The sequence below is a fragment of the Peromyscus leucopus genome, chromosome 14 (genome assembly GCF_004664715.2).
Source record: "Peromyscus leucopus breed LL Stock chromosome 14, UCI_PerLeu_2.1, whole genome shotgun sequence".
Taxonomy (NCBI): Eukaryota; Metazoa; Chordata; class Mammalia; order Rodentia; family Cricetidae; genus Peromyscus; species Peromyscus leucopus.
In genome coordinates this window covers 76,333,339-76,394,286 of record NC_051075.1, presented here as the reverse complement: position 1 = coordinate 76,394,286, position 60,948 = coordinate 76,333,339, and the positions used below count along the sequence as shown (strand labels likewise).

General features: G+C 52.0%; 1 protein-coding gene across 4 annotated transcripts; it reads right to left on the bottom strand.

Moving 5' to 3' along the window:
- Positions 1-2,637: 2,637 nt before the first annotated feature.
- Positions 2,638-11,846, bottom strand: Dlk1 (delta like non-canonical Notch ligand 1). Of its 4 annotated transcripts, none has more exons than XM_028858100.2 (6): positions 11,578-11,844; positions 10,272-10,335; positions 9,708-9,838; positions 7,026-7,167; positions 5,207-5,486; positions 2,638-5,032 (listed from the first exon to the last, which is right to left on the bottom strand). In XM_028858100.2, exons 1-6 carry the CDS (start codon positions 11,642-11,644, stop codon positions 4,739-4,741), a joined length of 978 nt encoding a protein of 325 aa, XP_028713933.1. In that variant the 5' UTR covers positions 11,645-11,844; the 3' UTR covers positions 2,638-4,738. The 4 variants fall into 4 exon arrangements, with proteins under 4 accessions (XP_028713933.1, XP_028713934.1, XP_028713936.1 ...); XM_028858101.2 differs by having other exon boundaries at positions 2,638-4,987; XM_028858103.2 differs by having other exon boundaries at positions 2,638-4,981; positions 11,578-11,843.
- Positions 11,847-60,948: the final 49,102 nt, after the last annotated feature.

Below are 60,948 nucleotides of genomic sequence, written 5' to 3'. Positions count from 1 at the left end.
AGCTCTGTGCTGGGGGCCTGGATTGGCTCCTGACCCCAGGGGCCTCTCCCCCAATGCTCACCATCCTCTCACCTCACTCCCACTTTGCAATGCTCATCTCCCTGCCCAGGTCTGATGAAGCTTTCCATAACTACCATAAACACCTGGGATAATTAAGTTACAAAGAGCCAAGGCTTATTTTGGCTCCCCATGTTTGAGGATGCAGTCGGCCCTACTGTTGGAACTTGTGGGGTACATCCTGGAGGGAACGTATTGCTAAGCAAAACCACCTCCTTCACAGGTAGAAAGCCACACAGAGAGAAAGAGGAAGAGGCTGAGGCCCAAGAGGGCATGATCCCAATGACTTAAAGCACCCCACTTGACCCCACTTCTTAAAGCTCCACCCCCCCTCCCCAGGGTCCAGCCTCTAGCACAAAGGCCTCTGGAGCCTAACTGTAGCCGTTGGGGAATTTTCCACTTCTATCCCCACGCTGTGACGTGAGCTCAGGGTGCATCTCACAGCCATGGTCCCTCCTAACCCAAGTCTACCCCCTGCCTCTGGGCATCCCCCACCCTAAGGCCTCTAAGGCCCCTGGACCTTTCATCTAACATTTGGTTAGTCTTGCTTTTCTAACAAACACTCTTGGTCATGGAGCTCTAAAACCCCTCTTGGCTACGTTTCATTGGGGGTCTGTGTCTTTCCTCGGAGGTGAAGAGGGCGGCTGCCACTCGTTGTTAGCACTGGATGATTCCCGCCTCCCCCAACTAGTCTCTGAGCCAGGGTTCCGAACCTGGGAATTTCTCATTCCTTCAGTGTTGGGTGTTGGAGTTCCCGGGTCAGGTTGGCCTTGTTTGCTGGGGTCTTGCTCCACCCCACTGGTTATGTTGAAGAATTTGTGGGTTAATATCTTCATAGAAAATGCATTCCTGGGGTAGACGCTTCTGTGTTTCCTAACTCCACATAACCACCTTACTTTCCTACAGCTTTTAGCACAGTGTCCATGTCTAAGATCTTATGCCCCCCCTTCTAGTCCCTCCTGTGTACTCTGCTTCATTTGCGCTCAGGAGATGGGCCATGGTAGAAAAACAAGATAAGCATAGAGGGAACATGGGCCTGGGCCTCTGAGGGGCAGAGGATGAGGTCAAAAAGAGGTGAAAGGAGTCAGGAGGGTGGGCAGTGCAGGGAAGTGATCCCCTAGAGACACCAGCTTCTGGGCCTGGGCAGCTGGGCAGGCAAGGGATAGGTCATGGGAGAGGCCGGAGATGGGACATCAAACCAAGGGTCACTTCCTGGGCTAACAGGGACAAGACCGAGGCTCCCAAGGCTGCAGGGGTAAGGTGGTCCTACAGAGTGGGGCACTGGGAGGGGGTACACTCACTGACTGGACACATGGCTAATGGTGCCCTGGGATTAGAGGAGAAACAGATACCTCCAGGACATGCAGAGACTGAATTAGGAATATGAAAGGAACCTACAGACCTGCCATGGTCCAAATTGTCCTTGCTGGGTGTCTCTCAACCTATATATTCTCTCTCACCTTAGCAACCACCCTCTAATAACCATGGAAAGTCCAGGGAGGATTCCACAGAGCTCTGGGCCCAAACTTGGAGTGTGGAAAGAGCTAGCTGCTCATACGTGAATCTATTGGTCCCCTTTCCCTGTCCCTGTCCCTCTCATGTCCCAGATCCATCCACACCTCCCATGGGCAGCCACACTTAGGGAGCTAGGTAGCCATAGACAAGGTCCCCCAAGCCCTGGTGCAGGTCTCAAGGCCCCAGTGGTCAGAAAATGTCCGGATTTAAAGTTTCTCCTAGTAAAAGCAAGGTAAGTGAGGTGTGGAGGTCCAAGGGTCTACCCCGTAAGCTTGTGGCTCCAGGCCACACTAAAAGAGCTGAAGCTGAGCCAAAGCAGAGCTCTCGATACCCCTGGCCTATGTTTAAGGCCGTCCCTGGGAGGTGCTCGTGCAATTGGAAAATAACAAATAAACAGCAAACACAAGTATAGCCCTTGTTCCTTTATTTACCAAGGAAACGATTGTTTTTGCATTGAGTCTGGACTTGTCAGCAAAGAAATGGGGGAGGCTTGAGAGAGTGCCATGATGGACATTTCATTAACATTGCGATTACAGAATCATGTCCCAGACAGCTCTCTTTCAGCTGCTCCACCGTTGAGAAAACTGCACTACACCATACACATGAGATGTGTATGGGCAGCCAGAGATCTGCATACATGAAGACCAAGATGAGACTGCAAACGTTGTGTTCCTCTTCTGTGGAAGGTGGATGCCGTGGAATTCTGGCTTTCTTGATCTTTTGTCACGTGGGAAGGTGAGATGGTAGCACTCTGAGGGAGGCATCTGCTCAGGACTCTCCCACGGTGGTGTTGTTTTTCTTCCTGGCTTCTTGGGGACACCTATATCTCTGCTCCCCTCCCAGAATGTGCCCCTCAGCCCGCATATCCCACAGCTCCAAGAACACCGCCTTACACTCTGCAGGTGCTTGGAAACACTCCCTGACTGGATGAATGGTGGATGATGAATCTTTTGGATGGATAAGGACCTGCTGGGGGAACAGCCGGGCCCCCTTTGTCATAGGAGACATGGCTGCTCTCCACAACATGGAGAACGAAAAGAAAATGTGGAATGGAGAAATAATCTCTTTTTTTTTTTTTTTTTTTTTTGTCCAATTGTAGAATCTCACATTGGAGAAATTGAGGAACAGAATCGTTAGCAGACTCTGTCAAGGTCTCCAGGCGAAAGAGGCCAGGGGGCATACGAGACACCAGCCTGGCAATTGTCGATAATTGTTGTTACTTTTTTTTTTTTTTTAAATCTTTTTTAAATTTTTATTTCTTAAAATTAACTTAAAATGAGATGGGATGATGACTTGATGGAGGGAGCTGAGACACTCTCATCAGGATGAGGGTGGGGCAAAATGGGAAGGAGTCTCAGAGTGTGACTGGGAGAAACATAGGCTGATGATGATCCGTGACCAATGGGTGGGAAGAGATTTCTTTGAGTCAGGGCTGTGAACGAAATGATCCCAGGGTAGAGGTTGGAGGGGTGATAAGGTCGATAATGTGTGACAACGGTGGCGCACATGACCAATGAGTGATGACCATGAAGTTGTGAGTGTGTGCTGTGATCATGATTTGAATGACAGTGGATAATGGTGACAATGACTTGCAAGCAAGTACTCAGAGCAGGGTGAACACGGCTCACATTTAAAGCTAAGAGCATAGACTCCTATCCAGGTAACCTAAGAAGCAAAGGATTCCTAGCTGGGACCCAAGGGCTGTGTAGCAACCAGACTCCAACCAGAGCTGAGAAGCTACACAGGACTCTATCCCATTTCTTTCTACTTTTTTTTTTGTTGTTGTTGTTTTTTTTTTGTTTGTTTGTTTTTTGTGTTTTTATTTTGCAAAAAAAAGATAGATGCTCTCTAAAAAAATTAAATTCAGAAGCTGGCTAGGTCTTTTGGGATCTGAGGGTCATAGACTCAGCAACACAAAGGTACATCTATGGCTGTGGACAGAGGCTATCACACTTTCGCCATAGGACAAGAAAAACGCCCCACAAGCAGCAATTTCCATTAAAGCCTGTGAAAACCTTGGAGAGGGCTGTGTTGCTCACTCAGACTTTGCCAGGGGGCACTTGTGGTTCAAGGTACACTTACGTCTGAAAGCATATCATCTCTATTCTACAGGGGCAAGTGTGGGGTGGAGTCTGGGGGGCATGGGGCTGGGGCAGGGCTGAGCTGGGGTGGGGAGTGGGTTGCTCAAGAGACAACTCCAAATGGCACATTTTGCCCTCAAGGGGCCAGTTTTTCCCAAACTGGACAGGAGCCAGGAGGCTCCCCACTTTGAGAAACGCTGTTGGGATCGACTTCAATATCAAGTGTACAGCCAGGATAGGCCAAAACCTTTCGGATCCCAGGATGAGACCAAGTCTCCATCAGATCCTATTCTTGGAGTCAGGAAGTGTTTTGGTATATATCCCTCGTTCCTAATTCTGAATTTGGGGGCTAGAGAGGACCTTGGTGGTTTGGATATTTCCACACCTCCCTCAAGAGAGGGGTGGGGAGGTGGCCCAGGGTTGGGAATGGAGGTCTCGCCAAGGGTCACACAGCGAGTGAGCGGCAGGGCTGGGACTGGGTCCTGACCTGTCTGCCAGCAGCCAACCTGGGGGCTCTCTTTGCCTGACACACAGCCACTACACACTGCAAAGTCACAAGTCAATTGGAAAGATCTAAGGGTTGCGGTGTGAGACTGGATGTGAGTGCGAGTCGAAGTGGTGTGTGAGAATTAACGAACGAAAGAGTGTAGCCCTTTTCACAGTGAGTGGTCAAGCACAGCATTCGTGTGTGGTTGCACGAGGACCTGGTGGCCGAAAGCCCCCCAGGAGAGGGCCCTCAGCACCAAGTCCTGGTTCTGTTACCATGTTTTTTTTTGGTCTTTTTTGATTTTATATGTGATATATTTGATAGTTAAGAGTTTAGAATAACATACTTATTTCTTAAACTCATTTAGAGATGAAATTCTTATTATTATTATTCATTAGCATGCATTGAGAGGGAGGAACGGGGTTCTTAGATAGCATGGCAGCACGTCACACAGCAATGCAAAGACAACACATGTAAGCATAGCGCTCACTAGATTTCACACAAAAGAGAGCAAGCTCTGCCACAAAGAGAAGCACAGACCGCATATAGCAAGCGCTGCGGAACCCCGATACTATGGAGGGACCTAGGGGGACGTTGCTTAGATCTCCTCGTCTCCAGCCTCCTTGTCGAAGGTGGTCATGTCGATCTTCTCGGGTAGGATGATGTTGACCGCCAGCTCCTCTCCGCTGTTGTACTGCAGCAGCAGGTTCTTCTTCTTGCGCAGCAAGTGACTGTAGCGCAGGTTGGTCACCCAGGTCTCGCACTTGTTGAGGAAGACGATGACCACGGTGCCCAGCACCACCAGGCTGGTGAGCACACCCAGGATGGTGAAGCAGATGGCCTGTCCCTCGGTGAGGAGAGGGGTACTCTTGTTGAGCTCTTTCATGGACACCTTCAGGATGTGGTGCTCGGGCTGCTGAATTGGCAGCTCGTGCACCCCAGGGGTTACCCGGTAGGTGAGCCCGTAGCTGCTAGGCAGGTGGGTGACCTGCACAGGGCTGGCCCCGCGCTTCTTCGCGCACGTGGGACCCATGAACCGGGGCTTGCACAGACACTCGTAGCTCACCTGGGTGTGCTGGAGGCAGGTGCCCCCGTTCTGGCACGGGCCACTGGCGCAGTTGCTCACCGGGCGGCTGCAGGTCTTGTCGACGAATCCAGCTGGGCAGCGGCAACGGAAGTCGCCCCCGATTTCGGTGCAGACGCCATCGTTCTCGCATGGGTTAGGGGTGCAGGTGTTGTTAACGATCTCGCAGAAGTTGCCGGAGAAGCCAGGGGGGCACAGGCAGGAAGCATAAGAGGCCTGGCCCTCATCATCCACACAGGCCCCTCCGTTCTGGCAGGGAGAACTGCAACACAAGACATGGTAAAGGGCCCTTGGGGGCTGGGTTAGGGCAGAGCAGGAGGGGCAGGGGGCAGGGGTGAGGCTCCTTTCTCCGGGCCTTCCTTTGGACCTGACAAAAGAGCAGGGCTCAGAACGCATCAGGCTAAGATGGGTATAATGCCAGCGGGGGGGGGGGGCGGGTACCTGGGACTGGGACCCCTGGCTTGGAGGCTCATCAGCTGCCCAGAGGTGGGGTGCCCAAACATCTCACCCTGTCATGATGTCAACCTGGTCAACCAGGAACAGAACCAACCTCTCGTGCCCTCTCCCATCCCTTATTTCATCTCTCAGGCAAGAGCACAGATTGTTAGTTACTAGACAGAAGGGGAAACTGAGGCTGGGAGAGGGAGCATTAGTAACAGCCCAAGTTTAGGGTAAGATCCCTCAGACGAGGAGGGCATCCTGGGCTCTCCAACAGGAGGTCTGCTGTTAGGGCTCCAGCGTGTGCCCCCCACCCCACCTACCACCCCTTATTATTTTTTATTTCTAGTGGAGTGGGCCCAGCCAGCTATTGTGAAGGAAACCCTTGGGGGCTTTCAGTAAAAGAAATACGGGTTGTATCTACGCTGGCGGGAGTGGTGTCTATGGTGAACTGTTTAATAGTGGTCCATTCACCCAAGTGCAGCTTGCAAACTGAAGCTGTTTGCTCAGAGTGGAGCACACAGAGCATTTAATGTAAGTGCTTTTAAACGACCTAGCCCTTTGTCATCCGATAAATGCCAAAACTCTGGGGAAAGAAAAGCCGCCCCCTCCCCCCCCCACACACCACACACACACAAGGAATAAACGTTGCAACTTCAGCCCTGGGGCTGCAAGCAGCTGGGCTCTGAAAACTTCCTAAGGGCCCCCGGGCTCTATTTTGACAGACTAGATCAAGTCTGTCAGAACAGAACAAGCTGAAAGGTCTTGTCCTGTGTTCTCCCCCTTTAGTAAACTGCAGTAGAGTTCAATGGTCACTACCTCCAATGTCCTTCCTGAATACAGATCGCTAGACCCCTATGTTCCTGACTGCTTGAAGCCCCTGCAGATTCCTGGATCTTGGACAGCAGCCCCAGAGCCTCTTCCCCACCACGCTAGCTAGCCGCTAGCTGATACCAGTGCCCCCTCCCATCGCCTGCAATCTCCTCAGACATCCCAGTAAATCCAATTGCAATGACCTAAACTGCCTCCTACAATATGGTAAGTGGGTTTCACAGCCTGGTCCCGCTGAACTCTGATCTCTTATTATGTTGCCTTTAGAAAATTATACAGCTTGGCATCTCTGTCCCCATCTCAATCTGCTGTCATTCACGGGCATCAGGGCTTGGGAAAATCAGGGGGAAATGAAATTGCCTTCAGGATCATTTGAAAAAATTATGGAAATGACACAGTCCTCCATAAAAGTCCCCTACCCCGTCAGAGTGGAGGGTGGGGCACAGGTTGCCCGGAACACTTCTTTTATCAGGCGACAGGTCCTATGGGGTTGGATTGAAAGGGTCTTCAAGGGTGAGGTGAGAATATTTACCCATTGATCACGCAGGGCCCATCCTTGTTCTGGCAGTCCTTTCCAGAGAAGCCAGGGGCACAGGAGCACTCGTACTGGCCCTTCTCGAGGTCCACGCAGGTTCCATTGTTGGCACAGGGGGTTGAGGTGCAAGCCCGCATGTCTGGGAAACAGAAAAGCCTGTGCTTAGCTTTTTCCCTTTCAGAGGCCAGTGTGACAGGAACCCAAGCGGGGTTGGTGGGAAGAGGGGTACAGTGACTCCCCTCGAAGTCCTGAAGTGCTGAGGGTCAGGAAGCTTAACTCTAAGGTCACAAGTAAGAAAGCCAAGGCCATGGGTAACCAAGATAAGCAGCTGCACCCTCTTCCTGGCACCCTTGCAGTACAGCAGCATGACCTTCACCGCGGAAGCCTTTGCCCCTCCACAAAACAGGGAGGGAGCCAAGATTCCCTAAAGTCTATGTGTCTCCTTTCTCACATTCAGCTTCTCCCATTTAGGGAAAGGGGTCTCTGCCACCTTCGGAGCTAGACTAACACTTGGTGGGGGGGGGCAGGAAGGGGGGGCAGCGGACACCAGCTTTTCACACTTTCCCATCAAAGATCCCCATCAGGAAACAAGAAGTCTAATTTAGCCCCAGGGCTGCCTCCCCTCCCCGTGGCCCTTCTGTTCTCTGGTTCTGAACTAAAGGGGTCCAGGGGTAAAGGGGCTGCATCTTTTGAAGGCAGAAAAATTAGAACTATTGAGCGCTTTCCCGTCGGCGGCTCAGGCTTCCATGAACACTGCTGTATTTCTGAGGGCTCTGACACCCCGTCTGGCTCACTTCATTATTCGGGCTCAGCAAGCCCGGGATGAGCTGAACAAAGGGGCTGGGGCAAGGGTTCTCTGACTGTGGAGACCCCAGCTGCCCAGCAGGGTCAGGAAGGGACCCTTTGTGGCTGCTCCAACCTGCTGCCCCAGAGTTCAGCTCCGTCCCACTCTGCCTCAGTTTCCCTCTGTATTCAAAGAAAAGCTCTCGGTAGCTGATCTCTTGAGTGTTTTTCTACAATGTGAGCTGTAGAAAACCAGGGCTGGCCAGAGACTGCAAGTGAAGGCAATCCCAGGGGAGGGGTTCCCCATGCTGAGACCGCATGGGGACATTTTTCTCTCCTTTTTCAAAGAGACCTGAACCCTGATGGAGGGGAGACCAGCGTCTGTGAAAAATTCTGTGCACCATGTTGGCAGACTCTCTGCAGGAGTCCGTCGTGGTGCAAGGAAACCTAGAGAGGATTTATCTTTCTGGGATAGCTCCAGCAAAATGTTAGTGCGCTGAGCCTCTGAAGCTGGCTCTGGCTTCTCTGTCCCCGCTCTCCTACCACTTGGAATCTTGAATTTAAGATAGAGATCTGGCGACCACCCCTAGACTATACTGCTCAGTCTCCCTAAATACCAACTCTCCAGAGCCTCCAACCCCAAAGACGGGGTGAGTCGCTGCTGTAAGGAGAGGGCAGAGTGGGGCTCTACGTAAACAGCAGCTGTGGCCAGGCTGGCAGAAAGGGAGAGGGGCAGCAATTACCCAGGGGCTATTTCCCCCCTGGGACAACCCTCGACCCCCACCATTTCTACCCAGGCAGATAGCCTTTGTGAATTTGATGGAGAGGGGCTATGCATGCTGAGGGACCTGTGAGGGGGAATTCTGTCTGGAAAGCTATTCCTGATTCAGGTATCTAGAAGGGTGGGAGCTAGGCTAAAAGCCTAACCCTGGTCAGTGGTTTTTTTCTAGCATCCCCAAACAACTCAGAGCAGTGGCTGCTGCTGCTGCTGCTGCTGCTGCTGCTGTAAGGGGCTGCAGAGCTGTGGCCAGAGCATGAGTCAGCTGCAGCAAAAACCTCCCCCCCCCACCGTGCCACCACTTGAGGAGAGGGAGACCATAGACAATTTGGGGTACGGAGGCCCCTTTGCTTCTCTGATCCTTGGTTTCCCTGTTTGTCACTGGCAATGTTGAAGAGATAGGTCCTAGGGCATCTAGCTGTCTGCCTTCCTACTGGGATGTCATCTCCCAGGGGGGCACACACCCTTTATTCCCCAGGACTTCAGTTTGCCTGGACTTTGGGGACAGGTTTAGCAAATGCAAAGGATCCTACAACAACGCAGCTGTCAGTTTACAAAGATCATATAAATTAATGACATCAGCAGATAGCATCAGTGTGCACTTTAACCCTTTCTCTGCCACTCCCCACCACCAACCTCCTGCCGCACCTGACTGCCCTCCCTCGCCCTGTCCTTCCTTGTGGTTCACACTCAGCCCCCACCATCACCACTCAGCATCAGCCACCCCTCCCTATTTGTTTACTGGCTCCCCTTTCTTGATGTTTGAGCCCCGAGAATTACCCCTCCCACAGCACACATAGAAGACACCCCCCCCCCATCTTCCAGCTCCAGGTACCTGTGCAAGTAGCCCCAATCCGTGGTCCAGTCACCCTGGGCATGATGTGTTTTATTTTGTGACTCTTTATTCAACAGGCAGTTTCCCAGCACCCCCACCCCCAAGTCTTGGAACCCCCAGAGGAGCTGAGGTGAACAAAATACAGTCTCTATGTTGAGGCCCAGCAGGAAACGTGTATACACTAGAGATCACATACTGCAAATAGAGAGCCTTAGGGTTCTGGGTTGCAGCTCCAGACAGGGAGAGGGGTGGGCAGGGGAGAGGGGTGAGGGTCAGTGCTCACCTATGTTGCAGAATTTCCCTTCCCAGCCATCCTTGCAGAAACACTGCCATGGTTCGTCACAGAGTCCATTGACGCAGCCAGGGGCGGTGACGCACTTGTCACACAGGGGGCCTTCCCAGCCCATCTCGCACCTGTGTGAACAAAGGGGAGAGAAAGGGGCGCATGAGGAGAGCAGGGGTCCAAAGAGGGCGCAGGCCGTTTTCCTGCTGGGTGGAGAACCCTTGGTAGTCTTTGTACAGTGCCAGGCCAGTGGGTCCCTGGAGCAAACAGCAGCCACCTGAATGGAAAACTCAGAGAAGGGGCTCAAGGGCAGAAACACAGGGTCTTCCAGACCCCCACAAGAACCACATTTGATGCAGTGATCCCCAATGGTCTCATCCTGCAAGACATTTCCCTGCCCCCCCTTCTCCTGCCCCCCTCCTTCTCTCTCCCCCGCCCCCACCAGTTTTCTGCAGGAACAGGAAAGCTGTGACGCAGTTTTGTGGCAAAGCACCCCCTCCTTTTAGCTTGGCTCCAAACCCCCCTAGGACCCCACCAGGGCCCCCAAGAGGCTTGCTCCATTACCTGCAAACATTGTCATCCTCGCAGAATCCATGTTTGGGGTCGCAGGCTGGGTCGCATTCAGCCCCTGAGGAAGAAAAAGAAGGTACGCAATTCACCCCACAAGGCCTATGAGGCCTAGAGGACACTACCTAGTGTGTTTTCTCTCAAGTGGCCCACTGGCCCTCAGTAGGGGGGATCCAAAGACCCTCTTGGATCCTTCCAGCTTGGCACACAGTAGGCACTTCTTGTCTGTGGGTGGATGGTGCCTCAACCTACCCAGGAAAACAATCCTGCGTGTTCCTAGCCACGTGACAAGTACAGCACACCCCTGACTCTCCAAGTGCAAAGCAGACACCTTTCTTCCCAAAGAAAAAAGGAACCCCCAGACCACTAAAAGTAGGAAGGGGGACATTGAAGAGGTAGCCTTTGACCCCTGGGCATTCAGTCAAGCCCTTGCTTTTGCAAAGTGAGCTAAAGGGGAGATTTTGAGGTCTCCAAGAAAGCTAAGGCAAGTCCACCTGCCTGGCTCACAGGTAAAGCAACCAGATCTCCCCCCAAGATTAACCCGTTACACCAGGCCAAATCCTTTCTCTCCCACTTCCCCTACCCCCACCCTGGTCACATTAAAAGAACTGCGCAATAGCTCTGCAAGGCCTCACAGAGTCCGACACTAATAGACACCTACTGTATGCATCTACTTAACCGACTCTTGGGTTTTCCAGATAGACCCCCGCCCCCCACACAAACCACTGGCGGAGTGGAGGCTGGGGTCGCTGCGGGAGGGGGCAACTCTCTCGCTGCCAGAGACAGATGGCCGCTGCAGACAGGAGTGTCGCAGCCCCTCACCTAGAGAAACGCGCCACGCAGGAGGGGCTCCGGCTTTGCTCCTGTTGGAAATTGGGGGCTACGACTGCAAAGTCATCCCCTCAAAGCCCCCAGACCTGTTCCTAAGCACATACGCAGGGACAGACACCCCCAAAGTTGCACCCAGAGCCATTTTTTTCTTAAATACCTCCCAGGGAAGCCTCCTTTTTCCATACCTCCTCAATCCGCGCAACGACACCCCTCTGAACGCCACTTCTGCTGGGCAAAAAGGGTCTGGGGCCCTCCACCTCCCGCAAACCCCAGGACCCCGGGACTGGGCTAGGCACACAGGAGTGGCGCAGGGAGGGTGAGGTGGGCGCAGTGCGGGGCTTAGGGTTAGGCGGGACAAGCGGGACTTGGGGCGCACGGGACAGGGAGTGCGGGGTGGTCGGCGGGGGGTGGTCGGCGGGGCATCGCAGGCTTCCCCAGAGGGGGCGCGAGCCAAGCCGCCAGGGGGTCTCACCATAGGTGCTGTGGCCGAAAGCCAGCAGGAGCAAGAGGACGGGCAGGAGGGCTCCGGTCGCGGTCATCTCGGGGCGGCCTGGGTCGTGGTCCGGGGAGCGGCGGTGGTGCAGAGGGGGCTCCGGGGGCTGCACTGGGCTTCTGGTTGCGGACGATGAAGTGGGCGCCGGCGTCCAGAGGAGGGAAAGCCAGGGTGGCACCGGGGCGCACACTGGTAAGTGCGGGTCGCCGAGGAGCTGCCGCTGCGGCCCGCGCGCCGCCTTTTCGTACTGTCGTCCCCCCCCCCGCGGCCCCCGCCCACGCCCACGCCTCGCGCGCACGGGGCAGGCGCCGGCCAGTCCCGGTGACCCACCCCCTGGCGGGGCCGCCCCCCAGTGCCGAGGCGTCCGGAAGCTGCTTGCGCACGCGGGCGCACTCTTGGCTAGACGGGTACCTGCGCACGATGGGCACGCGGTCCGCACACAGGACAGCACGCGGCGGAGGCGGCGGTGGCGCTCGCACAGGCCCGCTTAGCGCAAGTCTCAGGAACCATGCCGGGCGGGCGGGCGAAAGCCCTAGCACGCACTCAGAATACAAAACGCTCACAGACATAGTTACTTAGGGCTTGGGTCCCGCGCACACATGGCGCGCGGGTCAAAAGCCCAGAAGGACCCAAACGCACACCACGAAGATGTGGAAGATGCACATGATCACAGATGCACACACGAAAACGACCACAAAAAGCCGAAGCCCCCCGACCAGTCTTGCCATTGTGGAGTATGGGGAAGGTGCAGATGCACTTGCCCCACGGAGTCCCAACCCAACCACACCTTTCAATACAAGCACACCTTAATACCCCTCCTTGGGGCAGAGGTCACAGACCAGAGCAGCAGGAACTGTCCGATCTGCTTCAAGCAGAGGAAGCGCCAGCTATGAAAGACTGAGCGTCTTCTGCCTATGCTGCCCCTCCACGCAGCCCGCCTGTAAACACAGGAGACCACTGGTAAACACCGACGACATCCTGCGTCACCCTCTCCCCCTCCCCTCTTTCAGGTACTGCAGCCATAGCCTGGGCCTTATCATGCTGAAACATAAAATCACTGACTCTTTCCACCATGTACAGCTACACACCTGATAGGAACACCTATGCCCAGTCTCCTAAACTGTCTCAGGTTCATGGAGTCACTCAACACACAAATGACCCCAAAGCACACACAATCGAATTCATCTTTGTCCACAGTGATACATGTTGACAGTCTCACCAATATGTTCACAGTTAAATGCAGGCAACCACACTTCGTGGCTTTCATCAAGGGATAGCTAAGAGGATGGAAGTTGGGGGGGGGATACTGATTCTGTCAGAGTCTCTGGGGGTTCACTAGGCAACCCCCTTACCTGCCATGCTCCCAGCAAGGTTTTAGAGCCTTTCACTTATCTGGAAAGCCGCCTTATCTCCTATACTGAGGCTCAAAAGGAGAAGGAGGTAGCTGAGTGGACTGAATCATTTAAGGGGCCAGGGAGATGGCTCAGTGGGTAAAGGTGCTTGCAGCCAAACGAGTTCGATCCTTGACTCCTGAAGTTGTCCTTTGGCCCCCACAGACATTAATTTATTTATTTAAATAAAATGTAAATAGGGTCATTGACAGCTCAGTTGGTAAAGGTGCTTGTTACCAAGTCTGATAGGCAGAATTTGATCTCTAGACCCTACATGGTGAGAGACTAAGAGCTGTTCTCTGACCTATACATGCCTCTCATGGCTTGCACTCACCCTTTCTCTCTGTCATCTCTGTCTCTGTCTCTCTCTCTCTCTCTCTCTGTCTCTGTCTCTCTCTCTCTCCACACACACACACATACACACACACACACTAAATAATAAATAAATAAATAGAAATAAAAATAAAATGTAAAATCTAAAAATAAATAAATGTTAAAAATCACAAATAAAATACAATGTAAATAAATGTTTTTTTAAAATGTGGAAGCTGGATAGATGGATGACTCAGCAGCTAAGAGCACTTACTGTTCTTCCAGAAGACCCAGGTTTGGTTCCCAGCACCTGTATGACAGTTCACAACTGGTTGTAAACCCAATTTCAAGAGCACCAGATACACATGCGGTGTTCACACAAATAAGCAGGCAAAATGCTTATACACACACAAAAAAAATCTTTAAATAAGATAAAATGGGAGGAGATGTTAGGATTTGGGGTGGTCATTCAGATAGACTTAATTTGCATATATTAATTTACATCTAGCTTTCAGGTGTTGTGAGCTGCTGTTTCCCCACAGTTAGGAGGACTTGGGGTTAGCCTAGGGACTTTAGCTCTTTTAATCTGCGTGGGGGGGGGCTTTAGCTCTTTGAATCTGTGGGGGGCAGGGGGTTGTACTTCAGCCTGATGGGGAGCATCTAACCTTGCCCAAGCAGGTTTGGAGACTTGCTATCTCAGGGACTGAGAGCCATACAGTGAGAACTCCTAGGAAAGAAAGCTGGGCGTGGGCACATGATTGGACCAGAGGCTGAAAGAACACTTCCCAGTTTCTTGAGGGGGTTGGGGGTAGGGGGTGGGGGTTGGGTGGGTGGGGGTGGGGGGGTTGGGATACGTTCCTTTTTTGTGTTCTCTGCAGGAGCCTCACATGACTATGGCTGGGGGAAATAGCTTCTGAGGCAGGCTGGAGGGCATAGTTAGGGTACTCCTGAATTGGTGTGGACCCACTGACTTCCACGGACTCTTCTTGTCTTCAGCAAATAAACAGAGACCAGCATAGCCAGTATTTTTGTTTTGGCGGTGGGGGTGGTGTTGTTGTTATTGTTTGAATTTTTTTGTTTGTTTGTTTTTTTACCCAAAGCCCCTGGTTAAAGTGAGAGTGACTGGCAGGTGCCGCTGCCCCCTCCTTTGAGATCACCAAGGTCTCCTTGGCCCCCCTTCGTCTCTTCCTTCCTTCCAAATCCCCTGACCTCAGCCTCCAAAATTATCCCATGTTGTGCAGTGCAGCAGGCAGACTGGAGGGGCCGAGTGCTCAGCCAGAACCAGGGAGACTGGAGGATCTTGGGGCTGGGCCACTGGGATAAAGGGTAGATTCCTGCACTCCTGCTCAAGGCAGCAGAAAAAGTGGGCTACACAGAGCATGAAGAGCCCCAGAAGCAGTGAAGTGAGCCCCTCACATAGACTCCGCTTCCCTCTCCTAAGCCCTTCTGTATCCTGCCCTCCCTGGGTTTGGAAAGAGAAGCAAGTCGCAGGGGCTGTGCCTAAATGTCACAGGCTTAAACTAAAGGGCACTCCTGTTGCTGACAAGCACGTGCTTCCTAACCTTAGATCCATGCCATGCCAGTCCTCTCCTTCTCTGAGCCATGTTTCCATGTCTATAAGCAGAGACTGCACACCTGTCACTGAAGAAAACCTCAGGGTTTTGTAGGCAGGAAAGCCTAGTGCCAGGGTTTTGTAGGCAGGAAAGCCCACCGGCAGCTGGGGCTTGACTTCAGCCCCAGATAGCTGGAGGGATCTCAGAGGAGAGCAGACAGCGTCCTCTTCTGGAGCCCCTGCAGGGTGGCTTTGGGGTGGGGGAGTTTCCTCTTTCAAGACTCACAAGCCCAGGAGTTTTATGAGGGTTTGCTCTGGTCTCAATAAAGCATTTGTTAATGCTGCTGGCTGAAGATGCCTGTGTAATGAGCAGATGCCGAGAACGAATGAGTAGCACAGGGGCACTGGGGCGGGGTGGCGGGGGTGGGGGGGGGGCTGTCACAGGCTCGGAGGCTGTACTGAAAGCATGAAAATGCCAATCCAGTCCCTTGGGAGAAGTCGGCACAGTCTGCCTTTTGCTGAGCAGATCTTGGGGGCTGGGAGTCACGCCCCACTCCTCTATCTAAGCATCCCTCCCCTGCCCCTCCTCTTCTCTGGCGTCTGCATGCAGACCCCCGGACGCACAGGGGTGAGGCCAGCAGCCCCCCTACAGCTAAAGCATTATCCAACAGTCACCAGAGCAGGGTGTAGCAGGGGGTGGGGGGCGGGCTATGCAGGAAGCAGAGACTGGATCGGCTCTCTATGGGGCTGGGGGGGGGGGAGGGGGTCACAGAAAAATCTAGGCTGCCTCAGAACTAGGCTGCTTATCTCTGGCTAAACCAAGGACTCTAACTCCCAGGCTCTAGCAGGCACGAGAGGAAGGCAAAGGGATTCTGTCCTGCAAAAGAGATGCCCTGGCTGGGGGTCAAAGTTTTCTAAAAGAATCCAAGAAATGCTGTCTCTGGCTCATTCCCAGTACCCCACTCCCCTCTTCCACCCTCCCTCCCCCGCCGCCCCCCCCACCGCCTCCGCCAGCCCCTCTCACTGCCTCCAGCCCTCAGCAGACCACTTGGCCCTTGATTAAATACAGAATCGCTGGTCAGGGAAGCTCAATGGGGTGGAGCCGATGGGCCTCTCAGACAAACCAGTCCTGGTCTGCACAAGAGGGTTAGGGCCAGCTGGTGGGGGGAGGGGGCTTAACCCCAGGTTGACATCTTGCTCCACACCCCCATTGAGAATCTCTCAACCTTGAAGCTTTGTTTCTGCCCAGACTGGGCTGTAGGTTTAGGAGGTGATAGATTCTCTGTAGATCAGTCTACAGATAAGTAAACTGAGGTCTGGTGAGGTTCTTGGGTGGGGGGGGGGGCAGTCAGTGGGATTGTTCTGTGCTAGCCCTACAGCTGAAATTCACCATCCTCCATCTACTCAAGGACATTGTCTGCCTGCCCCTTCCCTTTCTCCTGCTCCCCCCACCCCTCCACCAAGGACTGGTTCTTCACCAAAGGGGGAGCAGAGGCACAGGCACATGTTAGGCCTGAAGCTGTGGCCTCATCACCTGCTGAGCCCCCGCTGCTGCCTCCTCTTCCTCCCCAAGATCTCATCTTTATTTATGCTCCAGTAGAGTGGGTTTCAGCTTCACCAGAGCTTCCTCACAGCCTGGAGCTGTGGGGCTGCAAAGCCTTTTCAGAGCTGAGCACCTGAGGCTTGAGAGCTTGGCAGATAGATGGCCACAGAGTAGCAAGGCTGGGAATCAAACCATGGCCTACCGGCATTCAGTTCTCAGCTTCCTGCTCAGAGGATCAGCTACAGGGGCAAGAGAGAATATGGGAGTAGGACCACCACAGGGTACCCCCAAAGCCCTGCTTCCTCTCTTGGGCTACGAGGAGTAGCTCAGCAGCCTCAGATGTTCGGGCAAATACCAGAGACAGAGATACGATGCTATGAGAGATGCTTGCAGAAGAAATCCTCTCCATCCTCTCTCTCTCTGCCACAAAGGGGTGGGCCAGAGGCGGAGGACAGAGGAAAATGAGAGGCACACCGAGTACATTCCGGCTTGAGAACATGACGGCTCTGTTTCAAGTTCAATCAGAGAAAGGGTTCTTCAGTTTCTAGTGCCTTTGCATGCAGAGAGCTGGGACTGTGGCCCATGACCTCAGCCATGCAAGCCTTGTGTTGGTCTGATGTGTGGACCAGAGATGTGCATCATGACCCCCGAACCCACTCCTGGGCACACAAAGGCCTTCTGGGGCTCACTGGGGCACAAATCCCGCACAGTCTCAAGTTCCCATGTAGGTCTGCCTATAATGTGGGAGAGAAAGTGTTCCATTTCCCCAGGCCCTCACCCAGCTTTGGCATGCTTGAGAGACGGAATCACATTAGCATTGGTTAGTGCAGGGTCTTGCCTCTTCTCCAGACATCACCAGTTTTTCCTTTATCGGTGATAAGATTAATAAATAGACTTCTCGCTTCTTTCTCCAGTGCATTCCACATGGATATCAAGTTTGTCTCATACACATCAGCTAAATTATGCTCTTAAAGGGCACCACTGAGTCATGCTGCAGAGGTGGAGCACTCTGGGGGTCTCTGGAGGGGTTAAGTGACTCCTCACATCTCCCCCGCACTGTGAAGGTAAACTCACCCTCCAACCAGGAGGGAGGACATTCAGAGGAATGAGGAGGTGGTTTTTTTTTTTTTTTTTTGTTTTGTTTTTAAAATCACGTAGCTGCCTATACAAGCTTTGGCAAAGGCTGCAATAATTCTTCACTTATCACAAATTCTCAGAAGTTAATTTTCCATAAAACAGCGAGTGACTCCCCTCTTTAAATGCAATATCCATCCATCCAGAATTAGTGAAAACCCTACTGTGTGCCCAGGAAGGGAAAGGAGCTCTGCTAAGTGTCCAAAGAGGTACACACTGGGGAAGGGGATAGAGCACTTGTTGGTGGGCAGACCTGGGGCTGAGCAGGATGCATAGGAGTTCTCCAAAGTGCTGCTTCTGAGAGGACAGCCTTCAGGATGAGGAGAGCGCGGCTGTATGTGTGAGAGCTGGTGTGAGCGAGGTGTGTGCCTATGCTCCTGCGCAGTGGTGAGAGTGTGAGATGAGCTTTCTTGCTGTTCTTCCAAAGGACCCAAGTTCGGTTCCCAGCACCCACGTTGGGTAGCCTACAGCCACCTATATCTCCAGTTCTAGGAGATCCAATACCCAGCACCCTCTTCTGACCTCCAAGGGCAACTGTACCTGCATGTACAAACCTACACACATACACGTAATTAAAATTGAAATCTAAAGCAAACAAACAAACAAAAAAATAAGGCAGGGACTGAGACAGGAGGTTCTTATAGCCCAGAAGTTTGAGGCAGCATATTGAGACTCTGTTACAAGCCAACAACAAAGTACAGTGCTTTAGTTTGTCGGGCAGAATTAATGTGGGGGGAAAAAATGAGACTGGACCACAGTGCAAACGTTTCAATATTTGAATCTAAAATCCGTCTTAACTCTTCTAGCTTCCTCTGCCATGGCAAACAATGACTTCAGAATCAGAATCCTCCTTTTCACATAGTGATTTGACTGTGGCGGCTGTGGCGGCAGAGGCATCATGCCCAGACTTGACCATGAGTCTTGGAAATAAAGCCAAGACATCCATACTTATTCGGTGAAGCACTACCCACCCACCTTGATTGGGGATCGCCTGTGAGAGTAAAGACAAAGAACACCCTGGAAACCCGAGATTGCCTTTAGTAACAGAAAAGCCCTGGGTTCAAGCCTGGAGCCCAGGCAAGGCGCACCACCGCCCGGCCCCAGATCAGATCGCAGTGTGCCTGAGGCAGAATTCTTACTGGCTCTGAACTATCTATAAAAGGGAGTGCTGTGTAGTGGTTTGCACCCCCCCCCCCCCAGCCTGTGGGCAGGAAGCTCTGTTAAGTTTAAGACTCTGAAAACACCGCTCTCGAGGAATCTAAGATTTTTTTCTCTTTCAGTTTTGTAAAGAAACATTTCCATTTTCATTCAATTATAGTCAAAGAATGTTTTTAGTGTGCTTTTTGGGTCCAGGACAGACTTCAGAATCTCCCGAATGGAGAAGGAACCACCCTGTCCCCAGGACAAGGAGTCGGGCAGGGGAGAAGAGCCCAAGTCAGTTTGCCCACTAGCCCCGCCCCCCTCCATGAGTCCTGGCCCTGGCCCTGCAGAGAGCTTGTCCGCGGCCTCCTCCCCGGGCCTCACTGGCCGGAACACATCTTCCCGCTCTAGTGTTAATGGATTGTGCACATGTGTTTGACCCCAGCAGGACCAGAGACATCTTGTTCCTCCTTGTACCTCGCGGCTGGTGGCCTCCAGCCCTGCCCGTGAGCTGGTTGCGGATTAAGTGAATTAATGAATAAATGAATGAAGCACATCATGTTCTCTGAGGGTTACCATGGGCCCCTCAGAAAGAGCCTGTGTCCTAGCAACTGGCCCCAGCAGCAGGTCCCTCTCCCTACAGCAGTCCTCTGTGAGTTCCAGGGGTGGCTGACCTCTCCAAGCAGCCTTCTAGGAGAGAGGGTCCCCTAGGCTGCAGCAGTGTCTCCGCCTCGTTCCATCACAACAGAGCCCCCAGACCTTGTACTGGGAATGTGGGTAGCAGCTGCGTCAGACCACATCCAGAGCCCCCCACTGCCTCCTCCAGCAAGCGCCTGGCTCCTCTCAAAGGCTCTCTGCGTGAGCCGTTCCTATGGTGACGCTCTGCACCTCTGAGAGGCCCCTACCTAGCAGTCTGCAGCCAGGCTTTAGTCGGTGATGGACAGGGGGGTGCCAGCCTGAGCTGACCCTGGCCCCTACCTCCTACACACCCTGGGTGGCTTAAAACCCAAACCCAAACTTTAGATGAGCTTGAATGTGATCCAAGCATAGAAACATCGCCTCACTCCCCACCGAGTACATTCACAGAGGCACAGGGTCCAGAGAGGGTGAGTGATTCTCTGTCGGTCACACAGCAAGGAACTGACAGACTAGGACAAGAATGTTGGAAGTGATTCCCTGTTAGGAAGACTGTAAAAAAGCTGATTGTAAAGAGTCCTCCGTCCTCCAGGAACCTCAGTGTCACAAAGAAGAAAGGAAGGAAGGAAGGAGGAAGGAAGGAAGCAAGCAAGCAAGCACAGCATGGTAGCACACAGTTTTAATCCTAACATTCAGGAGGCAAAGAGAGTTTGACGCTGGTCTGGGGTCCATAATGAGACCGCCTAGACAACAACAATCAAAATTAAACAAACAAAGCAAAACCAATCAAAAAGCTCAGAGAGGGCTGGTGAGCCGGCTCGGTGGGGAAGGGTACTTGCCACCAGGTCTGAGTACCTAGGTTCAATTTCCCTGGCCACACACCATCTGTGCACGCTGCCCAGGACCTGGAGACCATGCTGCCCCCGGCTCATCAACCCATCTCTATAGCCCATTCTGGTAGCATCCTCTGGACCTGTATCCTCTGCCACCCTGGATCCACAGGGCAAGGGGCAGAGGGGTGTGTGTGTGTGTGTGTGTGTGTGTGTGTGTGTGTGTGTGTGTCTGTCTGTCTGTCTTTGTGTGTGTGTGTGCACAGACCACCCTGGATCCACAGGGCAAGGGGCAGAGGTGTGTGTGTGTGTGTGTGTGTGTGTGTGTGTGTGTGTGCGTGTGTGTCTGTGTCTGTGTGTGTGTGTGCACAGACCACCCTGGATCCACAGGGCAAGGGGCAGAGGTGTGTGTGTGTGTGTGTGTCTGTGTCTGTGTGTGTGTGTGTCTGTGTGTGTGTGTGCACAGACCACCCTGGATCCACAGGGCAAGGGGCAGAGGTGTGTGTGTGTGTGTGTGTGTCTGTGTGTCTGTGTGTCTGTGTCTGTCTCTCTCTCTCTCTCTCCCTGTGTGTGTGTGTGTGTGTGTGTGTGTGTGTGTACAGACCACCCTGGATCCACAAGGCAAGGGGCAGAGGTGTGTGTGTCTGTATGTGTGTGTGTGTGTGTGTGTGTGTGTGTGTGTGTGTAGAAACCTCCCACAAATGAGCTTAGATAGGAAGAAAAAGGAAAATTAGACCCGAGTTCATGTCAGTTTTCTCAGGGCTCCAAGCTATGGATTTAGTGCACAGTAGGTTCTCATTAAGTATTTGTGGAATTGAATTGCAGCATCTTATCAAAGAATCAATAGGGAAGTCCTTGGCCTGCTTGGGTCAGTTATAAGTAGCCCTTTAAGCAAGTGAGCTTCTCTTCACTGGAAAGATCTGCCTTTAGCCTTACACGGCAACATCGATTCTTTAGTAAGCCTCTTTCCGGTGGCTTTTCTTCAAATCTCTGTAATGGGCCAATTATTTCCAACTGTATTTTACTTTATTCTGCCTTCCTGTTTGAGTAGCAGCAACAAAGCACCACCCTCCCCACCCCCCATCCTGGTGTGGCATGCAGGCGACCCCAGCAACAGTGTCTCCACACTGTCTGGGTTTCTTGGTTTATTTTCCTGTTGACAGTATCTTCAAGACTTGCTACGGGCGGAGGAGCAGGAAGTGAGCAAGGGCGTGGGGGTCGCGGAGATGGAGGGCGACCTGGGGGTGGGGTGTTGTTTCCTGGTAGGGTACAAAGCCCCTGCCCTATGATGGGCATTTTATAGGGGTCTGGCTTCCAACAGGATGTTCTGCTGCTGGCAGGATGGGAAAGTGCTGTAAAAAGTACAGTGGAAAGTCAAGGCAGCGACTCCAGCCAGCTCCCATAAGACCCTGAGATCAAAGACCCAAGGCCTCTGGAACCAGCACCTACTGTCTAAAATGGACTCTCCAGGTCAGGATCTGCTTCTGGAGAGGGGGGGGGCCTAATCTCTTGGCTTGATAGCATGAGTTAACAGGACTCTGTGAGCTGAGAGGCAAGGCTGGGGAGGCCTGTGTGAGTCAGGCGGGGCTCAGCACAAGACAGATGGTTCATGCAAGATGGTGAAATCAGAGAGAGCTTATTAGAGAGACTATTTACAGCAATGTGGGTGAGGTGCAAAAAAACCCAGAAGGATGACAGCAGGCCCAGTTACCCCGCAGGCCTAGGGGTCGAGGGGGTGGGCTTCACAGTACCTGGACTGCAAACTCAGAGCTGGTGGAGAAGCTAAGGGTGGGTTTGGACTTCAATGGAGGAAGCTCCGGTCTATGGGGGAGTCTGATGTCCATCCCAAGCGATGGCCAGGCCCACCAGGTCTAGACACCAAGGGCCAAGAGTGAGGTTCTACAAGTTAAAGAAGCCCACGTGACCAGAGCACCAATGAGTCCAGCTGCCTTCTCTTATTGGGGAAACTGAGGCCAAAAAAAAAAATCTAAGTGGCTGAGCAGGGATTCTGATTTATATCCTTACCTTTACTGTATCAGCAGGAGGGGAGCTGGGTTCATGGGAGTTGGGTTCATGGGGAGGGGGAGTTCATATGGGTCTTGATCTTGTAATCTGGTTCACTCTGTAATGTTCACATCCATGGATAAAAGCAGTGAGCTCTGTTGGTCAACCACCCCACAAAGAGGCAGTGGGTTCTGAGAAGGGAACTTTCTCCCAGAGAACCAGGCTGCTGAGTGCCAGGTGTGGCCATGCCCACACAGTCCCTGCAGCAAGAGAAACCCCACTGAGTATAGAGTCAGGGCCCATCCCCAATACCATATGAGCTGACATTTATATTCCAACAGAGAAGAGAGCCAGAGGGCTCATTGCCAGAACTGGGAGAAAGTTCTGGATGGTTTTAGGTAAAGCCTTTCTGCTCTCTGGGCTTCACCCCCCCACCAATTTCATCTTTTTTTTTTTTTAGCTCTGACATGCCATAATGGCCTGAGTGGTCGAGGGGCTGTGGCCAAGGAGGAGGGGGTTCATTGGGATTTTGGGGGTGAAACCAGTTTGTGATCTATGGTCAATAGAGCGTGCAGGAATGGAAACTGGACGCTGAGTGAACTTGATGCTGGAAGCTGCGGGAGCAGGGAGGAGACCAATCATGGGCATTGAGTGCAGGATAAAACCCTGGGAAGAAGCATGTAAGGGGCTGGAATGACACACAGGAAGCAGATGTCCAGAGTTTGGGGCCTGGACCCTAGGGCTTGCCTCACAGGTGACCTCACAATTCTCTCTTTAAAAAAACGATTGATTTATTTTATGTGTAAGTGTTTTCCCTGCATGTGTGTATGTGTGCCACATGAGAGCCTGGTGCCCACAGGGGTCAGAAAAGGGTGTTAGACCCTGAACCACCATGTGTGCGCTGGGAACTGAACCCAGGTCTCCCGTAAAAGCAACAAGTGCTCTTAACTGCTGATCCCCAGTCCCTATCTTGGCCCTGTGTCCTTAGCTGCTCACTCTACTGGCTCCTTGCCTGATGCCCATAAGCACCCTTCAATCCTTTCCATGGGAACAAAGGCATCCCAGATGCCCATAGAAAGTGGGGAAGGGAGTCTCCATAGGTCCCAATGCTGCAAGAGCATCAATTAAGAAAATGGAGACATAGGCATTGGGCAATTGGGTGGACCCCTCTGGGCCTGTAGGGTCCTGGGAGAGTGGGAGATGCAGAAATGGGGAGAAAGCAAATGGAATAGATACCCAAGAGCTCGAGGATGCAGCGAATACGCACATTTGAGTGTGTGCATGCGTGTGTGGGAGCCTAAGCTGTCACTTAACTCTAAGAGGGACCCAAGGGTGTTTGCGGACTGAAGAGGCTGCAGATGACGATCCAGGAGGACCTAAATGATTAATTGAATGAGGCAATCACAGCCCGCTCCTCTACAGGTTTCAAGCCTGGCGGGGAGATGAGGGTTTGAACCGACACTTTCAGGAGCTCTTTAATTGAGTCCGAAGCATCCGTGGGGGCCAGGCAGTGGAACATGTGGGGCAAGGAGTCGGTGTACCGTGATGTCCTCCCATCTGTCCTCTGGCACCATTGGAAAGGAGAACAGCCATGCTGCGGAGCCCAGGCTGTTGGAAGCTCTCTGCCACTGGCCTCGTCATAGGCACACTTGGCTGTTAATTGTGCTTTTAACTTTCAAAGTGGTTTCACATTGATTTTATTTACACAGAACCTGGCATTTGTCACGCTCTGCCTCAGGAGCTAGCAAGCCACTTTGCGCACTGGGAAGTATCAAGAGGGTCTGAAAGATCTAGCTGATGCCCACTTCTCATGTGTATCCTAGACACACAGTCAGGGTCCAGAGAGCATTTGCTGACTGAATATTATAATGGGTGGATGGACAGCTGGGTAGGATAATCTACAGGAAAGGTATCTGTCTTATTGTGACCACCAAAGAAGTCTTGTTAGGACTCCACCAGAAATTCTCTTCTAGTATTTCCCTCTCAGTTCCTGTCATGCTGGACATGCCCCCCTCCTGGGGGCTTCTCCATGTACCCTGTCCTATCAGAGTCAAAGTCCTTGCCCTTATGGTGGATCTCAGTGCTATGGACTGGGTGATGGGTGGGCATGTGAATGTGTTTAACCCTACCTTCACTTCAAGGTGGGGAGGGGGGGTCCATCTGGCCCTAATCCAGACCTCTTCAACATCCGGGGGTGCTGGGCCTGATCACAGCTCAGGAAGAGCAGAGCGGCAGCAGCTGTGAGGGGCTGTCCTGTCCCTCTCCACACAGTTGGAGGGTTGCCTGCCAGCTGGGCTACACACAGGCCGTGGGCAGGGATTCCCCTGGGAGGAGTCGCAGCTTTCCGATAGTTGGGGTGCCCGCATTTCCTTGATGCCAGTATTTTTAACTTGGCCCGACTTTTAATAAACTGTCTGTGTGGGGAGCCGTAACCAACAGTTAAAAGACTCAACTCACTAAAACACTACTCTGAGGGGAAAAAAATCTCCATGACCAGAGAGTCATGTCTGGTCCTAAGAAGGCCTGTGCTTCCTGGGGCCACTGAAGCTGCAGGGTTGGGACAGATGGGTGACAGGGCAGGGGAACCAGGGACTTCAGGGCCCCTGGCAGCTGTATCAGAGACCAGCTTTCCATGCCTCTCTGTAGCCCAACTCTATCTCAGACCATACTGCCATGCCCTCCAGAGAATCCCCTCTGTGTGTACTTGGCTCTCCTACACGCTGGGGACCTGGCGGGGGTGGTCCTGTCTCTACTTCTGCTTCTAATCACCTCCTGCTTGTTCATGCCTTCCCTCTCCAAACTCCACAAGACCCTGGTTCTGTTTTCAACCCTCACCAAGGGAATACAGTAGACCGTGGCGGGGGGGGGGGGGGGGATGCTCAGTCTGTTTAGCCATCCCTATCCTATCTGTCCCGAAGCAACGGCTCTCTCCTCCCTTCATCTAGAGAGTGAGAAATAGAACCTTTTCCTATTGTCAAATCCACCACCATGCCCAGGCCTAGCCAGGATCCGTCACCTCCCGCTCCTCACTCTGCCTGGGCTCCGGGCATGAGCCTGACTGTGCTATCTGCTCCTTAGGGACAGTTGTACCCACACTCTGGGGAGGTCAGTGGGGAAGTAAACTACAGAGTGGCCCTGAGAGCAACAGTGTGTGTTTACACATTGGTCCTCTTCAGGTAGGATTGGTTTGCCAGGAAACTGAAGGAGGCAGTCACCCTCTGCATGTGATCTGGAGGTGCCATGACTATCTCCTCCCCACCCCAAGCATTCCACAGCTGCTTCAGTTCCCATTAGTAAGCAGGGACCCCAACACCCAGTTTCAAGGTCTTCGATTGAACGAATGGATTCCATGGGTCTCCAGTATGTATATATGAAAGAGGGGCAAATGAACTATGTTCTGACAGTCCCTCAAAAGGCTTTGGGGGGAGGACGGGTCTCAGGGAGAGCCTGAAACAGAAGGACAAAGGGGTGTGTTATCACCACCTGCCCAAATTGTTCTTATTACATCCGTGGAATGTACCCATTGAGCCCCAGGGTGACAGAGCCTCTCTCAAGGGTGGGGGCAGTCAGGCCACCTGCTCAGGATGTCCTGTCAATGATTGGCCAGTGGGCTGCCCGTGGGTACCCTGGAGCCCCAAATTATCTCGGAGCTTCCCTGCTCCTGTGTGCTCCTTAGTTCTGCTTATGATAGAGAGCACCGTCCGGAACAAAGCCTTGGCTGTGTTCCCAGGTTCCACATCTGCCTGTCTCCCCCCAGGCCTCCCACCCCCAACCCCCACTTGTCGAGACAGAAGCGGGCAGGGAGGGCTTTGCAGACACGGATGGAGGCATTCATATGTTCCCTGGCCCTGACTTTGTTGAAACATCTGCGGTGGCTCTTCCTCAGGAGAAGAGAAGACAAGAGGCTTTCTCTATGCCTTGCTGTGAAGGCGGGGTGAGGGTGGGGGTGGGGGGGTAGGGGGATAGCACAGAGGACAGACCTGACAGTGGGATCAACAGTGTTTCTCTGTGTAGTCACCAACTAATTAGTAACCCCGACTCGGTGGCTGTGGAATAAACCCGAAGAGAATCCACTGAGGGTCCAGGCACTGTGTCGTGGGAGCAGGCTATAGGAGCCCATGGACTAGCAGATCCCATTGTAGGGCCTGACACAATCCTGCATTCCCTGCCCAGGTCTTAATTTCCCCTCTGCCCTTGGAGACAGTTGCAATAAAACCCGAAGACCATTGTAAACTGATATCCACGAAGCCATTTCTTCTCTGGTTGCTCAAGGACTTGTTTCCCCCGGGGGCTTTCTCCTACTATCACCCTAGACACTGACAGAGGTCCCACTTCCCACTGGGCTTTGCCCCTAGACCCCAAGTCCTGTTGTTGACTTCTTCACTTCTGCCACTTGTCAGAACCCAAGTGTGTCCTCTAAGGTTTAGCCTGGGTAAAATACCCCAGAGAGCTCCTGCTTGACAGTTTATGTATAGCCCAGAGGAAAATGGAACCCACTCGGCATGCTCTCCGGTAAAGCCCCTGCTCAGAGCTGGGGAAGGCCACTGGCAAATCGGGAACGCTCCACAGAGAGTCTAAACTGGTAGTCTGAGTGTGGACTTCGGCTCAGGTATTAAAGAAAGAAACTAGAGTTTTGAAAGGAGGGCCATGTCTCGTCTCTACGGAAGCACAGACAGATACCAGGGGGCTGGACTCTCTGTGGGGCCGCTCTCCGACCTTGCTACTGGGCCTTTCAAGTGGGAACAACATGGCACAGACCCTGTAAATACATTCCGCTCTGCTCTATGCCTAGTGGAAGCTAGCAGGTCGCCGCGTATGGGGAAGAACAGGACAGTATACGTGAACCAGAGCCCCCAGCCCTGCGCAGCTGCCCCAAGGCGGACGGAGCGGCGAGGCAGGGCAGACCGCACCCTCTATCCGCTAGCCGGACTGTGGGAGTGCGAGGTGGCCCAAGCAGGGCCTGAAAGCCTTTGGAAGGCATCCCAGTGGAGGTGGGGATGGACCTTGATAGGTTCACATTAGTGTGCCAATGCAGGGGAGGGGGAGGCCTTCCCGGCAGCAGGAGGAGGCCCAGCCAGGGCAGGCCAGGGCGCCAGGGCGCCCGGCTATTTTGGGAACTGGACTCTGAGAAGAGTGAGGGGAGCAGCTGTCTCTTAGGGGGTGAAGCTTGGAGGGGTCCCCAACGTGACCTTACTGGGCAGTGCCGCAGGAAAAGCTCAGGCAGGTTCCAAGAAGTGGAGCTACAAGGTCAGAGCCCCAGCGGGTCACTCTGGCGGCCATGGAGGGAGAGGAGAATGGCGACAGCTGAAAGGCCAGAAAGACAGAAATGAAGTGAAAGACAGGGGTGGGGTGTAGGGGCTGGAGTGGGCAAGCTGGGAGAGACAGCCTCCTCAATTAGAAGGTAAAAAGCAGCTCTCCCTCTCCAGAAACCCCCTCCCACTCTCTTTGTCTGTTCTATATAACACAGAAGGGGGAAAAATACATTCAAATATCCCCAAGATGAATGGTAAAGATTGAAAAACAAAACAACAAAACAAAACAAAAAAAAAAAAAACAGCAAAACACTTCAGAACAGTGTGTTTACAACGAACTCATTTATGTAGAGTGAAAAAGGACGTACCAGATCCACTTTTCTATTTATGTGTTTACACATGCATATAGATGTTTGCGGAAGATCACGAAGGAAACTGTTACTACTAAGCTTTCACCTCTGGTGAGTGGGCCGGGGACTAGGGTGGAAGGAGGACTCACTTCACATTTAAAGTGCTGTGCGTAAGAGTCAATGTTACTCTTTAAACCACTTCTAAAATAAAAAGAAACAGAGTGGGGGGAAAGAGAGGGCTGGAGATGGCGGCATCTGGCTAATCTCCATGCATGGCCGGATATGGTTATCTGAAAGGCAGTGAGGGCCTGAAGGCCCCCAGAAAGCTGACGGCTGGCTCCCTCTTTGCTTTTCCACCATGCTGGGCTCCAGTCTCCGAGGGCAGCACACCTACCCCGCCTAGCTCCCCTGCTCTCGGCGAGCTGGCTGCGCCCCCTGCCGGCGGGTCTCCTGGCCTTCCCTTGCCAACGTGGAAGAAGAAGCAGGCTGGAAGGCGCCTTCTCTGAGGCAGTTAACAGTTCATCCTGGGATGTCTGCATTTTCTCAGAGTGGCTCCTGTAGTGAAAAGATAAGAGGAAAGCTGTTATGAATGAATGCAGGCAAGGGGAGGCTATCCATTATCGTTTTCAGCCTAATGAAGCCCTCTGAAGGCTCTCTTCAGAGTGATAAATTCCTCCAGGGCCTCAGTCCTTCCAGCCACGAAGCCACAGGCTTGTCATAACTCATGTCCCAGGAATCACACTGCTCGTCCCAAACTTCCTCAATACGGGCTGCTCAGGAGGCCCAAGAGTAAGGCTGATAACACATTTTGGAAACACAGACGTTCACAGCTCATTGCCCAGGCATGGGGATGACAATGCCGGGGTTAATTCGTCCCATTGCCCATCCCTGTCAGCCTTGGCAGTGCGGAGGCCAGGCAGAGGAAGCTGGCAGGACTGTGTCTGAGAAGAGGGGACCTGGAGGCAGCCAGGAATCTGTCACTGTGGTTATGGCTGGTCTAGGAGGTGATGGTGTGAGAGGGGTCTTTGTCCCCTTGAGCAAGGTATTGAGCAGTCATATGGGGTAGAAGGCGCCTCAGGCCTGCAGAGTCTCTCTCCCCTAACCAGGGCCCCTGCCTTCCCGTTACTGCGCCTGACGTCCGTTCCCAGCAAGCTCAGCCAGGTGGCTGGATGCTCTCACCCCTCATGGGAGCAGCACAGACAGCTGCCTTAGACACAGTCCAGACTGCAGGCCTGTTCCATACACTTTCCCATCCGCACAGCCAGGCTCAGCCAAATGGCTCCCTGGTGTCAGGGCGGTGAAGGTCTTCTACATTGCCTCAGCAGGAGGGGCGCACAGAAGAGGCCCCGTTCAGGGGTGCGGGAGGATGGAGAGGGAGGACAGAGGCCCAGGCAGGGGCTGTTTCACGATGTGGACACAAAAAGGATAAAGCCCTGCTTCCTTCATTGGTTTTTTTTTTTCACCCACCCTGCCCACTCTTGAAGTGTGAAGACGGGTTCCACTTTTGCACAGCCCTTGTGGTGACATGCTTCCCAGACCTTTGGCCTTCCTTATACAAACACAAAGCCCTTCCTAATTTGGTTCTCTGAAGGCCAGCCCCACTTTCACACAGCCTTTGTGGTGACATGGTTCCCAGACCTTTGGCCTTCCTTGTACAAACATGAGCCTTTTCCCAGAGTGGTCCTCTGTCCCATCCACCCCCAATTAGGGAACTTTGGATGGACAGTGGTCTCAACCCGCAACGGGGCTACTTTAAACAGGACAGAGGAGATATTCTGGGCGCACCCCTCCCCAGCAGCCTGGTCCTGGCTTCCACCCCAGGAAGACAGATGAGAGGAGTTCTGAGAGGTGTAGGCAGGGCAGGGCAGGGCGGGGCGGGGATGGCTCCAGCCTAGGACTGGTAGTGCCACCCAGAGGCCTGGGCCAGTAACTGACCTGTGGGGAACCTAAAGGGGGTCTCCAGGCCAGGTGTGCCTGGAGATAACAGGGCCGAGGCAGATCCCGTGCCTTGCTTTATGTAAATATGCTTTGTTGCTAGGCATATTTACAGAGCTTGGAGACAATCCCATCTGTTTCCCCTGCTTGTCCCTCTGCATCCAAGGGCAGGGGCAAAAAAGGAGCATGGGAAGGGTTGCCTTTGAGTGGGGACTGAGTGATTTGGCCAGGGAGTTTGTCTTTCAGCTGGGATTCGAAGACAGGGTGAAAATTTTAAATGAGAAGTAACAGACTGGCTTTGTTGTGGTGGTGGTATTTAAAGAAACATCAGAGAGGCCAGAAAACTGAGAGCTAAAAGGAAGTCACACACTGTGCCCTCTATAGGAGCTCTGAACTGAGACCCTTCAAGTCTTGGCCTCCTTGGGGTCAGAGACTGATTGCAATCTGGCATCTCCATAGATCCTCTGGGTAGACTTCCCCTCTAACTTCCCAGAATCCCTAGAGCTCTATCAGCTGCCACATCAGAGCCATCCAGGGGTTTACCTTTTGTTTGAGACACTTGGGACTTAAAATTGTATTTTTTTAAGGCAGGTACAGCATCGCATCCCTGTGATCCTAGCACTAAGGAAGCTGAGGCAGAATTGCTAAGAATTCATAACCAGCCTGAGCTGTATATTAAGACTCTGTCTCCAAAGAAGAAAAGTAAGATTTATTTTATTTCTAATTATGTGTATGAGTGTGTCTGTATATGATGAGTTTGTGCATGTGAGTGCAGGTACCTGAGGAGGCCAAAAGAGGGAGCTAAGACAGTTGAAGGCTCCCATAAGGGTACTGGGAATCAAACCCAGTTCCTCTAGCAAGAGCAGCAAGTGTCCTTAATCTCTGGGCCATCTCTCTAGCCCCAAGTCCTTGAACTTTCCATGAGAAAACATATCCCTGCTGTGGTTTTGCTATTTGTTAATGCTCTTTTCATAGTTCAGACACCCTCCTCTGGTTTTTCAAATGTTGGATCTCTGTATATAAGATAATAGGTTGTGTTGTGGAACAATCTTTCTGTACACTGTGAAGATGTGTTGTTCTCATTGGCTTAATAAAGAGCTAAATGGCCAATAGATAGGTAGAAAGAAGTTAGGCAGGACTTGCAGACAGGGAGAGAACTTGCTGGGATGAAGCAGGGCAGAGTCACCACGAGACACTGGAGAGGCAAGGTGAGCATGCTGTACTGAAGAAAGGTACCAAGCCATGTGGTAGAACTTAGATAAGAAATATGGGTTAATTTAAGTTGTAAGAGCTAGTTAGTAACAAGTCCAAGCTATTGGCCAAGCACTTATAACTAATAATAAGTCTCTGTGTGGTTATTTTGCAGCTGACTAGTGGGGCAAAAAAGTCCACTTAGAAATGGTGCCCAATGTCTGGCCATGTACATCTACGTAAAGCCTGAGAAAGTTTAAACAAAATAAAGTTCGGAACACGGAAGTCAAACATGGGCCAGGCACCATCTTAAACTTCATGAGCCCCCAGCTCAAACATGGCACTTCCTACCTGGCTGTTGACCTTGGGCTTCTGTCCTCCAGGTGGACCCTGTCCTTTCTCCCTTCCAGGATGCCTTTCCATGCGCCCCAGCCTGGTGATGCCCCCTTGTTGGGGACATTGAGAGACTGACAAAAACCAGGAGAGCCACCATCACTCAGGGCACTGAGGGTAGCCAGGCCTTGTCCTTGCCAGCACTTACCCAGAGGCCAGTCCCTGACCCAAAGATAGTCATACTTATCTTACGAGCATCCAGACACCTAGTCACCGTCCTCCTGTACTCATTTCCAATTCCCTAGCAAAGCTGTTGGATTTATTTTCCAACGCTATCCAGAATCTATCACTTCCTTTCTTTCCATACCTTCCCTATCGAAGCTGAGTCTGCAGCAGCTCTTACCGGGACTATGGAGACCCTGCAGTTGGTCTCTCCATTCCTCATGCAGGAGAAGCCTGTTAAAGCTGGTGTGGGTGTTAACCAGGTCCTTCGGGCCCGCCCTCATCCTCTTCCCCTGTGACCACTACCTCTCCCCAGCCTCTCCTCCAGCCACAAGAGCTCTGGCCTTAGCAGAACCTGCCTGTTCCCTTTGCTAAATATGAGTTCCTTCAACTTGTGTATGCCTTGGCCAGTTCACCTTCTCAGGCCATCCCCAGTGTTCTCATCACTGTCCCCGGGCCATCCATCCACCCACTGAGCACTTCATGCTAACAGTACCTCTGTCAGTGAGAGGCTGGCATGGCAGGGTCTGCATTCATCTGGGCACTGGGCTAAGGGCCATCTCCTTGCTCTTCATTTTTCAGAAGAATAAGGCAGTTCTGTCACCAACCTTATATATGCCCCCTGAATCTTCCATGGAGTCCTGAAGGCCCTGATGGCCCTGCCTCCCTTCATCTCAGCCTCCACCTCCTTCTCTCCCATAGTGAAGGTACCAGGGACCCTCAGGAGTCTGGAGTGTTCCCCAGAATCCAGAAGTTCTGTGCTGTCCTTGAAAGCAGGCTCAGCCCAGGCATGTGGGTTCACACCACAAGGAAGAAGAGCCTTTGTGGGCTTTGGCTCAGCTGTTGAAACCCAGCCAAGCCAACAGCTTCATGACACCAGCCAACCTGTCCATCCTCCACATTGAGAGTTTTCCGTTCTTTGGCTGGGGTCAGTGCCTGGGGGTTGGGTTTGCCCACAGGGACCAAGACTGGCCTATCACTCCATTTCCTCTATAACCACCTGACCTTCCAGGTGATTCATCAATGAAAGGCTCAGAGAAGGTAAGGCCTGTCTCAAAGACACACAGGACAGCCTAGGATGGTAGACCCAGAGTGAAGCCCACATCTACAGTGCTACAGATGCATCTGCCCAGGAAGGAAAGAGCCCATCTTGACTAAAATACCTGCCTGGGAGGCTGCAGGGTCTTCAGGTCCATCTCTCCTCAGCTGTGATGAACTCTCCCTCCACAGTGATCTACCCCATCCTCTCTGTACCATGTAAGCCAACCCAGCTAAGCCAACAGGATGCCCAGACCCAGACACTGAGCTGGAAATGTAGGTGTCCTTCCTCGGGCCTCTCTGAGCCCAGATGCTTCATCTTTAAGAACCGAAAAGCCTCAAAGATAGCTTAGTGGGAAAAGTACTTGCCTTACAGGCCTGAGGGCCTGAGTTCAATCCCCAGCACATGCATGGTTTCTTAAAGCTAGCTGCCATGGTAGTGTGTGTTTATAAGCCAACACTGAGAAGGCAGACACAGAACGATCCTGGGGCTCACTGAAGGACCACCTAGCTTACTTGGTGAGTTCCAGGCAGTGAGAGACCCTGTCTCAGAAAATAAGGTATCTGGAACCTAAGAAATAAGAAACAGCACTCAAGGTTGTGGTCTGGCCTCCACACGCACACACATACACATCCTCACATGTATCCCCACACGTATATGCACATACGCACATAAAAGAAGTGAGCAGCTCACTGCCTTCCTCACCAGCACATTGGGAGATACAGGGAGGAAGGTTTCTGAGACAGCCATACATTGTGTAAGTCCCACCTCTGTGGGTGACTCATGAGTGCTGGGGACGAGATCCCTTCTGCTGGGACTACTGAACTCCAGCCATGGTCAACACAGGCCCCTGAAGAGAGACAGAAGGCCTTTATCAACCCCTCCCAGACACCTGGTCCTGTCACTGACCCTTCAAGAGAGGAGGCTGCGATGGATGGGCAGGAGACTGCCGGCCTTGTTCCAAGGAGACAGTGTGTGGTTGCTGGTGCTGCTGCCCGGCCCATACAGCAGCCTTCCTTGTTCGGGGCCTTGGCGGGCACTGGGGCAGTGTTGATCTTGGAGGGCTCACAGGCCCTTGCAGTGTTCCATGTGAGGTGTTCTCAGCTGCTTTATGGAAATTATTTTATGGCCCCTGTAGGTGTCGGGCAGCTCCTCCCCTGCAAATATTTCCAGGCTAAAAATACTGTATTCATGCTTAATGGTTGGAGAACTTAGGGGACCGTGCAAAGGTCTGAATCTCCAGTCACCAGCTCGGGCCTACAGGGAACACAACTATGCTTTTCCACAAGCCAGCTTTTCTAGGGACTTGTCCTGCTAAGTGACAAAAGCTGCTTCAGTCCAGAACCCCACTCTCCAAACCCCTACTCCCAGGACTGGGTAATTCAGAAAGCATTTGAGTAAAAAGGCTCACATGCTGAGGACTTGGTCGCCAGCTGGCTATTGGTGAGGTTCTGAAAAGCTCAAGAGGTAGGCCAAGGGGGATCTTGTCTCTGGTCCCTTCCATGCTTCCACTGTCGTGATGCATTGCCTCTCCAGGGCCAGAACTACCAGAAGCAAACATTATAGACTCAAGTCTCTGAAATCATGAGCTGAAACCAGCCTTTCGTCCGTGTGTCACTCGGCTGTTCTGATATGCAAAAAAGTAACAAGTAAAGGGTCCAGAACTCAAGTGACTCCTTAAGAGTCCTTAATATCCACATCATACCTGCTCTCCACTGTCTGAGAAGACAGAGACATGGGGACCTCCAGGGTCAAGTTCAAAACCCAAAAGTCAAGAATTGACTCAGAAAAAAAAAATCTATTTATTTACTGAGACAGGGTCTCATTATGTAACCCCAGCTGGCCTGGAAATCACTCTGTAGACTAGGCTGGCCTTGAACTCACAGAGATCTGCCTTCTTCTGTCTCTTCAGTGCTGTGATTAAAGGCGTGTGCCGCCACACTACAGTCAAAAAAAATTCTTTTTAAATAGCATGATGGTTTCTCAGAAAGCCAAATATTGGGGGCTGGCACAAGGGGCCGATGGGAAAAGTCAAGCCTGGTCATCCTGAATTCAGTTTCTAGGATTCACATTGTGGACTAAGAGCATCCATCCCATGCAAGTTGTTCTCTGACCTCTACACACGGTCCATGGCATATATGCACATAAGTATAAACAGACACGCAATAAAAAGTAAATAGGGCCTGTTGATGGTGGCGCATTTCTTTCATCTCAGCACTTGGCAGGTAGAGGCAGGTGAATCTCTGGAGTTATAGGCCAGCCTGGTCTACAGAGTGAGTTCCAGGGCATCCAGGGCTAAGTAAGTAAGTAAGTAAATAAATGAATACTATTTTAAGTAGTTAAAAGATGTATTTGTTAGCCGGGCGATGGTGGCGCACGCCTTTAATCCCAGCACTCGGGAGGCAGAGCCAGGTGGATCTCTGTGAGTTCGAGGCCAGCCTGGTCTACCAAGTGAGTCCCAGGAAAGGCGCAAAGCTACACAGAGAAACCCTGTCTCGAAAGACCAAAAAAAAAGATATATTTGTTATGTACATTTATAGTAACGCTATATCATGTTTATATGATTGTGGTGAAGGATGAAGCTAGAGCTTTGCTCATGTTAAGCGGGTGCTCTGCCACCCAGCCACAAACCCAACATCTTACAGTTTTAAAAAAGTCAACCCAAAGGAAGAGAAGGCGGGGGAAAGAATTGATGAATTCACCATTTCTTTTCCTACAGAATCTTGTAGAGAGGCTGACTTGGGAGGTGGGGCGGGGTAGGGAAGCTCAGCATGCCCTCTTCTGGGGACTGTTCCAGGCTTAGTGGTTCTCTGATTCTGATGGAAGGAGGCTCCTGGTCATATCCAGAGGTGTCATGGGCTGTGCCTGGGGAGGAAAAAGGCGGCTGTGGCGTGTTTAAGGAAGAGGCCAGATTTTGCTGTATATCTTGGGGTGTACCAGACACCCTACCCCAGGGAACCTCCCAGCCCTAACGCGGTCACAGCACAGGCACAGACAGCTGGGGACATACAGCGGGGTACAGGAGTGCCAGTGCCAATTCCTCTGAGCCCTGGCGAAGAAACTAAATTTTGCTAAGAAAAATATAACTTTTGTGTTTGTTTTGAAATAAGATAACACTCTATAGCCAGGTTGACCTCTGACCTGTGATCACCCTGCCTCAGTCTTCTGAGTAATGAAATTACAGGTGTGGGCCACCAAGGCTGGCAAAAATAACCATCTTATTTTTGCACCAGCTAACTCCCCCTGGCTCTACCCTCTATTCTCTTTGGGCCAGGGGTGTATTCTGTTCTTGTAGGGCTGAAAGCCAGACCTGGTCCTCACTGCAGCTCCCTCCCCAGGTCTCCCTCAGTAAACAGGAAGTACAGAGCAAGCAACTTCCAAATTGATAGAAATGACAGAGGCAGCTGGCCACCTGGACAAGTCACCCAAGGTTCCTCTGCACCATTGAGGCATCCATCTTTGGCCTACAGGCCTAGAATATCTGACAGACTTTCTGTGAATCAGGAATTTTAATGGACTGGCCTACTTTGTTTTGGCAAAGTTTGGCAGTTGACTTCTTTTGTGTCCTGCTTGTCCATTTTGGACAGCATACTGTCCACAGTTGAGACAAGGGCAGTTTCTTGCCCAGTGGCTAGCTTTTCTACACTGAAAGCAAACTCCATATGGAGGTTCTTTGATGCCCATCATATTCTTTGAAGTAGATTGGTGCCACCAGGAACAGATATATCTTTCTGTCATGAAAAGCCTTATGTTATTAAAACATCGTAAATACCATATTGTGTAAGTCCTTGAAGTGTTTGAAGACCACATATCTATCTAAAATATAAATCTGTTCAACCTTGAAAACACACCTAACATGATTACAAGTTTGATTGTTATAGATGACTAACTACTAACTTGCATTAGTAGCTTTCAAGGACTAGAACTTTCTGTTACATTTTTTAAGTGACTTGCATAGGTACAATACCTTAAACAAGAGTAGAAACATTATATATATACATATATATATATGTATATATATAATGTTATAACAAAAATAACCTTAAATTTGTATCAATATATAAAAATCCATACCAATGTAAAATGTTTGAGAATAGTAGTTGCTTTTTAGTTTAAAAGTAGATTCAATATCTAACCTTTTAGCCTATCATTTCTATATCCCCCCCCTTTTTCTTTTCATCCCCCACCCCCTTTTTTTTCCTAAACTAGATAGGAGAGAAAGAAGTATAAAGAAAAAGAAACAATGAAATCCTATAATATGACCTTTTTTGTTTAGTTTCCTCCCTGACCATGACCAATAACAACTTGTAACCAATCCCCCCTAAACGACAACAAACATCCATAACCCAATGAATGACCCCAAACCACCCACCCCACCTCTTGGGAATGTGGGTGTTGTGTTCTTAAAATTACTTCCTGCTGTCTGGGGACAACTGTATCTTTCGGGGACCCTGAGAAAATTGGGATAATGGTCAAGTCCTGGGACAGCTAGCTGTATCAGTTTTTGTCTGGTTTCTGTGTGATGGGCAAGTGCATTCTAGAAAGTGAAGTCCCTGCTAGAGTAGTCTGTGAGGCTGGATCATCTCAGCTAGCAGCTCTAAAGTTGTTCTGGATGAAGATTTTTGAGGAAACAACAATGGAGGCATTCTGTGAGGCTGGACCACCTGGGCTATTTGTCTTGTCTTCAATGGTGTCTGGTCCTTTTGTTCTGAAAAGACACCTCTGTGCACAGGATACAGTAGGGGAGCCAGCCTGATCCAAATTGGACCAGGAGTTTCTGCTTCATGTACACAGCAGAGCTAACCAGCAAGCTCTCAACCTACAGCCTTGGCTCCTGTCATCCAGGGTTCTCTGTGATTTCCAGACTTGCCCTTAGATTAAGGGTTACCCACTGGACTACTCAGGCAAGAGAATGAGTAAGTCCGAGTGAGGGTCCACGGGCAGCACTGGGCAGGGAACTGAGCCCAGCTGGACCCTTTGTGGGCAAGGGATGCCAGGTATCTAAGAGCTCAAATCTCCAACAGACTAACAGGTCTCAAGTTTTCTTTTTGCTAAAAGGAATGTTCTAGAATTAGATTCTGGTAATGGTTGTACAATTCTGCAAATTTACTCAACACTATTGAATTATACATTTAAAATGGGTAATCTTCACGGTTTACAAACAGTATGTCAATAAGACTCCTTTAAAAAAAATCAAGTTTGGCTACTAGAGGCTGAAAAGGTCCTGAAAAAAGACCAAGGAGACAGACTCTGGGAAGACACCAGAAGGAACCTTCCAGAGCATTGCTTTGGTCCAGATGCGTGGTGGGATGTTGTGGGATAATTTTTTTGTACATTGTGAAGATGTGTCTCTGCCTAAGGCACTTTCTGGCTGGTTTCATAAAGAGCTAAATGGCCAATAACTAGACAGGAGAGGATAGGCAACATTTCCAGGGAGAGAAAGGAATTCAGAAGTATCTGAGGCATGCAGATTTTGCCAGCCACATATGGAGGAGTCATACATACAATATGGAAGAGAGGTAATGAGCCACATAACATAGATTAATATAAACGGATTCATTTAAGTTATAAGAGCTAGTTGTGAACAAGCCTAAGTAAAGGCCAAGCATTCATAATTAATAAGAAGTCTCTGTCATTATTTGGGAATTGGTGGCCCAAAGAAAGTCTGACCACAGTGGGAGAGGAACTGGGCTAATAAAGCTAGTGCTACCCATTCCCTGTCACAGCTGGAGGGATGGGATGTAGTGTTGGCAAACTTGGAATGGGTATGAGCTATGGGTACTATGGTTGAAATACCAATCCCCAGTCTCCAGCCCGTGGGTGCTGGCTAAAGTTGACCCTGGTGTCTTGTCCTATCCCTGTGTCATTTGGCTCATATAACTCCAGAAGTTCCCTGTATCTTCTTGCTTTTCATTCATTTGGGTCTCTCTCCAAAGCACCCAGATCCCTTAAACTCCATCAGTACCAAACTCAAGCTTCCCCCTCCCAAGCATGCAACTTATTTTTCCTTTATTTTTATTTTTTCAAGACAGTGTTTCTCTGTGTAGCCCTGGCTGTCCTGGAACTCACTCTGTAGACCAGGCTGGCCTGAAACTCACAGATCCACCTGTCTCTACCTCCCAAGTGCTGGGATTAAAGGCGTGCACCACTCCTGCAAGGCTCCAGGCAGGCATCTTAACATCTTCTGAACTACACAGCCTGTACCTCAGTTTCCCCAAGGAATCAATAGTTACCAGCAGGCCCCAAAGCAAGAGGCCACACTCTCACCAGGCAGCACCTGCCACTTTTTCAGGGGTTCTTCTATTTGTGCTAGGTGATCCCCCCCTAAGTAGGAGTCTGAAGACTTCATGTTTCCCTGTCCCCTGACTGAGGCATGGAAACTTGGCCTCAGGTGGGACAGACACACAGATGCAGCTGTACCTAAGCTCCAGGTATGTCCAGAAGACCCCGGCCAAGCTCACACAGCCATCGAGGGTCTGCCATGGGGATCAAGGGTGACTGGGAGGGTCAGAGGAGTACCTCAGCTGCTAAGACAGGGCTTTGTGCTGTGTGTACCTCAAGTCCCTGCTCAAGTCCCACCCCCGCTAGACACGTGTGGGTGACACAGAAGCACTGCCAAGAGGAGACTCTCTTTGGCTTACTTTTCATATATTATTATTGTTGCTGTTGTTGTTGTTGTTGTATGCATGCAGTGCTAGCCAAGTGCTCACAGCTGAGCTACATCCTGTCTTTGATTGAGTGAGGGAGGGGGTTTGTGAGTGAATGAGCGAGTGATGGATGTGTGCTTGACCTCCCACGGCACACATGTGGAGGCCAGAGCATATGCAAAAGTTGGCTTTTTTTCCTTCTACCAGGTTTGTCTGGGGTCAAACTCAGGTCATTAGGCTTCACCGGAGCTGAGGCATCTTGCTAGCCAGCCAGGCTTTTTTAACTTTTTATTTTGAGACAGAGACTCATTGAGTTTACCAGAATGGACTTGAGCTCTGTAGCCCAGGTTGGGACTTGAAATTATAATCTTCCTGCCTCAGCTTCCTGAGTAACTAACTGGGATTATGAGCCTGCACCAGGCCCAGTCGGTTCATCTTACTGGTTTTTTGTTTGTTTGACACGGTCTCAGCTTCTCAAGTGCTTGAATTAGAGGCCTTGGGGGTGGCATGTTAGGTTACGCAGTGGAGGGTCAGCGGTAGGACTTTGTGCACGTCAGGCAAACACTTTACCACACTTTACCAGCTGAGCCACGTCCCAGCCCCAGGTTTTATTTCACTTTAAAAAGATTTGTTTATTTATTTTATTGTATGAGTGTTTGTCTATATGTACCACATGCGCGCCTGGTGCCCAAGGAGACCAGAAAAGGGTATTGGATCCCCTGGAGTTGGAGTTATAGATGGTAGTGAGCCACTATGTGGGTGCTGAGAACCAAGTCTGCACCCTCTGCAAGAGCAGCAAGTGCTCCTAACCACTGAGCTCTCTCTCCAGCCCCGGCTTACCTTTCAAAGTGCACTTCAATGTTTGCTTGTTTGAGATTATAATTTTTTCTCCCTACCCCTTCCTCCCTCCAAGCCTTCCCTATACACCTCATTTCTCTCTTTCAGATCTTCCTTTTCCATTGTTATTGCACATCACACACACACACACACACACACACACACACACACACACACACACACACACGTGCTTAAGTACAAAAATGTGTAATTAGTTCTAATTGGTGCTTCAACCAGCAATGAGGATCACAGATTAAAAGTGGGTGTGGAAAGTGCCAGATCAGTAGCACTCAAGCAATGCTGGGTGATAAGGGTGGTCACTCCCATGCAGCTAGACACTTCTTTAGCAGAGCATCTACGCCCAAACTCCCCATCCACACACAAGTGCACCACACTTGGAAACACTCCTAAGACCTCAGGGATGACAAACTGTAGCCCTCGGGGACAGGTACCCATGCGTTCACCGCTCCTTTCTTCACAAGGACCATAAGGTGCCTCCTTCAAGTGTACCCAGGCAGTTGAGTAGATGTGGAAACTGCAGTCCAGCCCTCCAGTGAAATAGTATTCAGCTGTGAAGAGAAATTAAGTCTGAAACAGACCACAACTGGGGTAAATCTCCCAACATTAGGTGTCATGAAAGAAGCCAGGCATGGACTTCCAGTATTTTGATTCTATTTACACGGAATGACCAGAAGAGGGAGGTTCTGGAGACAGAACCTGAATGAGTGACCGTTAGGGACTGGGAGGATGGAGGACCACTGCTCTGGGCATAGAGTCCCCTTCAGGGATGAGACTGTCCTGGAACTCTGTGGAATGATTGACTCTTGAATGAATTTTCCACAGCATCCTGAGAAAGCAGTGAGAGCCAGGTAGTCCATCCTGTGGTGGGGAGTCAAGAATAAGCTCTTTGCTGGGTACAGTCCTGATCTCTCCTTTACCCTAGGAGTAGGGCCCAGACTTGCCCCAGCTGCCTAAATAGTCCAGGATGATCTTGGACAGACTCAGAGAGCAGACTTCATTTTTTGCAAAATGAACGCAGTGCTTGGTGAGACCTGGGCCGTTTTTTCCACTGAGAAAACTCAAAGTTGCCACTGGGAGAAAGCAGCCCTGGCAGCCCAGCAGTGACATTGACAGGCTGGTCATGTACTCGAGAGAGAGCTACATCTGAAGCTTTTGCTTTAGCACAGAGCGAGAGTGGCCTTGCATCCATCCACAGTGCTCGCCAACGCATGGCCAGGATCAAAGCCTTCAAGGTCATGTCTGATGTCTCCAGAGAAGAGGATGTTGACACGGAGCTTGCCTGAAGCCTTGAACATTCTGCAGCTGAGCATGTCCCTGGCAATAGAAGCACGGAGAGGATCTTGCTGAGCGCCCTCTCACTCTCTCCGTCCCTTTTTAGTTTGTTTTGTTCGGGTTGTCTCTTGGTTCTGGTCCCCCGACACGGTGTGCAAAAAGACGCAGTGGCGGATGGCGGACAGGGAAGGGCCCGGGGGTGTGGCGAGCTTGCTGAGGCAGTGCAGGAGGTATGGACTGGAAAGAATGGGGTTCCTGTTCAGGGGGGGTCCCCATTCTGGTCTGGCTCTCCTTGGCTCTCAACAGCGGCACCCCTAGCCCTTTGAGACCCTTGCCCATGGTGTTCACCTCTGTCACAAAGAGTGGGCTAGTGTTGAGCTATGTCAACCCTCCCCTTCTAGAAAATTCAGAAGGAAGAAGAAGGAAACAGTGTAAGTTGCCCCCTTCCTCCAAAAGGAAGCTGGGCTGATTAGAGGGGCAGAGAGGTCCCTGACCTGTGGTCTAGTGGCTTTTTTTTTTTTCATGAAAAGAGAGGGGTAGCTGGGGAATGTAGCTCCGTTAGTAGAAAGCAGAAGGCCCTGAGCTTCCTCCCCAGCACCACATAAAACTGGGCATGATGAGACAGGCCTCTCATCACAGTGCTTGGGAGATGGAAGCAAAAGGATCAGAAATTCAAGGTTATCCTCATCTACCTAGCAAGTGAGAGGCCAGCCTGGGCTACAGGAGACCCTGTTTCTAAAGGGGAACAGGAAGGAAGTGGGAACAGAAGGAGGAGGCTGTGCTTTAGAAGACAAGAGCAAATTCACTCTTCAGTTTATTTGATGATGCTGATGCGTGACTCACACAGCGGGGGTTGTGCATTGATGGATCTTGCTCAGAGGCGTCAGAGGACCCTCCCTCCCCCGTGCATTTGTTCTGTGTCTGGCTTGGAGGAGGAGGGGGCACGGAGAAAGGGACATAAGGTCAGCCTTGGAGACTTCTGGCTGTAATAAAAAAGTCAAGTCTTGGAGCAATTAAGTTCTCGGCATTTGTCTAGTCACCTCTGGGCAGGTGCGCCGGATGGAGGGCAGATCCGGTGATCCCAGGCGCCGTGGCTGACAGCTTTCATGTCATTTATCCCCATTTCATTCTGCCAGGCTTTAGCAGGGCTTAGGAAGGAACACCAGAGCCGCCAGATGAATTAGAAGTGGGCGAGAAAGACGAGGGGAGAGGGAACGAAATCAGTGTTGGGCACTTCAGGGCAGCCGAGGTCTGCTCCCGAGGGGGTCTCTTGGCGGCTGGCAGGACACAGGGAGGAGGCCCTGTCTGCTTGCAGGCAGCCCCATCAGCCTGTGTCTTCCCTATCTCTCATCAAACCACAATGCTTCTGGCGATGTATTCTTGCTGGCAACTTCAGGTAGAGAGGAAGCACATTCGAGTGGTCCCCGAGTCCCCGGAGCCTGGCTGCTAAGTTAGTGTTTGACTAATGGATAAATGAGCAAAGGAACGAACATGGGCAGCTAAGAAAAGTCCCTTTGTCTCATCAGCCAGGCATAAGCAAGGGGCTTCCTGTCACCACCACGGCTTTGCTGCCCAGAGCCCAGTTTACCTGCCCTTGTGACAATTTCAGTCTTATAACTTATGAATGTTATGAATCACTCGTCACAGCAAATTCTTGCTCTGCTGTGTGTTTTTGATCGGGTTACTAAACCTCTCTGTGCCTTCATTTTCCTCTCAAGGGAGAGTGCAGGAATTCCGGTCTCTGTAAACACACTCAGCCGATGCTTGGCATACAGCAGACATGAGGTCAGGGCAAGCTACCTGTGTTATTGACCTGACTCTGAGCTGGGTCCATTTGCAGGAGGCTACACTCCTTTCTCCAGGAGGTCCACACGGCTGTCCCAAGTTCCAGGTCCACCATGATGGTCATGTATAGGCCCAATGGTCTGTCTGAAAGTCATCAGAGTTCCTGGTAGTGTGTGTGGCTGGGCAGTGGCTACTTTCTGAGTATCATGGTGGTGGCAGTGACTGCATGGAGATGGGGGTGTCGTTACCCTGGCCCCTGTCTCCACTTAGGTCCCCCTTCCTGGGCATCAAGCATGGCCGCCAGCATAGCACATGCCCACAACACTGCTTTCCCTCCACTAGGGCAGCGTGGCAGTGGGAGGGCTCAGAGGCTGGGGGGGGGAGGGCTGCCTAGGGGAAAGGGTAGGAGGCAGGGAAACGCAGCAGGGGGAAGGGGAGAGGAAAGAGAAGAGCAGGGAGGGGGATTGAGGCAGGCTCAGGCCTCCCCTGGGCTTGGCAGTGCTCTGCACACAGCCCGGGCTGGGTAAATGTTTGTAAAACGAATCAAACCGAATTGTGTCCACAGAAAACACAGGGCACACAGCCTAGAAGCTTCCGAAGAGGCTCATCCTTCAGGGCTCGTTGCAGGCAGGAGTGTCTCCCCTTCATGCTGGCTGATGCCTATCACCCCTCAAGCTGCTCACTGAATAGGACCTGGCAGCCAATTGCCCCCTCAAGCTGCTCTCTGAGTAGGACTTGGAGGGCATCTTGGTTGAACGGACATTGGAGGGAATGCTGAAGGGAAGCCAAGGGTAGTCAGAGCAAGGCTTGGGAAGAGGAAGACCCCAAGTTTCCATCAGGCTACCCTGAGTGAGGCTGAGGATGAAACACAGGGTTTGTGGGAAGAAGAAGGTCTCACTTGTGCATTGATATTTCCCAGGGATGGCCAGAGGGCATCTAGAAGGAGAAATAGCTGGAATAAAATGGTTGAAGGTTCCAGAAGGGAAGCATGAAAGAAGACTGTGGAGAGAGAAGCAAAGAGGTCTTTGGAAATGAGAAGCAACCTAGGGGACATTGCTGTCCCAGCAAATGTATGGCCAGGTGAGCAGTTGCCCACTGTACCTAGTAAAAAGGGATGAGCTGGTGGGGGAGTGGGATGGGGCTTAGGGGTCCAGCTGGCCAGAGACAGGTTGCCTTGGGGTGTCAGAAGGGAGCTGAGAGACTGCCGTCTGGATGGGTGTGTGTGACTCCCTTGAATGCTCACCAGCATCAAACTCCTACACTGTCATGATGTGACTCTGGAATGTTCCCCAAGATGCTGTGCTGAGGACTTGGTTATTCACAAGTGACATCTTTGGGAGCTGACAGGACAGTGAGACCTCTCTCCTTATCCATGGATCACTATGAAGAGGTTCCTGATTTGATGGGGTCCTAGAGGTAAAAAAAACAAAAAACAAAAAACAAAACAACAACAACAAAAAAAAAAAAACCCATAGGACATTGACCTAGTTGAAGGAAGTGGATCCTTCAGGGTGTGTCCCTGGGGGTCATATCATGTCCTCAGCCTCATGCCCTACTTCTGGGCCACCATGAGGTGAGTGTTCTGCTCCACCTCACCATAGCACAGAAGCAACAACCTCGGCTGACTGTGAGCTAAAACCTCTGAAACCATGAGCTCAGGGAGCCATTCCTTCTCTGAATTCTTGGCGCCATCGGGGAAAACCACCTGGCACAGGAACTTACATTCTATTCACAGAGACAGACAGCAAACAAAATGGCAAGCGGGTATGGGTGGCCCCAGATGGGATGCAGGGTACAAGGTCAGGTTTCAGAGTGCTGGGGAAAGATTTGCTTGTAGATACAGACTCATAGCTCTGTCGGGGATACTGTGTAACAGTTTCTTACCAGAAGCTCCTTGAGCAAGAAAGTAACAACTGAAGCTAGCTTCAGGAAGTCCCCGAAACTGACTAGATTCACTACCCCCCCCCCAGAGTAAACAATAAAAACTGAGAGTCTGTCTTAGACTAAAGGAAGCAGAGCTGAGAATAAGACCCAGATAAGACAAGCAGCTAAGACTCTGAGACCTGTCTGGAAGAGATTTAGCCCATGGGGGCACCTGGAGAGGACAATCGCCAACCTGTTGAGCTGCCTGAAGGCTGTCTAATATGCTCCAGGTTGCCAGCTTTGTTAGCTGTCACCCATGCAGGAGTGGGCTTTGGTGATGCAGCTGTCTCTGAGTCCTTTCTGATCCTGTAACTAATCCCTCACCCAGATTCCTATAAGGAACCCAGTAAAACTCATTGGTTCACCAAGTTGGACTTTGGTGATTTGTGTACTTTGGTCTGTGGTGGGTTCCCTGTCTGGGATGAGTATGTGTGTGTTGCATCTCCCCAGGAAAAGTTTGCCACACCCTGGGGAGGTATTAACATTCAGCTAGAAATCCAGGAAGTACAAGGGCCCTGGGGTGGGAGTGTGGCCTCAATGTTTTTGCACAAATAGGGGGTCTATGTGGCTGTAGGGGAGTGAGAGCCATGATGGAATGGTGGAGACAAGGCCAGGAAAGATGAGTCACTAGGAACTAGAGAGGCTTGGTAAGGACTTGAGTTTGGCTGAATATCCTAAGAGCCTTTGATGGGCTTACACAGAACACATTTACATGCACACACACACACACACACACACACACACACACACACACACACACGATTCCCTCAGACACTGAGGTGAGGCCAGGTGGAGGGTGACTAACAGGCCAGGTGGGTGCCTGATAGTCATCAAAAGAGAATGAGCTGTAGCTGGAGGCTAGTCGCTCTAGGGAGATGGGTCCCTGAGCACTCGCCATCGAGATAGCTGTGAGGTGCCTGGGAAAGAAGTGTCACGAAGACCCCCATCTTGGGCAACACTGGAAGGCTACATAGGAAGAGGTACAGGGAGGACCGGGGCACCATCTCAGATGCCCAGGGGACATGGTTGTGCAGTCGTCATGAGAGACTCTTAAATGGAGAGCCTAGCTCAAGAGAGAGGTCTAGGCTGCAGATGTAAATTCAGGGCCTGCCAGCCGGGAGTGGAATTTACAGCCATGTTTGGAGTGAGATCACCACTAGGGACCCCAGGCGCCTGTGCCTGTCTCCTCTCTGAGACTCCTAGGGTACACAGCCACCTCTTGGGTTCTCTGCACCTTGGCCCCAGCCCAGCGCCTTGCAGGCAGTGGGTTGACCTAGCTTGGGTGGCCAATGACCCACTGCAGAGACAGATATGGGGAAGTAACTGGGTCAGAACCAGCCAGAAAACACCAGGGCTAGACTTCTGTCCACATCCACTTGTCCAGGGCTAGACCACTGTCTGCATCCACTTGTCCAGGGCTAGACCACTGTCTGCATCTGCTTGTCACCTCTTGTGGGATCTGTCTCCCAAGCACACCACTGACTCTCGATAGCAGCCCACACTGTGGAAAAGCCTCATGGAGTGTGATTAGAAAGCCCAGGTAACCCAGGACTGCTTGTTCTGCTGCTGTTGAAGACAATGCATTTTAAACAGCTCTCATATTGAAAGGGTACATTTGACCCCATCCCTATGGCGATCATATTTCCCAAACCTGGGGTCCTTGAAACCGCCTGACACTCGCCCAGGCTGATGGATGGCCGAGAGGACAGGACAGAGTGTTTGCAGCTGGGCTGTCTCGCCTCTGTTGTTCTCTTATTCTGCCCGCGTGCCAGGCAGGATATTAAGGACTCACAGACGGCTGCTATCTTCACTCATGTCCCCACTTGTAATGGGTTGACTCCATGAAACCTATTTGGGAGGATGTTATCTCTGCCTCACGGCAGAGGAAGGGGCCTCTGGGAAGGAAGACACTCCTAGGACTAAGTTTTTCAATTTTCTGTCCATCATCTTCCCGGAGAACAGGGAGGTGACCACAGAGCGTGCTGGGGCTGCAAGGCAGGTGAGCCTGCCCGGGCTGGGTGCCAGTCTCTCATAATCATTGAGGCAAGTGCTAATGGGCACCTTAAAAGTGCCAGGCTGTGTGCCAGGCGTCCTCGATGAGCTGCCGCATCAGGACTTTCCAAGTTTCCCAGGAAACATGGTTCATGATGTCACCAATTTTTGTAGGAAGTTGCAAGGTCTCAGAGAGGCTGAGACATTTGCCCCAAAACACACAGTCAGTAAGAGAAGAAAAGGGACTTTGGGGTCATCTTTCTCAAGTGCATCCCCAAAGCCAGCCCCAAGTTCTCACTTGTCCTGGTCTGTTTGTGCATCACATTCACCTTCAAAGAAGAGGGTCCATGAGAGCACTGGAGTGCTGATGAGCCTCACTTGGTAGGTGCACAAAGCCCTGGGTTCAGTACCCGGCATTGCACAAACTGGGTGGGCCTGTTATGTCAGCACTCAAGAAGTAGAGGCCGAGAGATCAATAGTTCAGTGTTACTCTGGGCTATGTAGCAATTTGAAGGCCAGCCTGTGCTACATGGCACATTGTCTCAAAGAATGAAAGAGAGAGGGGGGGGGCGGGGGGGGGGGAGGATGAAGATGACAATGTATGCACAAAGAGCCACTTAGGGACATGCTCTTGGAGGCTGGGATGACTCATTGGGTAAAATGTCTCCCATACAAGCATGAAGACCTGAGTTCAGATTCCCAGAACCCATGTAAAAGTCAGGCATAGCGATGCACACTTGTAACCCCAGCACTGGGGTTCTAGAGACAGACAGATCTCCCAGGCTCACTGACCAGCCAGCCTGTAAACTCCAGAGTCTATGAGAGAGCCTGTTTCAACAAGTAAAGAGAGAAATTGAGGAAGGCACCTGATGTCGGCCTCTGGGCTCCGTACATGCCCACCCACCTGTACATTCACACCCTCATGACCATGCACACACAGAAAAAAATAAGCAATAAACCTTTCAGTATCTGTTGTTAGAATTTCCATGTTCTGAGGTAAACTGAGGCACAAACATTTACCTTGCTTTTCCAAAGACATGCATGGGTGAAACATATTGGCCTCCATAGCTTAGGAGCTTGGATGTGGGGAATTTGCGCTCAAGCTCTCCATCCCTCCTTCTCTCTGTGTGGCCTGGAGCAGAGGAAAGCTGTTGTCTCAGGGCCCTGGAGCACCTTTTACTTGAGCAAGCTGCCCAGGAGACCATGAAAACAAATAAATCTTTATTTAAAAGCCAAGTAGTGCATGCTTCTCATCCCAGTGCTCGGGAGGTGGAGACAAGAGGATGGGGGGGTGGCCCTTTCTGGCCACACAGCCTAGCCTTATGAGAAAACTCCAGAGTGAGTAAGAGACCCCCATCTCAAATCACAAAGTGGACAGATAGCACCTGATAAATGACACTAAGCTTGAGCTCTGACCTTCCCATAAACACACAGACATGTGCACTCACACACACATGTACTCAAACACACAAGAACTTACAGGGGCGCACACACACACACACACACACACACACACACACACACAGTTGCCCCCTCAAACCTGAAAGACCTGGTTCCACATCTCTCCCTAATGTGGGGTGGTAAGCTAGATGGGAGAGCTGCCTGCAGCTAACATCCGGGCTTCTAGCCTCCCTTCTGCACCTAGCAGCTGTGTGGCTTCAGGTGAATTACTTCACCTTCCTGTGCCTCTGGCTCACCCATCTGTAAGCATGAGAGGATAGTCCTGTCCTTTACACAGTAAGTCCTCAGTCTAGGGAGCACAGTGTCCATAGCCTACCGCACCTAGACAAGTCATGTTCATCCTGGCTCACAGATGTGCCTCCCAGGCCTGTGTCATGTGCCACTGCGTGTTGCTTGTGGGTACAACCTTCGGGGACTGTCTTGCTATTGGGGCTTGTTGTCTCCTTTGCTCTGTGAGTTTGACTGATTTGCTGAGGTCCAGCAACCTAGAGTCTTCAAGTCCCAACTGGGCCACAATTACCTCATGGATTCATGGCAGGGAAACAAACCAAAGACTTATATTATCAGTAGAGGCAGAGCAGCCTTCCTAGCAGAAGGAAAATTCTAGAACAAGAAGTCAGGTCTCCATCACTTAGTTTTTAAGATTCTCTGAGCTTCCCACTCACAGCTTACTTTCAGATTAGTCAGCCAGTGTGAGTCACTCAGGGCCTCACCAGCCCTGTGCACAGAATATTGATGCAGTCTGCCCTGCCAAGGGGGCGGAGGGACCCCTGGGGGCCCAGGGCCCTTGCTTGCAGCCATTCCACCCGCTTCAAGGTTTGCTCAGCTCCCCACCAAGCACACAGGCGGCCCCATCCTTGTTTCTCTGGCTTACCAGAATCGGCCCCCCTCTCCCGCGACAGGGTGATTAATCCCCCCATGCCGGAGAAGCAGGGGCCAAGCAGCCACATAAGTCATGCCCACGCTGACAGCAGGCAAGGGAGAGGCCCAGAGCTTTGGCCTTGATGCACATTGGAGAGGGAGGCCCCGTTGGCCCGCTGGGAAGGGGGAAAGGGGCCTGGAAAATAGATTGCACAGAGACTTGTGTTGTCTCCAGAAGGAGAGGGGAGAGCGGCCCACACCCTGCTGAGGCCCCACCGTCCGCACATTCACTTATTCATGTATTCATGCTTTCATTCGCTTATTTACCCACAGCCCTTTGCAGAACATTCCTTCCCCGGTGCTCCCGGTGGAGCCCCACCTAGATGTGGGGTCTTGTGGAGAAAGAAAGCTCCCACATGTGGGGAACCCAGGGAAAACAGGTCATATGAGCCTTGGAAGATGAGGCAGCCCAGCCATGGAGGGCCATGCAGGCAGAACTGTAGGAAGGAGAGGCCACAGCGGAGGCCCAGAGTTGGATCCCAAGGAAGTGGCATTCCAGGCTCGTTGTCACTGTGACAGGAGCTAGATGGCAGAGGGGTTTGTGAAGCAAAGGAAACAGCCTCATCAGGGACCATAGCTGCAGGGACAGAGAAGAAGGCAGAGGACACACGGGCAGTCGTGTATGAACCAGCGGGAGAGGTCAGCCATCTTTGCAGGCATCTCCAAGGCTGTATATGGGGCCTAGATAGGGTGTCTGGGGGAGTACCTGGAGACACTCAGGGCAGCAGTTACTGGAAGCTGGCTATGTAAGGTCACAGGGGGGCCACTGAGGATGTCCTCACTTGCCTGGCACTGCCTCAGGAGTGGGGAGAAGGAGGCCAGGAGGGAGGAGGAAGATGTCTTCATTCCTTAAGCTGACCTGGAGCTTAGGCTTGTCTGCAGCTGACAGATCCCAGGATCCTGTACCTGCACCCTCTTCAATGCAAGCCCAACAAGCCCAGCCCTGCCATACGTTGGCCTCCCTCCATTCTGGAGAGGTTACATCAGTCCCCTGAGACCTTGCTTACAATACCACAGAAATCCCAGGTTGGGCTGATGGGGTCTCCTGGATCATTGGAGATTAGGCGATGCTCCTGCCTGGTGCTATACAGCTCCATCCCTAAGCTACAAAGAAAATTGGCCCTTTCTTGAGATTAGTCCATTCTCCTTCCCAAGGATCAGGCCCAGGAAGGAGGCCTCTACAGCAGTGTGGGTCCTGTTTCCCCACAGTGCCCCAGGATGATGATGGCCCACTCAAGACGTGGAGAGATACGACCCCAGGACTAGAAGACGGCTGCCATCTGGAGGCTCCCTGGATCTTCAAGGAGAACTCAGCCTGTCCCCACTCCTGGTCAAGAAGTTTTAGAGTTTGTTGAGGCTTCAATGGAGCAGTGATGGGGGAGTAAGAATCGAGCCCAGCACCCCGCTTAGCCCTAGGCCAGGTCCTTCTTACACTCATGGCTCCTCCTTCATGTTACTTGCTGAGATCCCTGATCTTGACTTGACAGCCCTGGAAAAGAGGCTCAAGCAGAGCAGGGGAAATGGGGTTTGGTTCCCTCAAGGCTCTGGGAGGGAGAGCCTAGAAGGGATCAGGGAACACCTGGCAGCAGCGGGCAAATGTGAGCCAGCCCCACAAGTCTGAGCACAGACTGGGTGAAGCTTTCTCCCCCCCCCCCCCCCCCCCCCGGTACCTTTGAGACAGGGATAAGAGCATCAAGTGGTTAAGTCAATTGTGACAGAAGGGAAGAGACTCTCGGTGACCCCCTGCCTGCCATCTCTACTCCGTGCTCTCCTTTCGCTGAGCCGCCCTCTAGCCCACGGCACTCACAGGCACAGCTGGATTTGTTCTCTGCCTTTGAATCTTGTCATGCCAAGCTCACTCGCTGGCTGTGGGGATTTCAGGTGTGCATGTGCACACATGCATGAGCCTTGTCCCTGACAGCCCTCTGCCAGCAGAACGCTGGCTCAACCTAAGTGAAGCCAACACAAGAACACTGTCCAGGGGAAGAAAGAGGCGGGATGTACACAGCAGGATGTGACTCCATCATGGTCAAATTTTCTTCTTCTGTAGAAGGTTCTAGATCAACTCTTAAATCACACTTCCTCACCTGTGGGATCTTATCCTGATGTGACTGAATGTGGAGGGTCTTGCTCACACAGAACTGAGTGTCTTGAAGTCTCATCCACACAACACTGGGGTCTTAGGGTCTTAGAGTCTCACATCACAGTCTCCTGAGATTTCACACACACCTCATTGAGTCTCTCGGGGTATAATTCACACACAGTTGAGTCTCTTGGGATCTAATTCAACACTGAGTCTCTCAGGGTCTTACCAGTTCAACATTGAGTCTCTCGGGGCCTCACTTTTTACAGTATTACGTCTCTCATAATCTCACCTGACATCAAATCTTTAATGGTCTCATTCACTCAATGTTGAGTCTCTCAGGGTCTCATTCATTCAACATTGAGTCTCTCGGGGTCCTACCCACACAAAATTGAGTCTCTCAGGGTCTCACTCAACATTGAGTCTCTTGGGGTCCCACTCACTCAACATTGAGTCTCTCAGAGTCTCATTCAACATTGAGTCTCTCAGGGTCTCACTCACTCAACATTGAGTCTCTCAGGGACTCACATAGGCCTGCCCTTCCTTGGAGCCCCACTTGGCAGCCTATGTCTGAAGCAGGTCCACCTAAAATACTTGTGTGTTTTCATGAGTCTCCACATAGCATTGGAGGGAAACATCCTATATTTTCTCTGTTTGGAGCAATGGATTACTTTAAGTCTCAGGAAAACATTTCTCATGGAAGAGCCAGCAGAGAGAGCTTTGATTCATCTCCTTTTCTCTGGTTTGATATCATATGGCCATCCTATTGCACAGAACCATATGGAGTTGCTTAAGGTCCCACTCGCCCCCCCAAAGATGGTAGCTTTCTAAAGTCAACCCCACCTGAGGACTACCCAGCCAATGCCAGGAAGCATTGCCTCTGTCTGGCCAGGATCACATCTTTAAGACCTCCACTGTCCCTCTTCCTCAGACCAGACATAGTGACCCCCTGCCTGGAGCCTCACTCCTCTTAGGGAGATGTCTCTTGGTGCCACAGGCTTCAGGCCCAAACTTCACACTGCCTTGACCACCAAGTACTGTATTTTTGTTTGTTTAGAATGTATTTGCTATGTTTTATTTCTGGGAGGGTCTGTGTGCCACAGTGTGCATGCAGAGGTCAGAAGACTGCTTCCAGGAGCCAGTTCTCTCTCTACCAATTGGGTCCCAGGTTTGAGACTCAGGTGTGGGCTCAAGTGCCTTTATCTGCAAGCCACTGGCCTCAAGCACTGGATGCTTTTGTTTTTTTAAATACATTGACCTAATAACAAAACACAAAACTTATAGTGGGATACACATGGCCATGAGTAGGATGCTTGTGGCACTCAGCCGGGAGGGGCGGCAGTGTCCCTGAATATCCATCACTTAGTTTCCCGGAGCCTCCCCAGATCCTGCAGAGCCCCTGATCTTCACACAGGTGAATCCTGGCCATGGGTAGAGTAAATCTTCTGCCCCTGGTGCACAGCTGAGGGCCAGGATCTGCCCCCGCCTCTTGCCCTAGCTGGTTTTCTTCCCTAGGCTTGTCTATCCACAGTGGCTCCATCTTCCCAAGAGCTGAGCCCTATGTGTCTCTGGCCGTCAGCCCCACCTGATGCCTAGGTCAAGGTCCCTCCCAGGTTCCATGTGCCTAGTGGCAAATGACCACTAGGCACCCAGAATTACAGACTTGTGCCAGCAATCCAGTACTCTAACCTGGAATTGTGCCCAAGCCAGAAATGCTTTGTGACTTCCACCTTCGAGAGAATGCTAGCACACAACCCTCACCCAAGTACTGCCCTATCCAGCCACCCCATCACTTGTCTGGGTGCTCTTGGTGCCTGTGCCCCTGATTCCAACCCATTCTCAGTGGCTCCTCTTTGCCTCTTTGGGGGGCCTTATCATCCCTAGACCTGGGGGTCTTACCACCCCAGTCCTGCTTGGCGAACGAGTTGGCTGGGGACGGAGGATCAAAATGTCGCTTCCTCTGAGGCCCCTGGCTGGAGTCTATGAGGTCATTTCCTCAGTGACGTCACTTTCCCTCTGATGTCTGGGAGCCCTCTAAGATCACGATGGTTGACTGTCTCCCAGCGTGTACTGCAAGGACTGGAAGGGTATTTAGGTGGAAGGAACTACATATGCAAAGGTCTGTGTTGAGCACCAGGAGAGCCCAGTACCATAGAGCAGGAGTGCAAGATGGAGATACCGTGGCTGGAGCTGGGAGCATCTTTGGATCCCTCAAGGGGGGAGACAGTCTCTGTTTAGAGGACCACGGGGAACAGGGCTAGTTGGGTCTAGAGGCTTAGGAAAGGTCCTGGGGAGAAGCAGGAAGTGGCCTCTGGCCCAGATTGCCTGTGCCCAACCTCAGCACTTTCTGCTTTCCCACAAGGTTCCTGGCCAAGGCTGCTCGGGCCACAAGATTGGAAGTTTATAAAACTTCTTAGCTTGTGGAAAGACAAGGGGAGCCGGCCAGTCCTCTGTGGTGGTGGTACAGTGGCAGCGCCTACCCAGAGCACACCCTCATGGCCTCTGGCAACAGAAGAAGGCAGGAGGGGACCCCCCCATCAGGCCTCAACTCCGCTTCCCATGAAGGGTGTCCCCAAAAAACATTACCCTGAGAGAAAGGGGCTGTCCTGGCTTGCTGCCCCACAGACATGGGTTCAATCCAGGTCTGCTACTTCCCAGATACGTGTCCAGGATCATTGTGGCAATACCCAGGGTGTGCTGGCAGGCACGGTGCAGACCCTCTGGTGGTCCCTTAGCCCTGTCACCTCTCTCTGACATCCACTCAGTGTTCCAGCAAACCCCAACACCGGTTTTCCATTCCCATCGTGGACCCCCCTCCCAGCTGCACTCGCTCAGTGGAAAGGAATGTACAGCCCCACAGCCCCAGAGCCCCAGAGCCCCAGCGAAGAAGGTTGGCCACGTCAAGCCTTGAGCGTCTCTGGAGCAGCAGCACTTGGGGCCCAGGGCCCCTCGCTCTGCGCGCCTAGCCAGTAATGAAGACCATGTGAGGGCTGCAGGCTCCCCCCCCCCCCCCCGCCTTCCTGGCTTAGCAGAGAGGCTCTCAGGAAGTGGGGAGGGGAAGGGGGGTCTGCCTCGCTGTCCAGCTGGAAGAACTGTGCTGGGAAGATGGGGAGTTGGCGGAGGTCAAAGAGGCCCAGTCCTCTCCACAGCTACCCCTGTACACGTAGCACTCTGAACAGCATCCTGTCCCTCTGAGCCTCTGTTTCCCCAAACTGGGCACATTAATTATCCTGTTTCAGAAAGGTCACCGACAGTAGGACCCAACAGTGCAATAATTTCTTCAGAAAATAGCTATTGGTAGCCCAGGGTTCAACTAAGAGGGTCACTATGCTCTGGCTTGAGGGAGGCAGGAGTCAGTGGCAAATGGCAGTTTGGACACTGATGCTCAGTTCTGGGTCCAGCTGGCAACTGGCTCCTCTTCAGTAGAAGACACCAAGGTAAATCTCTCAAAAAGCCCTGAGTGAGACTCGGTCTGGAGAAGAAAGGTCGGGGGAGCCACAGTTACCAGCTCCAGACTTGGTTTTCCCGAATCCCTTTCCTAGCAAGAATGTGCCTCTTCAGAGGACTGTGCTCCTAGATGGGTAGTGAGCTCTCTAGTGCCAGAGAGAGGAGGTCTCTAGGTGGGATCCTTGAGTTCCGTGGGTACCTCCGCTGAGTGTGCACTGAAGGACTGAGGGATTTCCTGAGTTCCAGCAGCCTGCCTCTCCTCTCAGCCGCCTGCCCCAGGAATGCCTGGCAGTACTTCACTGGGCCACTGAATACCTCAGAGACTGCAGGGAGAGGCTTCCCAGGCTCGGTGGAGACCTGGGTCCTTCCTGCATCCTAATATAGCTAGTAGAGGGCGACCCACCAGCCCACATTCCCACAGTGAACCTCAAGACCTCATCCATGGGCCTCACACAGATTTCCTGCTTGGGAAGGCCTCATCTTTCATTCACCGGAATCTGAACAGACTATCTCTTCCCGCCCAGTCACTCAGGGGCTGAAGGGTCCATACAAATAAGCCGTCCAATCCCTCTTCTCTTGCACTAGCCGGAAGGTTGCCTGGCTGGGCCATGCCCTGGTCCCATACCATAGATGGGCAAGAAGACTCATATAACTTAGAGACATGACCCTGTCTTGGCCAGGTCCACATGGATAGCCAAGCCCCAGCCCCCAGCCCCCAGCTCCCAGCCCCCAGCCCCCAGCCCTGTATTTCCTGCTGCCCTGGCCTCTACCCCTGCCCAGCTGCCGGGGCTAATCCAGGCCTGTGGGAAGCATGGGGCGGGGCAGCCTTGCTGGCCAGAGAAGTCTCGCTTCACCGGGATGCCTCCATGCACAGATGAGCCTCTGGGCTCCAGCTAGGGTGGATTTGATAAACTCACTAAATTGCAATTCTCTGTGGCTTATGGGAGCTGGGCTTTGGCCAGAATATGCATTATCCTTTGCAGCTGCAGGCTGCAGAGAGCCAAAGGGTGGAGGCCTAGCTGGGGCTTTCCCACCCTCCAGCATGGGGCCCAGTGCTTTTGGGGGTGCTACGCCTAGAGCCATTGTCCCAGCCAAGAAGAGAGTGCCTTATGATACACCGGGGAGGTACAACCCAAGAAAGAGCTGTGCCATCACTGGATCTCCCAGAAGTTTCTAGAGCAAAGTGCCAGCAGGGGCTGTGTACCCACCCTTCTTGGGCAAGCAGTGATGGGGTCCTAGGCTGAACTCAGTTCTGGGCAGGAATGCTACAGACCTCCTCCCTGAAGCTGGCCGTAGGCACTCCTTCTCCTTGGCTCATGGCTGTCTTCTAGGGATAGAAAAAGTACCTCTAATAGTAGCTCAGAGATTCAGGGGACCTGGAGTCCAGCTTGCTACCCTCCCCAGTGGTGGCATGGGGGCTGGTGAGAAGGTACAGGAGAGTGCTGTGCACAGTGGGCCTGCAGGAAGATTGGCATCTTTAACCCAGGGTGAGCTGGGGGTGTTTTTGACATCAGAGCCTAAAGCACTGCACTGTGCTCTAGACAATCAATTTCCGCACACGTACACAGAGAGCCACAGCTCTGCTTCCGGCTGCCTCGTCTCCTGGAATAGCTGCTTTTTAATTACATGGAAAGGTCACCAGGAAAAAAAGAAGCGAGAAGCCTGAGTCTGCTTAGCCTTTCTCCCCAGGCTAAGAACTTTGAAACTCCGCAGCTGAAGGGCAAACCTGGGGGTAGGTAGGGAGCCAGAGAAGGAGGTAGGGGCTACTGCCTCAGTTTTCCCAGCTGCAGAGTGGAGTAACTGGTTTGCAGAATGACAAAGCCTTCCTGCAGCTCAGCCGCCCAGTACCTCTGCAACCCAGCCACCCAGTACCTCTGCAACCCAGCTACCCAGTACCTCTGCAACCCAGCCACCCAGTACCTCTGCAACCCAGCCACCCAGTACCTCTGCAACCCAGCTACCCAGTACCCCTGCAGCCCAGCCACCCAGTACCCCTGCAACCCAGCCACCCAGTACCTCTGCAACCCAGCTACCCAGTACCTCTGCAACCCAGCTACCCAGTACCTCTGCAACCCAGCTACCCAGTACCTCTGCAACTCAGCCACCCAGTACCCCTGCAACCCAGCTACCCAGTACCCCTGCGACTCAGCCACCCAGTACCCCTACAACCCAGCCACCCAGTACCTCTGCAACCCAGCCACCCAGTACCCCTGCAACCCAGACACCCAGTACTCTGCAACCCAGCTACCCAGTACCCCTGCAACCCAGCCACCCAGTACTCTGCAACCCAGCTACCCAGTACTCTGCAACCCAGCCACCCAGTACTCTGCAACCCAGCCACCCAGTACCCCTGCAACTCAGACTTGTGGGCATTGAACCAAAAAATAAAATAAAATAAAATAAATGAGCAGGGGACTTAAAGTCTAGTGTATGTAGAGGGGGACAGATTTTTGGCATCCCGGAACTCTGTCTGAAGTGGGGAGCTAAACTATTCAGTGAGATCACAGAAGGCTTCCTGGAAGAAATAGCCCCCGAGCTTAAAGCTCAGGCAGGCAGTGGTCAGCGAGAGGAGCCTTGTTCTCTGCTAGGAACAGGCTTCCCAGCTGCTGCCCCTACCACCACCACCACCACCACCACCACCCCGCCCCGACCCCGGCACTGCACCATTGTACCCAGAATGCCTTTCCAGAACAGTCTTTGCTGCCTTTTTGAAGCTGTGGGGAAATAGTTGGAGGAGCCTGTCCTTCTTCCGACTCCTCTTGTGCCCCAGAAGCCCCAGAGGCCCTCAGCCAGAACCCCAGGATAGTGTGAGCTGGAGTGAGGAGGCCAGCCCCCACCCACACCGCTTCGACTGCTGCACCAGCACAGGGTTGGGGGGGGAGGTATGTCAATCACTATTTTAAGTGAGTGAAGATATTCTCTTCCTCCCCCTGCAAGGGGAATTCAAAAATTGGATTTACTGGTCAAATTAATGAAATGCATGCATCCTCAGGCACCCACCCCTGGGATGCTTCCTTTACTGACAAACAAGTCTTTAAAATACAGCCAGCCATCTTCACAGTATAAAAGCAGCCCCGACATATGTGTGCACCCAGGGGAGGGACCGCCAAACGCCCCTAGAGTCATGGAGGGAGGGGGGAAAACTGAGGGGATTTTAATTTTCTTCTTTCCGCTGACTCCAGCTTCCTCCACTGTCAACAGCCTCCTTTTACGATCAGGAACGAAGATAGCATTTTTAATAAAAGAACAATGCATCGATATTACTAATTACAGTTTTGCCTTTTCAAAAGCTCCCCACCCCAATCCCCTCCTGTCCCCATAGGGCAAGCAGCTGACTCCCTGGGTGGCTGCCTCTAGGTAAAGATTTCTGCGCAGGGTCCCTGGCTTTATTCACTTCATACAAGTGGCAGGCATCTCTCCACTGGGACGACTCCATCTTCACAGTAGCTAAGGCTGCTCCCTACCCCTCGATCTCCTACCCACCCCCCACCCATCAACCCACCCCCACGCCTGCTCCCCGCTTAGCCTGGTATGAGACAGGGAGTGGCGTGGCGGCTACAGAGCTGGGAATGATGGATGGCTTGCTCAAAGCGAGGCCTTATTAATCCTGTCTGGCCTGGAAATCTCTGTATCCAGAGCCCAGGGCAGCAGCCAGCAGGTATTCAGCAGCCCCACAGCCCTAAATCTCCGGGGGTGCCTCAGCACTGGGCCTCACTTTTCTTATCTGGTGCTGTGGCATGTTTTCACTGAGCCCCACGTCAGGACTCTCCAACATCCTTGTGTAGCCAGATGTGACCAGGTCCTATCGGATCAGCCCCTGCCTGTGTGTCCAGCTCTGAACTGAGGGCTACTTGTGTCTTCCAAATGGGTCTCCAGCCTTGGAACAGCCCCAGTGGTGAGGGCTTGGAGGACAGACAGACAGAGCCCAAGCCAGACTGCCTCACATAGGGGCTCGGTGCCAGTGAGCGAGCAAGGGAGGCTGAAGTGAGTCGTGAGATGGGGTGGCCAGGAGTAGCTCACAGGGATCCCTTGTTAAATTGTGTAGAGGTTCAGCACACAGAGCCCACACGGTCAGGCAAACTGAAACAGGGGCTCTGGGCCTCCATGGGCCTCCTCAGCCTCACTGTGGAAAGTGGGGTAACAACCTCGAGTCTAGGGCAGGATCTTGGTGACCATCAAGATGGCCACTGGCTTAGTTAGACAGTGATGGAGGGCTGAAGATTTGCAGCATCTCCAGGAGGCCCCATTTGAGAGCAGCACTCAGCTGGCCGGCCACGTGTGGGCCCTGGGACCTCTGCATCCAGGGGTTGCTCCCGGGGTGAGAGGTACTCACACAAAATCAGAGATTAAAAAAAAAAAAAAGACTCAAAAACGGTGACTTTACTAATCTTTCTTAACTAGCCGTTTTCTAAACAAAGGTGACCGTAGTCCAGATTGGAAGGTCGCATAGCACCCTGTGGCAAAGAGGATAGAGAGCGCCTTCATCCTGGAAGGCAGCTCTCAAGCCCTTTCTCCTTTCCCAGCAGTAGCTCAGGCCCGCAGAGAGCCGGTCTCAGGGTTCTCCAATAATAGAGGTAAAAGTTATGGCTTTCCTGTTCCTCTCAAAGAATTAATTCTGCTGCCAGGCATTTGTCCCCAAAGCTCTCGGATCTGGGGATCAAATCATGGCCCTTGTCTGCACCAGCGTAGCACTTCAATGTTTCAAAGGCAGATTCTTGGGTAAAATATTGCTGTCCCCAAGGCCCTCGCTCCCAGAGTAATCTCTCTCGACACAATACAAATGGGATACAGTGTTGCCCACCCTGGCTTTAAATGAGAAAGTTAGAAAAACAAAATGCAGAGGGGAAAGCTACACTGATCGCAGGAGCCCAGAGTAATTGCCTTCTAGCTGAGAGCTGGGCTGCGTCTAGGGGCTGTGCGGAGGGGGGCCGTCCCCACTCGGACTTTGAATATTAAGTGAAGTTTTATTTACGGTTCTTCTTGAGAGCTCACGACTCTCAGGCGAGGCAGGGATCGTAACAAACCCTCTCGCATGAAAGTCAGGCTATAAAAAATAATTAAGGGAAAATTTCCCCACGGTCCAGGCAGCTCAGAGGGTCCCTCTGCAAGCATATGACATGGAGGTGTTGGGGATGGCAACGCTCATGGATATGGGTCCTGGTGAGGTAGAGGCCACAGCATCGTGAGCAGAGGAAGGTGGCTTTCCTTTATAGAGGGTAATGTATGACTGATTCCTGCCCAGGAGTATGTGCCTTTTCTCCGTGCGGGGAGACTGAGTCTGGGTGGATAAGAGGAGAGGATTCAGGGGACCCTAAATCAGGCTGCCGTGGCCCTGTGGGCTTCCTGTGGAGCCAGGCTGGCTGAAGACAAAAGCCTGATGTCTAAAGGTAACAAGCTGGCCTACCAGAGGCAGGCGGACATCTCAGAGGAGAGTTCTGGAGTCAGGGCGGGGTCTAGATTCTCTCCACAGCAGCCACTTTTCCAAGCCCGGCACTTTGCTCATACTATGGTGATGGTTTGACCTTGTCCCCATGCTACCTATGGGGACACCGAGGCTGGAGGATTGCTCTTGTGTGAAGAGGCTGACCTCCAGGCTCTGAGAGAGGCTGCCATTTTGACAGGTAGTTTGAACTCCCCTGATTGGTGCCCTCCCAGTCAGTAAGCCACCACCCTACACCCCAGGGAACTTCTCTTATTTGGCTTGGGTTCTGAGCTCGGCAGCCTCTGCTCATAGACATCCCACTCAATGAGTGGTGTGGGACACATGTGAGCTCCAGACTTCCGAACTGAGGCTGTGTCCTCAGTTACACCGTCCCCTGGAGCTCACCTAAACTCCCTTCCCACTCTGTACTTGTCCTCTGGAAGTACCTTTCCTATGTGCATCCCCCCCCCCCCGAACGCTCTTCACACCTCATTTGCACGTTGAACTCCTCTTCACCCTTTCAAGACCCAACTTCAATGTCACCTCTTCCCGGGCACCTCCTTCTGTCACCCTAGCCCTTCCTCTGCCCTCACGGGCCGAGCAGTGTATGTAAAACGCTTCCTCCTAGAACTGCAAAACGTAACCTGCACTTGTCCAGCAGACAGGGCACAGAGG

Coding starts and splice junctions, on each gene's coding strand:
- Dlk1 (XM_028858099.2), bottom strand. CDS start 11,644: ATGACCGCGACCGGAGCCCTCCTGCCCGTCCTCTTGCTCCTGCTGGCT. Junction 10,336..11,577: donor TTTCGGCCACAGCACCTATG/GTGAGACCCCCT, acceptor TTTCTTCCTCAG/GGGCTGAATGCGACCCAGCC. Junction 7,168..9,707: donor AGGGAAATTCTGCAACATAG/GTGAGCACTGAC, acceptor TCTGTTTCCCAG/ACATGCGGGCTTGCACCTCA.